This window comes from Rhagoletis zephyria, unplaced genomic scaffold (assembly GCF_001687245.7).
Source record: "Rhagoletis zephyria isolate East Lansing unplaced genomic scaffold, Rhagoletis_zephyria_1.1 Rzeph_scaffold_03514, whole genome shotgun sequence".
NCBI classification, from domain to species: domain Eukaryota; kingdom Metazoa; phylum Arthropoda; class Insecta; order Diptera; family Tephritidae; genus Rhagoletis; species Rhagoletis zephyria.
The window spans coordinates 5,807-62,166 of record NW_016160597.1 but is presented as its reverse complement, the minus strand read 5'-3'; the positions used below and the strand labels follow the sequence as shown (position 1 = coordinate 62,166).

Below are 56,360 nucleotides of genomic sequence, written 5' to 3'. Positions count from 1 at the left end.
TTTTTTCGCTGCCCTGTCGCTGGTCTCCTTTGGGTGTGTTCATTGTCGCATTAATAGGCCCATTAATCACTTCTTCAGAGATTTCAAAATAATAGCGGTAATTTGGGACAAGTATATATGTATAAGTATTCAAATCAATAGGAAATTTTTTCATAATAAAGAAACTCTCATTTAGTATGTAAAAGCTGATGCTATCAGAAGCAGTGTTGGCTAAATGTTAATCTGATTAACGATTAAGAATCGCTGTTAACGATTAAAATCAATTAATCGTTATCATCTATAACGATGAGCTGTATGAGCATTACAACGATATAGATTTAGTACAGCGATTTAAAATTCAGCGGCTCCTCTGGCTTGGCCATGTCGTTCGAATGGACAGAAACGCTCCTGGTTTGAAAGTATTACGCGGGCTGCGAAGCTGGTAACAGAGGAATAGGAAGGCCTGCTCTGCGTTGGACAAACCAGGTGGAGAAGGCTTTCACTTCAATTGGCATTTCCAATTGGCGTCAGTTGGCACAGAAGAGAAATGACTGCCGTGCTGTTTTGGACTCGACCAAAACCGCTTAGGCGGTTACAGTGCCAATAAAGAAGAAGAAGCAGAATCTGAATGATTAATGATAAAATTTATTTAATCGTTAATTGTCGGTTGTGATTACGATTATCAAATTTTAATCATTAATCGTTAATCCGATAAAAAAAAATCTGATTAAGTGGTCTAGTGTGTCCGCATTTTAAGTCAAACACGGTTTTAAACTACACATTATACGTATAATAAAAAATAATAATAATTTGTATTACAGAGATATTAAAACCTAGTTTGCATAACGTCTGTTGTTAATAGATCACAATCAAAATGCACACCAAATTGCTTAGATTGATGAGGGAAACCGACTTAGCCATACCGGATTAACTGACCTTGTGTGCAAAAGAAAATTCCTGCATAAATTAATTAATCACCAAACCTACTTAATCAAATTAAGTGTTAATGGTTACAAATTAATTTTTTTAATCACGGTAACGATTAACTGTTTAATCAGATTTAATTAAATCATGATGAACTGTAATCGGATTGAATTTAATCAAATTGACTAATTGATTAAAAAATCAATCGATTAGTGCCAACCCTGATCAGAAGATAACAAATATTTGAAGCTAATAATAGCAAATTTAAAGAAATCTACTTATGTATATGCATAAGTCCTTGTCCATATGACCTTAATGTCTACATATTTAAACAGTGTTGAACAATTGTAAGTAGCAGACTGCTTGAAGAAAATAGTGAAAATTATTTTTGACTTTTGTCAGCGCCACCTAGTTTGAGGTCCAAAAATTATATATAACACATAATTCTAAAATATCACTTGGCACTATGATTTTTAATAGCATTGATGATTCGAAGAGTTTGATATCATCTAATTCGGTAGAAACATGAACCAATAACGAAAATCCAAAGCGTAGTTTGTTTTTTTTTTTTTTTTTTCAGAGATTTTGGGGAATGCTGCGTCACAGAGTGACCCAAAATCTCGAATGTCGTTAGTAGAAGTAGCTGGTATCCACCTTTTTCCCAACTTCTCTCCATTTTTTAGACCTCAGCCATAAGCTATGGATATATGTATGTGTACATATGCACGTATGTATGTCCATACATGCATATGCGCCTTATGCACTTGCGATATTTCACATTTCATTTGCAAAAATTTACAAAAACGTGCCACCATCCGCGGTTCCATAATACTAATTAATATTTAAATCCAATAGGCGTCTAGAGACTGGCCAACATTTAGTATATAAAACATTGTACTTGAACAACATACTTCCCCAAAGATAACGTCTCAGATATTTACTAATGCTGTAGAGATTTGAGTTGTAAGTTGAGTATGAAATCGTCACCGCTTCAAGGCAGGAATCAGAACTGCCAAGAGTGACCAGGTGCACTCTAGCACAAGTCCGTTTGGGGTGGTGTCACCGACTCCACAGTTACCTCTCCCGGTTGAATTCACAAGTGGCAAACACCTGCCCGCACGTGGGCAAGGTTTCCACGACACCCAGCATCTCTTCACATGCACCTTCAACCCTACGACCCTGACACCAGAAGCGCTCTGGACCGCGTCTATCGACGTTGCCCGCTTTCGCGGCCTCAGGCTTACAGAGTCGGAGGATGAAGACGACGTACATGACAGCACCTGGGGGGTTGAGCACTGTTGCTACAACCACTACAACAACCGCTTCCAGGCACTAAAATTGTGTATTTTGTAGTTGCAAAAATCGTTTATTATGTATTACATACCTGCAAAAAAAAAACGAAAATATTTGTATAAGATAAAAGTGAAAACATTAAAGTGGAATTTCATTAATTACCCCTAATATCCCGCTGCTTTCAAATAATTTACACATGTAGACAGCAAAACAGATGCATGTAAGTATCTTAGAGCAGCTGAATTCCGAATGCAACGGACTTTGATGGTGGGGGAGAGTGCAAGAGCAGCAATGCATCAGCGAATTTAGTGCAGCAGCCTGCAAAATTTGTTATTGTTTGTCTCGTTTGTAGCCACCATACACTCACAGGCAGGCATACAGCTTTGCAAACTCAAAGATACACATCTGCGAATGCCAATTTGTGATTTTTTTTGTTTCAATACAATTCCATCGTCACTCCCCTATCCTAGCAGCAACAATAACCGACAAATCTATCGACCGCTGCCGCAGCAGAATCGGTAGCGGTGGCAGCAGCACAGCTAACGCAAGAATTTGGAATGCAAAGTTGACGCTCTGCTCTGCTCGTCTACCCCCTCACCGAGGACTATTTTAACAAACAAATAAATTATTGTAAGCTAAATAGCTACACTAATTTCACTTGATATTCACTTCGTACGCACACAAAGAGAAAAATACACTTTTTTGGATTTTCTAGCGCAAAAATTTCACGATTTGTCAACAGCGAGAGTGGAGAAAATCATCTGAAGCGATCGGACGAGCACAAATTAGCAAGTAACCAAGTATGTGTATTACCACCGCGACTCCGTCACCGACAACCGATACATTGGACTATATGAATCTCTGTGGCTTTTCTATACAATTTTATTAAAGTGTGTTTTTCTTTTAGTTAAGTGGTATGTGCGGAATTTGAATGGAATGTAGGCAATAGCGACATCAAATGTGCGGCGGCCATCGGATGCAACAGCGTAGATGTCAGCGTTGATTTTGCTTTGTGCTACCAAGAATTAACAATTGTCAATGGCGCTTTTACTTTACTTCCGATTTCCGAGTCATATGTCGGCTGGTGTGTGACTTGGCTAAATGATGTCGGTTTGGCAAGAATGTAGCAAATTGTTTTGGAATTTCTGCAAATATCCAAATTTTCGAAAGTTTTTAGAAAATAGACCTTTTTGTGGATGTTGGATAGGAGCTCAAAAATACTTTGCTCAATATGGCTTGCTGTATTTCTTAAAAATTCATTTCCTGATTGATTTGCTCTCTCATTCGTAATTCGCTTTCCCATTCGTCATTCGCCTTGCCAATTACCTTCCGAATTACGTAATTCGCCATACAAAATTTTGACAGCGAATTACCTCATTTGTAGATAATTTAGTTCGAAATACCATGCGAATGACGAACGAATCGGTGCTTTCTCTAATATTTATCGGAAATATATCAAAGTTTTCACCGGCCTGGTCCCATGTGCTGGCAGTTTTTTTAGTTATAGAATAATGTTAATGAAACATTCTCCATATAAATTAGAATTGTGGATGATAACCTGAATTGTAGATCCATCTTCGATATTTGCAGTACACAAAAATAATAATAAATAGCGAAGAACAAGAACAAGAACTAGAGCTGAAAAACGAATTACTAATGTGTGACGTGGAAACAGGGTAATTCACGAATTACTTTGCGAATTTCTTACAGAGCGAATTATGAAACGTGGAAACATCGTATTGCTTAACAAAACTGCAGCTCGTTCATGCAACCCTGGCTACTAAAGGTAGAAAATAATCGATATTTTCCGATAATATTCCACAAAGAGGTTTTGGGGCGTGTTGCTGGAGTAGCAGATCTTGACCAAATATAAATCTGAGTTGTTCCGGTTACGTACATATATATGTGTGTAGACCCGACTGTCGCGGGAACGTACTTATTCATAAACGAACTACACAAGATCACGCAAGAACAAGCGAGTGAAAGAAGATAGATATTTTGATCGAGTTCTACGCCAGCTTGCTTCGCTGGAAAACGTGCGAAAAGTAAACAAAACAAAGACAACAAACGAAAACCAAAATTAATGTCAGCTACTTTAAGCACACAATTTAAGTAAAGTGCTCATTAAAAGCTTTAAAATGTGTTGTCATGTTGAATTAACTCTTCTTTAGTTAAATAAAAGTGTAAAATAGTGGTGCTTCTGATGTAAATAAATGCTCATCTGATGAACCCGCTTTCACAAACTTTTTTCTCAAAACCAATACAAATACAACGTCGCGTTTTTGCGTGATCTTGTATTTTTGGTTAATGGTGCTTATTGGCAGTGTTGCCGCCGCTCAAAGAACTTTCTAACCAAGATTAGACGAAAAAGTTACCAAATGTAAGGAAAAATAACCATTTTTTTTATTAGATTAACAATTCAGGCCTTCACAAATTCTTTCATATAGTACGTACAGAAAAAGTTAACAAACCAAAGAAAATAAATTTTTATTTGCATTTTTGAAAAGTAAATCCTTTTAAGGCTGTTATATGTAATTACATATTTTAGAAAATCATTCTTCCCGTATTAGATGCATATGTATGAATGTTAATATCTTCGTAAACATTACCAGACTCCAAATGATGTTTTTAAATAAGTACATAGGTACACAGTTTCCAACTTCTTTGTAAGAATCAATAAAATACCTAATCAGCGTGAACATGTACAAGTATATATTTTAAGATTAAGATAAAACAATTAAAGATTGGACTTATTAACCTTATCCTCGCTCGAAATATACGATGGTAAATAAATTTTACAAATGCGCAAAACTGTGGAATGGTATTTACACTGAACCTACTTGCTATAACATTATTATTATTAATATTAACTAAAATTAATAAAGTACGCAGTAATGGAAAAAGAATAACCAAATCCCTTTTTTATTGTACATACAAGACGTGGTATTGGAGTCCGCATATACGAAGTACTTATATATGTACTATCTAAGTATGTATTCATTTGACGTAGTCTTTAGCCGACCATGTATATTATGTATTCTGTATATTATAAAACAAATAAACACATATGTAAGTAATATTAATACATTCATTCCAAATATTTTTACTTGGTTTTACTGCTGGGGCTGCCACTGCTGCTGCTACTCTCCTCAACCTCGGGAGGTGTAGCTGGCCTATGGCAATTAAAAACTACAGTAAATATTAAAAAATAACCAAAACGGGAAAGATCTTAACAACTTCACAGGCAAGAAAAAAATAACCAAGATTGGTTAAAAGTAACCAAAACGGCAACACTGCTTATTGGTCTTACTTTACAGCCGATAGGATGGATAGCTTGAAAATATCGATAGTATTTTTTGAGAACGCAAACAATTAATATATCGATAGTATCGTCGATATTTTTCCTCTGCTGCTGGCCACCAATCAGAAATTCTTTTGCACAGAGTCGCTCTGCTAATTCACGGGATTATAAAAGCAAGTGCAGCGCCGTTGGTGGAAGTGGCAGCAATTTGTCCAGCCGTAAATAACAAGAACCACTATTTACTGTATAAAACCCGCAGAAAGTTTGGAATTTGGTTAGAAAATGTGCAACATAAATTTTATTTAATAGCTTTATACAAAAGAATTGCTAGTGAAGTGTCCAAAAGTATTTAACACCTTGCATCGCCAGATGCGAAATTCCAGTGCACCGGGCGGAAAAATCAATTTTGAGGGCACTAGAAAGCCAAGCGCTAGTAGCTGAAGTAGTGGCAGTGACAGCGGCAACTTGCTGTGTTTATGTGCCCAGTTTTTAGACGTATCGGCGGGGTGGTGGAACCAGCAGCAGTAACACCAGAAAAGTAAAGAATACATCAGCACCCACGCAGAAAATCACTTGCGTGGAATTATTAATTGACTAGCAGCAGTAGCAGTAAGCGGCCGCAATCACCTACATACAACTTGTGTGTGAAGGAATAGCTAAGTAAAGGTAGGTGTTGGGTGCGCCGAGTGCGTAAATCAGTTGCAGAGTTAAATCAGTTGGGAAAAATCCAAAAAGGAGTCGTAGGGTAAAACAGGTGCACGATACGCGCGCACGCACCCACCATACAATATATTTATAAATACTGGGTGTAGTTGTTCACCGTTTGCAAAGCGGGTGTCGATGCTAGTGTTGCAGGTGTTAGCCGTCCGAAAAGTGCACTGGGAAAGTGTGTGAAATTGGAAGAAAAATAAGGCAGGTTGCTATTGTGCTGCATACGCCAACTGAGACGAGTTAGCTGCAAGCAAGCAAATCNGCACTGGGAAAGTGTGTGAAATTGGAAGAAAAATAAGGCAGGTTGCTATTGTGCTGCATACGCCAACTGAGACGAGTTAGCTGCAAGCAAGCAAATCGCCAGCCAGCCAGCCAGGCAACGCAGTCTAAGCGCCACATTTGTCAAGTTCGGTGTATTTGTTCGTGGCGCTGTGCCAAAACCGTCTTTCAAGGTCGTCGGCATTGGAGTGGGCAATAACCACAACGTAGTCGTCGTCTTCGTCAGCGTCGTTAAAGGCAGTGTCAGTGTCGAGCCACTCTCAAAATACAAAGTTATTTGGACGGGAAATAAAGGCCGGAAGTGTTTCAACTTTTGTGGTGACGGTTAGATAATAAATTCATAAAAAATGGCTATAAGCTTTGAGAAACATCGCGCACAAATCGTAGCCGCTTGGAAAGATGTACTGGACGATAAGAGCAGCACAAATTGGTAAGTTTGTGGGTAAAATAATTTTTGTTACTTCATTTTTTCAGCTAAATTTTTTTGTTTTGATATTTGTATTAACTATGTATATATGTACGTATACGGTTTATGTGATCAAAAAATGTTAGCTGCGGAGAAATTTCCGTTAACCATTCACTTCTTTTGTATTTACAAGCAACTTTCTTTTGGCTTTTGTTAAATGTTATAAAAACATCTAGGTATATATTTACATACTTGATTAGTGGCAGAGATTTCTAAGCATTTAAACCACATTTGTACATATCTGTGTTGTTGTTGTTGTAGCAGCATACAAGTTCCCCAAAGTCCTTGGCCAAATATAAATCTGGGTCGTTCCGGTTACGTAGACCCGACTGTCGTGCGAACGCTCATATTTATGTTCGTATGGAATAGAAGCTTATGTCGAGAAGCTGGCTTTATTTTAATGCGGCATTCCCTTTATCCTTTAAACGACACGGAATTTTTTTGATAAGACTTAATAAGTATATTGACTTGCTAGTATCGGAACTATTCCTTGCACGTTTATTTGCCAAAAGTTCTTCAACACCACAGTGCCACTGAGTTATTCGCAATCGTATGCTGCGAATGCCGCATTATACTAAAGCCAGGCTTGCGACATATTCTACTATTCCATATGAACACAGATATGTACATATGTACTTAATTGCATTCTCATGAGTCAACTACAAGAAATATGCATATATGTACATACTCACATATGTATGTAGGTATACATTTGTGCGCTAACATATCGCACACCGTCTTCAAAAGAGTCACAACGCAAAATAATATGTTCGTCAGAAAATGCGAAAAACTATTTCGTAGCACATGCTAATCATATGGGCAAGGGTGACTTTACCTTAGGTTTTTTTTAAACAAATTATAACAAAAATTTGCTCGAAGCTTTTGCTGAAAAGTAAATAAAAGCTCAAACTACATTTTTAGCGCATAATTTCAAAAATGCCAAATTTTGAGTTGTGCCTTTTGAAGACGTTGTGCGATATGCAAGAGTAACCGGTAGAAGTGTCAAAAGTAATAAAAAATAAGTTTTATTTTGAATCACAGATTGCAGCTTTTGCTATAAACCTAAAGATGTGTGGACATTTATAAGTATTTGTGTATGTACGTAAGTGCATTGTGCTTATTAGCTCAGACGCATCTTTACAAACGTTTGCACTTTGTGGTAATAATATACAGTCATTTGGTAGAAGTATTTTATTAAGTATGTACATACTTTGTATAGATGTTAAATATGGAGTAAAGGTATGATGCAATACAAATTATTCAAAGGTTGTTCGACTTTAAAGATTTTGTTCAGCTTAAAGGAAATGTTGCTAAATTTCCTCACTCGAAACTGCATAATAGACCTTTTTCTTAGGTTTTCAGACCTTCATATACATTTACCCGGACTATTGAGGTAGCCAATATCTTGTAGAAACGGCTTAAACCAAAACCTGTTTATTCTGGAGCGCTAGCTATAATAACTATAGCATTATGATTTCATTCTAAATAACGTTACTAGTAGAATTTCGAATGAGTTAACATATGCATATGTATGTATGCATGTCTAACTGCATGGACAATCTCATTTCACATGTGTGAAAAAATCTCGCACTGCGACTAACTTTCTGGCATGCCAGCATTGCAATAAAACGAAAATTGTGAGTTGTGACAATGTCTACGACTACTAAATGACCCCCAAGTGGCAATAGCAGTAAACTCGCTAACGAATGGAGTTATGGTATACTTCTCTTTACAGCCGGCATAGAAGTGGAGCGTTGATGTATGTTTTATACGAACATATTTATGTACATATGTACATACAGCATGCATATGCTAATACCCTCTTTCCTATGCAAGTATGTTACTTGTATGTGCGACTGTATAATACATAGTGTTCAGTTGTATGCCATGTGAAAGTCAGTTGAGTTTTAATTAACTCTCCTAACAGTTTAGTTGTGAATTTGAAAATTTGTTGTGCATTTTTTTCACAACTACTGCTTCAATGTTCTCATGTCCTCCTTTTTTCATTCATTACCACTAATATTCGTTTTTTTTTTACATTGCCTTTTTGCAATGCTGCAAGCATACGAACATGCAAAGCCAGCAAGTGTGTGAATTGTAACCGAGCTGCTTCTGCACAAAATTTAATTATGCCACAATTAATGCCATCTTCGTTGCTAGTCAATGCCTTTTGTGCCCTTTCGAGTGCTGATTGTTGTAATTGAGTATTTTGCTTTCTCGTTTAAAATGAAATTACTTACTTTTACATATTCACTTCCACTGTACTATGCACTATATTCTTTGTTATTACACAGGTCACTTTATGGCTACGAAGGTCAAACGAATGAACTAAAGGTTGTGGGCAGTGGTGAGGGTGGAGTCGAAGAACTCTGCGAGGATTTAAATAGCGGCAAAATTATGTATGCTTTTGTGCGCATCGCAGATCCGAAAACGGGCTTGAAAAAGTTTCTACTCATCAACTGGCAGGTTAGTGAGCAGTGGAGGAGTTTTTATGAAAATTTTTAGATACAAATTTTTTTAATAAAAATACATATGTAAATACATAATGCAAAAATGTAAAAAAATCGTGCATTATAATTAATTTTTGCACTGGAACTGGATTACCTAAATTGTATCACGAATTGCTAAAAATTAAAAGATTAAAAAAAAATTTAGAAGCCCATAAAAAATGAATTCAAATTAAGAAATTGGAATTGGAAACAATTTTTTTTTAATATATGTTTTAAATTTTAAATTAAAAAGAAGATGTAAAAATGGAAAAACTTAAAAAATAAAAATAAAGAAGCAAAGTAAAGAAATAAAAAATAGAAGATGCAAAATAAAGTAAAAATTAAATAACGCAAGAAGAAACAAAATTAAAAAAACCAAAACAAAAAAAAAACTAAAAAGTAAAATAAAATTCAAAATGAAAAAAATTTTAATAAAAAAGTTTAAAAGAAGTCAAACAACTAATAATGAAGTTTTACTATGCTCATTCCTTTTTTTGTTTTTGTATGTTACCCATTTACCTATGTATATAGGCGAATCCGAGAAATAGTCAACCAAAAACACAAAAATGCATGCAATTCGAATTCTCTCGTTTTTGTGTCACAAAGGCATAGTACAATATACTTTAATTTCATATTTCTTCTCACATTAAATGCTTAGCTCAGCAAAATTTTCGAGAACTTTGATGCTTTAGGAATGTACATATGTATGTACATTAGACATGGTACGTTCACAGTTTATTGGGAATATGCCTCTTCCGACGACTTTCCGTGTTATCAAAGTTTTGAAATATACACTTTTTTTGTTAACACCAATGACGCTGGCCGCGATAAAGCTTATCTTTACCAATATTTTATGTTTGCCTTTTTCATATCTTATTGGCACTTGAGCTTATATTAAAAATATACATTTTAATCTTGTTTCTCCTTTTTAAATTTTTTATCGCCCTTTCCTGCTGCAGGGTGAAGGCGCGCCGGTGTTGCGCAAGGGAACTTGTGCCAATCACATACATGATGTCGCCAAGCTACTTTCCGGCGCCCATTTGACAATAAATGCACGCAATGAAGATGATATCGATTTGGAGCGACTGGTCAAGAAGTTGAGCGCCGTGAGCTCAACGTATAGCTTCAAAGAGCCCCGCGGCCTGCCGGATGAGCAGAAGACACCTGTTGGCACAAATTATACTCGCGTCATACCTACGAAGGAGCTGAATCCAAGTGTAATGCAAGATTTTTGGAAGAAGGAAGAGGAAGAGGAGAAGCGACGCATTGCTGCCGAGAAGGAAGCAAAGCGACAGCAGTTGCTCAAACTCGAGCAGGAGCAGCGTACACGCGAAGAGAAAGAGCATTTGGAGCGTGAGAAGAAAGTTATTAGCACGTCTAAGCTACAGCCGGCGCATGTGCCGATCAAAACGTAAGTGAAACTATAAAGTAATAGAAAGTAATTTATAAAATAATACTCCAATGTACTCCAATTTTTACGCACATTTCGTTTCTCCAGTTCTCCACAGCCCCTAAGTCCGGAGAAAACTGTTGCCAGCAGCTTCACTGCCGGCATGACTGAAGCCGAGCGCATGCGCCAGCAGCGCAATCAGGAGGCGCGGGAACTGATTGGTTCCCGTGTCATTGCCGCCAAAGCAATTTTCACCCAAAACACAAGTCAAGGCCAGTTGCAAACAAAGTAAGTTTCCCAGTTCATTCATTTTTCTTTAATCATTGAAAATATTTCCTTTTTCGCAGATTGAACACAGCGCCACCTGCCAAACCTGCGCGCACATCCATAGCGCAACGCATCAACGCCTTTAACCAGCCACAATCAGCTGAACCGGAACCACGCAAACCCTCACCTACACCCGGTAAAGTCGCTCTCTCGAAATTCGAGGATATTGCCGTCACCAATAACGGCATCCAACAGCATCAACCAACTGTGCATACCACACACCGTGCGCCCTCGCCAGCCACAGTCACTGTGCCCACTCCCATACTTGCTCACCATCACCAATCCCAAACACAGGTGGTCGAACCAGTTGTAGGAGTAGCAGCGAAAGCGGCGGTTGTAATGGCGCCCGCGACTGTCGCGACAAATGCACTAAATGAAGAGGAGGTGGAGGTGGAGCAACCTGTCAAACCGGAAATTACCGCCATTGCCAATAACGATGACGTACCCTCGGGGCAGATGACTATGCTGCCGAAAATGACGAACAATATTCCACTATAAAACGTTCACCACATAGTAAATCAAATTCATTACAATCACCAGAGACTTCATCCTCCAATGCGACCGATACGGCGCTCTATCAGGATCAAGATGATGAGGGCGAGGAGCTGGAAGAGGAGGAAGTGGTGCGCACAAAAGTGTCGGTTACGGTGCAACAACCACAATCGGCTAAAAATGGACTAGGCAGCGCGTTGGATAGAAATGATTGTAAGCTTGTGGCTTTAGGTGATTGCTTCGAAGGGAGTTTTATGAATTTCTTTCTTGTGCTTACAGTGACTGATTTGGTTAACGAGGATGACTTCATCTGTCAGGAGTCACTGGGTGACGTTGGACTGAAAGCAAGAGCTTTATACGATTATCAAGCAGGTATGTGTGGTTATTTACTATGTTAGCATCTAATGCCATAAATAGTCAGATAACACTGGATCACAAATTTTAGTTTTCCAGACGCTACTATTCAATTGCAATGCAGAAATGCTCGGTGATTCCCGAAAATCGAGTAATTTGTTTTTCTATGGATACGTTTTCGAGATATTTGCAATTTACCGTGTCAGGTTCTACGTAATCACGTATACCTTACGCACCAATTAAATAATCGTAATTCGAAAGCCAATGCAATTCTCTATAAACCGCATATACATAACTTTTCGATAGGCCTGATAGTTTCTGAGAAATTAAATAATAACTGCAGATCTCTTTTTTTTTTGTTTGATGAAAAAGTTAAAAAAATTAAAACTTTAAGAGGGGAAAAATAAAAAAAAACGAGCGGCTTGTTTTTTTTTTATTTTTACGTACGATATTATGTACGATTTTATGTGCGATAATAATAAAGCCTGCCGATAACTTCGAAAAGTAACATATACATAAGTTTGATACATATTCATGAGAACATCGATAACAACTTCCATGAAAATATCAATAAATGCGTTATAATCATACCGGTAATATTTCGNAACGATATCGCCAAACTTTATATCGATTTATAATAAGGGTTTAGATTAATAAATTTATCGATAGACTTACCGTTGAAGTGGTCGAGGAGAATTTCGATATCAATATCGATTAATATATGAATATCTTTCCTTTCTTGAAATATTCCTTCATCAAATACATAATAATCGATAAATTTTCAATATTAAAATAAATTTGCGAAAATTATCTTTAATTTTTCTATTCACAGCCGACGAATCGGAGATTACTTTCGATCCGGGCGACATCATAACGCATATCGATCAAATCGATGAAGGCTGGTGGCAAGGGCTCGGACCCGATGGAACTTATGGACTGTTTCCGGCAAATTATGTCGAAATTATTAACTAAACGAAAATAAGGGAATTAATTATACACAAGCAACAACCATTATTGCAACAAAAAATGTAAGCGAAAAAAAAACAAACAAAGACACGAAATTGATGATTCAGCAACTTTACAGTTTTACTTATACTTTTACAAATGCGAATAATTGCAACAAAGGAAAAAAAATTATAGTAGTACACCCAACAAATGAACAAAATAATTGAAATTCAACAACTATACTCACCATTGCCGCTCTTAAAAATAAAAACACACACCAAATTCATTAGAATTCGAAATTCAGGCACAGCACAATTTAATTTTTTTTATATAAATGAAATCTTTGAGAGAGAAAGAGAGCAAGAGGAGGTTTTAGAAACTCTTAATACTACTGAAGCAATTGAATTCTTATGCATTTTTATAGCAACATACTTACATTTTTACTCGACTTTTGACTGCAACCACAAACTAAGAAAATCACAAAACTTGAAGTAAAAAACCCAACCAAAAAATTAGACGAAATTTTCTAACGTAAAATTTTATACGCACTCCTACACACACACACAACCACACATAAAATTTTTGATGCATTTTTAAAAAATTTTTTCTATACTCTATGATCAAAAAAAGATTTGATTATAAAAAATAAAAATTGTTAGCCTAAAAAAATGCAAGCCGAGTACATATTTAAACGCAAAAAATATTCAAAAAGCAAAAACAGTGGAAAAAATACTTTTCAGTGCCAAGCTGTGTAAACACCACATAAATACTACATTCAGAATAACCGATTGCGTTCAGTAAACGAGATTATATTTATTAAAAAAAAATTTATATAAAATTAATAGTCTATGTTATTTATTAAAAAAGTAAATTGTAAATTTGTTGCCTAAATGTTATCAGTCAGAAATCGTTTATCGAAAATAATGGAAATTGTATGAATATTTGCATTTTTGTTGTGTGATATGCCAGTTAAAACAAAATTATTTTAGTGTTGGCGTGTTCTTTTGTAATGAAATGCATTTTCAATTTTAATTTGCTTTAGAAGAATGTAAAAAGAAAAGACCAAGGCGCGCTTGCTTTTTGAAACTGCACAATTTTAACTGAAAACAGTTTTTAGAAACAAAAAAGTTTGAAATACTTTTCTAAAAAAAAAATTTGAAGTTTAAAATAAAAAAAAAAAATTCTATACACAAATTTCCTTTATATAAATTAAAACTTTGAAAACTCAAGTTTTCTTTTTCATTAAAAATGTGATCTACGAAGTTTTTTGCAGACAAAAATAAAGTTTGGTTAGCTTAAAACTTAAAATAATATCCATTTAAATTATTCATTAGGTAAACTCAGAGATCGTAAAGGCTTCGATTGTCCCCTGCATTAACGACAAAAAATAACGATTAAATTGTACTGAAAAAAAATTTAACGCTTTTTGTTGTCCTACATTCAAAGATGTTTGAAACCTAAGTTTTTTGAAACTGAAAATAATCCTAAAAATGGTTAAAAAATTTTAATTAAAAAACCCCCATTTTTTTTTTTCTTGGACTAATTTTAAAATTTTGCGATTTTTAACTCAAATATTTTTTCAAACTTGTCCTATTTGAAACTGAAAACATTAATTTTTTTTTGAAGCTGACAAATAAAATATTTTTAATTAAAATTTTTAAGGAATAAATGTAGTATTTTTTTGTTTAAAAAAATTGCTGTTAAAAAATGTTTTAATTTTTGTTTCGAACTGTAAACTCAAAATACAAAAAAATTTAGTTAAAAAATAATAAAATGTTATTATACTTCTTTTTTTTTGATATAATAAAGCATTCAAAAATTCTTTTAAATAAAATATTGCTTTAAAACTTTGAATTTCTATCTGAGACTTTTCAGTTTACAATTTTTACTTTCAAATATTTTATACTTTTAGTTATGAAAACTTTAAACATCAGAAACGAAATATAAAATAGAGAAAAGCTATTAAAAATCCAATTTAACTGAAAAATGATCGTTAACTCCTCTCCATATGACTTTCAAGCGAGCGTAATTGGTCTAATAGTTTTCCATTTGAAACCATAAAAAAATATCTTTTTGGTTTCTCTCTTTTTTCAACAAAGTTTTTGTTTTAAAAACCACATGCCAGTTATTAGCACTCACACAAACATATCTTTCTTAACAAAATTTAATTTGAACGTAAAACAACAATGCGTCCTTATTGCGTCCTTGTAAGCTAAATGTCATAAAAATCAAAGCATTTTTCATAAAAAAAACATACATATACGTAAGTATGTATATTTATATTTAGAATTTATTCCGGTGACGTCGCATATTTAGTATATTTATTAAGCACTAACAATTTTTTTTTGCAATACAACTACTGCGCATCACAATGCTCCTTTTAACTTTGAGAAGGCATTGCACTTTTCATAATTTGTCCATTTTATATATACAAACATACATACATATGTACGCATACCCTTAAAAGTATTACTTACCCAAAAGAACTTATTTCAATACTTAATTTTGCACATGATAAAATCCATATTTTGTAAATTTTTTATGATGATCATTAGAGAAAAGGTGAACGTTTATTTTTAGCCAGCAAATTTAATGAAGCATTACATATACATATATATTTGTACTTTTATTCGAAAATCTTTTTGTATTCAGCAAATGTTTTCCATAATATAATTTTTAGTATTAAAAAAAGTATATAAGAAAAAAAAAATAATAATTATGTACTACCATTACTAACAATATTTATTGTGAAACAATAATAAGAATTCAATAAAATTTAAAACAAAAGTATACATGCATGTTTCGAAAATAAATACAAAGTGTAGTATTTTATTAGTGAGTTTTCGAAGGTTTGCAAGTTTTCGAGTGTGGAGCACAGCGCTCTGTCGAATTCCTCATTAGCCTTAAAGAGGAAGGTGCCTCTGGCCGAATGGTTAATGTTATCGAGTAGACTAAGGCTGGCAACACTACTCTGGTTGGAAATGGACTTAGTCGCCTAGCTCTGCCTCTAAGTCTTCATGATGAAACCTTCAATAACGGACTCAGGCTGATTGAATTCGTCCGATCCAGAGGCGAGATGGTCTGCAGCACTAGGTTCCAGGATAAAAAGGATACATCAGGTTACACGGTCGTTGACTTAAGTTAAAATTCGAAGAGCCACCAACACACGCAGACTGGGGGGGTGTATAACATAATCCAGACAATCAAAATCCAGACATTCAAAAAGCGGCCAGTCAAAATACAGACAAATCAAAATCCAGACAAATCAAAATACAGACAAATCAAAATACAGANTTAGAATGTTTCCTATTTAAAAAAGTGGCGGAAATTTTCAGTATATATTTAAATATTGTTTCGTTTTTTTTTGTTAAAGAAAGCGCCGCGATTTTTTATTCCAAATTTTCAGTATTTCTTAAAACATAATTTAATATAAAAAAACGTCGCAGGCGAAAATTTGGAATGAAAGCTAAACGGCGACGCCTGGAAAACTGAACATTTAAAACAATTGTTATGGAAAGGGAAAACTATGCTCCCAAAGAATACTTAGCCAATATAGCTAAGCATCTCAATTAATATAAGTTTTTGAATTTCTGGATTTTGATTGTCTGGATTATGTTATACACCCAGTTAATGATTGTTTGTAAATACTTACTAATTAAAATTTTTTTAATAAATTCCGGTACACTGAAATTGTTTTGATGAAGAAGGTTAGGGGTGGATTCGGGATTTTTTTAGAAAAGTATTCCCCAGTATTTTTCCCACAGTATTTATGCGCAGATCTCTCTGCGAGCCTAACTACGACTTAAGAGACACGATTTTGATTTGCAAAAATTTTATACCGACATTTTTTCCCCTCATGTCTGTATTTTGATTTGTCAGTATTTTGATTTGTCAGTATTTTGATTTGTCTGTATTTTGATTTGTCGGTATTTTGATTTGTCTGGATTTTGATTTGCCGGTATTTTGATTTGTCTGTATTTTGAAAATGCAGAATTTTAAATTTTGTCTTTATTTTGATATGTCTGGATTTTGAATTTCCGGATTATGAATGTAACCGGCGAAAGTTTCCTTAGCGGGAACTCTTTGCATAGATACCAATATGCATCCCTTGCAGTAAAGGTATACAAAGGAAAATTTTTTGGCGGACAACAAGGTGGCGCTGGGATGCTTCTTCGATAATACGGAAGACTCTCTAATGGACAATGGCGTTCGGCGCAAAGTGGTTGATGACACCAAATGCCGCTGGATAGCAAACGTTCTTAAATGCAAAACCATTACATCCACTTTACGGCAGGAAAGAGTCAGATTCTTAGCTACGAAATGTTCCTCGCAGGGGGAGTGAGCTCTGCTATGGTCCATCGTACTGCTCTACATTAGTGAAAATGGATTCGACGTTAAGGGCTATGCGAATGACATGGTCCGCCTGATCAGAAGTAGTTTCGAAGGCACTATCTCCAAACTCCTACAGAATGCTCTGAACATAGTCGTTTATTGGGGCAGTAAAAATGGGTTAAACGTTAACTCCAAGAAGACTAGCATAGTCATTTTCTCAAGGAAAAGGAAAAGGGACAAATTACTAGAACCACTCATTCAAGGAGAATAGATACACTTCTCCAGAGTGGTAAAATAACATAGAGTTATCCGTGATGACAAGCTCTCATGGAATCCGCATCTAGACAAAACTATTCAAGAGGTCAGGGTCTTCTTCCGGAAACTAAACATCCGTCTGGTAGGAGAAGGCCAAGCTCCGTAAGCTACAACGACTGGTAGGCGTGGACATCACTGTCGCGATGATAACAACACCAATCGCGGCTTTTGAGGTACCTCTTGACCTGCCTCCTCTACACATTGTTATCACGAAAGAAGCTTTACTGTTTACAGCAAGGCTTATCGCAGGGGTAAATGTAGAGAACAAGAAGCTTATACACTCTTTCACCCTCAGGGTTGTAGAACAAGAAGTTGGGCTGCGCAATAGCTTTGTGGACATGTGCCTTCCGAGATTTGACTACGCACAAAACTTCACGGTCCTCGATATATCCAGCACTAACCGCCAAACTAACATAAACGATTTTTTTTTTTTCAAAATCTTTTTGATGCATATATACATCCAGATTATCTATGAGCATTTCTGCATAGAACAAATGCGTGTGTACTCGAGAAATTTGGCGTGCAAAAATCTATGCCTGGAACAAGTCTCGAACTAGACTCGAAATCGTACCGACAAAGTTCTGAAGTAGACTTGAACTGGTCCGTAAATGGGCCTGAACTGGTCTACCTGAACTAGTACCGAAATGATCCAGTAAAAGTTGCAATCTAGACCCGAATTCGTCCCGAACTATTTCAACGAAGGGTGTTACTAGATAGCGGATTAGGGGTGCGTTCAGAAATGCATCAAGCCAAAGCATCAGAGTCTTTTATTTCTAAACTATAACTGATGGGAATGTTTTATTTGAGCAACTAAGTTTAAAATTAAATTCGGCTTTTAACCGTGGTGGCGCATATTTGACATTTCCATCAATTACAGTTTAGAAATAAAAGAGACTGATGCATTTCTGAACGCGCCCTAGATTTGTTTCAAAGATCAAAATTTTGAAAAAATGTCGCTGCTTAAAATGACCTCCTAAACTTTATGGTAGGACTACAATGGCGCTTAGTGTTATTGACTTCAAACAATTTTGCCGGGTCAATCACCTTTAAGCACATCAAAGCGCTTTCAATTACTTTCTACATTCACAAGCGGCCTTGCGTGCAAATTTTACATCACTTTCTTTTATTAAATAATAAATACAGAAATGTCAAGGACATCAATTTGCATTATTAGCAAAGAAAAGGAGGCGGACGTCGGAGCGCATTCACCGGCGAACATTTGCCGGCGAAAATATTTTACGATTTGTTTACAAACAATCTATTTGCAGGAGTTCGGCTTTTTTGGTCTCGGCACAAACCGACTAACGGTTGTAGACTCAAAATAAGAAGAAGCAGCAGCAATGCTTTCGGCGCGGTAAACAAACTTTCGCGTCTGATTTAACGGTGTGCTTGAAGGCGCGCCACTTCACTATGCCCTCTTCGTCGTTGTTTACCACTACGACTCTTCTCAAGTTTTCATTATTGCCAAGGCAAACACTTTTTCGCGCCAGTTTTGCGCTCATTGTGAAGGAAAGTGAAGCGTTGAAAGCGAATTTCAAACAAATGGGTCCTTTTGAAAAGTAATTTGCCTAGCAACCAGCCGTTGGTCGACTTGCTGTTAAATCAATGAGGTTTTTTCAGCTATTTCGAGCAGAAAGTTATGGAAAGTTTGTGTCGAAATTACTTTATTTTTCGAGACTAAAAGAGCTTAGCTTAATAAGTACTTAAAATGGAGTTAATAGAAACGTTGTATAACGCAGGAAATTTAGGACATCCAATCTAAATTGGACGCCACTTAGCTGGAACTACAAACATACAAATTCAACGATTCATCTACCGCAGCTTAAATATACATATGCCATTTTTAGACCACTAACGTCCTAAAGTGTGTGGTAGCTTTCCTTCCTTTATACTCCAACTTGATGTCCATTGTGAACTTGTTCCACCAACGTCGCTGCCATGGGGAATACGGAGAGCAATGTAACGAGTGGCGTCAAGAAACAAGCTGGCGTCTCCACACAAGCACTCTACAAATTTGTGAATCTCAAGGGTGGCGGTCTGTTGGTCGATATGATGAAACGCGCTTGTCAGACTAAGCAGTTCGCAGAAATCGATCATGCGATTAAGACGAAAGTCGAGCCATTTCTCTACAATAAGGGTGCCGGTCGCTATTTTCCCATCTCGAAGCTGGTGCTATTGCCGATGGAGAATCCCGATGAAGACTTCAATATACATGATCACTGCACTGAGGTGTCAGAGGCTGAATATATATCGAATCCGAGTGCATATCGGTTTGTGTGCTGGAATTTGAATGTGAGTTGCTTTGACGCTTTTCCTACTTTTAGTTTTCAGCTGATTAGAGGTTCCTAATTTTTGCAGGAACGCGGCGCTGTCGGTGAAACTGTCTTGCATCTCTGTCTGCTGAACGCCTCCTCGCTGCATGCCGATCTCGCCAAGCGCCTGCTCAAATGGTATCCCAAACTCATACTTGATGTGTATATGTGCGACGAATACTATGGCGAGAGCGTTTTGCATATCGCAATCGTCAACGAGGATCCAGCGATGGTGAAATATCTGCTCGATGCTGGCGCTGATGTGCAAGAGCGGTAAGTGGTTAAACTTTGAACTTTACTCTTTTCACTCGGCTCAAAATATCTACTCTCCACCGCTAAACATAGCTGCTGCGGCGCCTTTATGTCCGCGGAGGATCAGAAAGCCTCACGTTACGATTCACCTGATCACGAGTATGTCGGCGTGCAGCCGATAACCAACTATGATGGCTACGTCTATTGGGGCGAATACCCGATGAGCTTTGCCGCTTGTCTGTCGCAAGAGGACTGCTTTCGCTTGGTGCTGGCACGCGGCGCGGATCCAGATCTGCAGGATACCAATGGAAATACTTCACTGCATATGTTGGTGATCTATGAGAAGATCGAAATGTTCGATGTCTCCTACGAAGTGGGTACCAATATTCATCTAAGAAATATGCAAAATCTCACAGCGTTGACATTGGCGGCGAAATTGGGACGCGTTGAGATGTTCTTTCACATTTTGAGCATAGAACGTGAGATCTACTGGCAGTTGGGTAGCATCACTTGCGCGGCGTATCCGCTGTCCATGATCGACACGATCGATGTGGAGACGGGGAATATAAACAAGGACTCAGTGTTGAATTTTGTGGTGTTTGGCGTGAGTGAGCTCGTAGCGTTGTCCATTAGAGTATTAGCTTGCTGATTTTTTTTACACTTGCAGGACAAACTGGAACACTTAGAGCTGCTGGATGGCGTGGTGATCGATTTGTTGAAAACCAAATGGGAATCCTTTGTCAAGTCGCGTTTCTACAAACAATTCTATATGTTCTCTTTTTACTTTCTCTTCTCGTTAATCAGTTTCATATTACGTCCAGGGCCGTCCGAAAAAAGCGATGAGGCTGGCGATGAAGCCGAAGAAGTGTCAGTAATGCATGCCGGAAATGAAACGGCACCGTATCATGGCGGCAACAAATGGTTAAAGCGACTGATAAAGCGCGCGATTGACAAGATGGAGTATAGTGAGTAAAAAATAAGCTAACGACACTTGAAATCTTAACTGATTTCAGAAACTTTTGTAGAAACTTTTTGGCTGAACTTCACCGACTACTTTGACGATAACGACGTAGAGCTGGGTCCGTCTTGGTGGGCCAGTTATGCTGAGTGTCCGCTAATGAACATGGAATCCGACCTGGCTAAGGTATTGTCAATTGCAAAGCTGTAGGGATGCACCGAAAATTTAACTTCTCATTTCAGTTACGCATTGTCGCAGAAATCGTAATATTTTTCGGCTCGATTTTATACTTGCTAGCGGCGCTGCGTGAAGCGCGCTTTCTGGGCTACAAAATGTTTATTGAAAATATGGTAAGTTACTCGTTGATTTTCTATTTCTTCTACACACTCCTCATCAACACACAGATGACCGCACCTTCGCGTGTCATGTTTCTTTTCTCTTGTGCGCTCATGATGACCATACCCTGGCTGAGGTTATCCTGTTCAACCGAGATCGATGACCATGTTGCAGTCTTTATAATGCTCACCACAGCGCCTTACTTTCTATTCTTTTGTCGGTAAAGCTCCTCGTACTGCAATGAATTCGACCAACTTGTGTAATTCATCTTTCCACTGTTCTAGCGGCTTTAAAACCGTCGGCCCTTTCGTTGTGATGATCTATCGCATGGTCATGGGCGATCTCATACGATTCGTCTCCATCTACCTTGTGTTCGTGATGGGATTTTCGCAAGCCTACTACATTATCTTCCTTACATTTGATAATCCTGCCACTCCAGAGGAAATCGACGATTCTGAATCGAATCCAATGCCCTCGCCAATGGAATCTATTGTGGCTATGTTTTTGATGTCGCTCACCAATTTCGGCGACTACTTTGGCGGTATGGGCTCAACGCAGCATGAGTATGAAGCGAAATCACTTTTCTTTCTCTTCATGGTGATCGTCAGCGTGTTGCTGGTGAATATGTTGATTGCCATGATGGGCAACACTTATCAAAAGATCGCCGAGATACGCAACGAATGGCAGCGTCAGTGGGCGCGCATTGTGCTGGTAGTGGAACGTAGTGTACCGCCAGCTGAGCGGCTGAAGAATTTCATGCACTATAGTCAGCCTATGTCGGATGGTAGGCGCGCATTGGTGTTGCGGTTAAATATGAGCGTGAGTACTCAGATTTCTTTTTAAGTTTTAGTTTATCATAGATTCACTTGAAACTCTCAAATTTAACCTTTTTGTAGGACGAAGACAAAGAAGAGATGAAGGAAGTGCAGGAAATGAAACGTATACATCAACGCTTCTCCAAGAAACGTCAGGTTGAGCGAGAGGCGCGTGCGCATAAACGTCAGGAGGAGTATGAAAAGTTCTTTGGCACGAAACCAGCTGTGGATGGTGATAATAATAATATGTGCTGAAGAGGACTTCGATTGGTGGAGGTGGAGTTGTAAAGAAGAGAACTGTGTAGAATAAGTAGTTAATTATGCGACATGTCAAATAGCGATTTACGGGTTTGTAAAGGTCAATTGGTTCTAAGTACCTACATGTTTATACTAAAAGAAAATGCATTGAAATAATAAATTTATTGCAAACATTTTTGCGGAAGCTGCAATTTTGAAATAAAATTTGTCAATTTTGACTTTCTGTTCTCTAGTTAATCGGTTTTTTGGTCCTTTTTACTTTGTGCCGAATTTCTTTCCCCTTTAAGAGCAGGACTAAAGACTAAGGGAATTTTTNTAGTGAACTAGGTGTAGCTTTATCAAAATGTAGAATTGCTTAGTACTTTATACTTAAATTAAAAAAGAAAAACTATTTTTGCTGTACAAATGTCCCACCCGTGACGATGGAATACCCCATAAGTAAAATAATTTACTTCTAGACTTGGTCGAACTGAATAGGCGAATGCTTTAAATTGCCTTGCCTTGAAATAGCTTTTCTATGCGTCATCCGAAAATCGGAAGATTTCGCGAGGTTTAATGGAGTTTTCACAGTAGCTCCTTTGGTTGACAACTTTCCAGGGGTTTCTAATTGGATTGAGATATGATATTTGGGCCGGCTACATTAATATTTTGAAAATTTTTTTTATAGTAAGGCTAGTTAACTTAACGTGTTTTCGAGGTTTTTACCGCGGACAAAGAAATTGCATTCTTCGTCGGAGGTAAGGTCTCTGTGATCGTTACAAGACATGCCTACCTCACATACCTACCTCATCAAGAAACTTGTCGTAAATCGCAATTAAAAAAGTAAAAACAATGTAAAAGCATAATTTAAATTAGGTATGTGTACTTTATTTGTTTGTTTTTTTTCCTTCCTTTGCTATCACGCCTTCTTACATTGATGTTTTTTTATAAATTTCTGTATACCTACATACGTATAAGGGTGGTCCTCAAAATATCAACATTTAAATTTTGTATAGAACATCCACTTTATTTTGTTCTACGTACAAATAAAGACATCAACGAAAAGTTCAAATTCTCAAACAAATCTGTACCAGGGTTTAAACAATTTTAAATCAATAAAAAAAATCGCAAAAATTCGACAAGATTTAGACTTGAAATCTGATAAATTTTACATATTATTGAAACTTATTCATGACGTCAGTAGAAACGAATAAAGGCGTGAGCTCAAAAGGCGAAGAAAGACGGCGTCGACGGGGAAAAAGGACGCATTGACGAAAAAAGACGCATTAATCTAGTTAACGGCGAAGAAAGACGCGAACTGAGTTATAGCTGGTCAAAATATTTTTTTGGGAATTTTCGTGATTTAAAAAAATGTAACTTTTAAGAATTTTTAAAAATTCTACGAAGTTTTAACTTGAAAACTTATAAATATATATATATACATAATTTTGCCGGGTGAAAGTCCATTTTACGGTTAAAAAAAAACATTATTTTTTCCAATTTTTTTTTATTTTGGGATTTTCGTGGATGTCGCTATTTTGTACGCTAGCAAAATAATGTTGATATTTTAAGGGCCACCCTAATTGTATGTACATATGTAGCGTACGCAGGTAAATATATGTATGCTTTGCTTGTTAGAAGCAGCTTAAATATCTTTTGATTAATTCTACATCAAAATGTTAGTATCTATTCATATGTATATCGTAAAACTAGAACAATTTTATTTGAGTTTGAGCCTGCTTTTAATGAAATTTTGGTTTTCAATTGAAGACAACAACAAAAATATTTTGGAGATTATAGCATTTGTTCGTAAGACATCTTCGCAAGTTTAGCGACGTCTGATGGAAGAGAGACGATTTCTTCAAAAAAAAAAATATATATATATATGTATGTATAAAAACGGGCTTCAAGCTCAAATAAAATGGTTAATAAAAACGTTATTAGGTTAAAGAATAGCATAACAATAATTGGCAATTAAAATTAGAACTTTTATACATACATATACATATGTAGCTTTCAAATATAATATAGCTGCATAGTTAGAAAAAAATAAATAAATGAGGGTATTCAGACTATCCTCGTTAATGCATTAGTTCGTTATCTGGTAACTCGGTAACACTTTCAACTTCGAAGGCCCCTTATTCTTTTTCTGGTTAAAAGTACTTTCGAATCAGCTGACGTGAAGTTCTTTTATTTATAAACATTTATTAATTCCAAGACAGATACATTTATTGAACTTTTGATAAAATGTAGCACTTCTCGCGCAAGAAAATTCCAGAAAATAAGTGAAAGAAAGGAATCAGCTGACATTTTAACGCGTGTATTACAACACTATCAGAATTGCCACTTCGTTGAGTTGGTAATGATATATTCGGTAATTTACAAAAACAAAGCAATGGTGGGAGTTATCGAATACCGAATTGCGACCTTAACGAGTATAGTCTGAATACCCTTAATAACAAAACCCACAACAGGCTGCAGCCAAAATGCGCTCTGCAACTAACAGGCTAGCTGTGTCAGTTGCGTTCTCTAACAATAATGTAGCAGTTTACTTAATCCACAACACTGCCATTTAGCAGGTTACAATTTTGATCGCAACAACTGCGCCGCGCGATTCGGATTAACGTTGTCGTCTGTCTGTGCTATAACATTCCCTTACATAGATAGTTTAAAAGTTATTAATTTGGAACTGTAGTTAAGGTAGCTTTTGGAGGTACTTTGCTTCTACTTATTTTTTTTTTATATAAATAAAATTCATTTTAAAGTTTGTTTTGAAGTTACTTTGTTTCAAAATAATTTTCTTAATTATGTTTTACAGTATGCTCCGTTTAAATGACCATCGCATAAATGATTTTACCGCACATTTGACTAATAATTCGTTCAAGAAGTAAACTTCTCAATTAAGCGAGCACCGATATACTTTTACAATTGTAAATTTTTTCATGTATAAGTAAGCAGAGGTATGCATATTTTTATTTCACTTTGAGGCACTTATTTACATAAATAACCTCCCGAACTGAACAATACCAAAAATTTCTTATTTAAAAAAACAAAAAAACATGAAGCATATTTAGCTTTAAAATTTTACTAACTACTTTTTCATAACCGATAATTGCATATTCAATTTACAAAAAATAGCTAGTTTATGTGTTCGTAATCACATGGAGGACGTTTGGAAAAATAGTTAATAAAATTTTAGTGTCAAATTTGCATCATATATATATTGTTGGAAAATTTCTGCAGGGAAATATTTTTATTCGACCAAATAATATATATATTTAACGATTTTATAGCAATTCTACGAAGAAATTTATTTTCCCCATAAAAAATATATGGAAAATTTCAAAGCCCCGGCAGCGGAGTCTCCTTATTTTCCATTTTTTATTAATGTGAGGGGTGGCAGCAAGAAAATTCCAAAATGTTGATTTCCCCTGTATATTTTGGACCACCCTAATGTACATGGAATGTTAGTTACGGTTATTTATTTCAGTTTTAGTTGCAGTGTTTTTAAGTAAATCCTTTTTTATCTACTTGAATTTGTATCCTCCTTTTATTTTATTTATCCGTTATTGACCGTAAGCTGTGACTGATTTGGATATTTTTAAAGAAATAAAAAACATTAGTCGAAAAAGTTCAAAGATGTTTTAGTTAAGATTTTTTATAAATTTTTTATTTAATTTAAACTTTTCAGGATCATAAGCTTATATGGTGTAAGCACTTAAGTAAAAGTATACGTTTCAAATTGTAGAGTGTGGCTTTGGTGTCTTTTTTAATCCTTGGTAGAATATTAACAAAAAAATGTATTTTGCAAAATTTAATAATAACAGCATAACTCCTTGGGAAACCTATTTTCTTTAATACAATTGATACAATAAAAAAAATAACATGGTTTTAACTAACTACGCAATTAATGAAGAATTTGGGTTAGTACATTTTTATAGTTGGAGTTAATTTTTACAAGCTTTTTATTACAAAGCAAATTTCGAGTTCCAAAATTTTAATATTTTATGTATTCAGGGGAAGATGTAGTGGCTTGCTTACCTTCAACTGCTACATTTTTTTTTGTTTAGTTACTTCTTAAAGAACTCGAAACCGAAGAAATATAAAGAAGTACGCGGTTTTGAAATGCTCTAACCAATGACGAAATAACGAAAAAGATGTGTCTTTTAAAAAATGCCATGTGGAAACATATTAGGGGTATTCTCTGAGTCTTGCAAAGCCCTTGCACGGTGCACAGATTGCACGGATTGTACGGTAAAAACCGGTTTTCGTATGGGACAGCTTTGCAAACGGTGCAATCCGTGCACCTTGCAAGGGCTTTGCAAGACTCAGAGAATACCCCTATTTAGTATTTAGCCAAACTTTTGTCATTGTACTTTTCGTATCATTTAATGCGCAGTGGAAATCCGGCATTACATCATTATTGCGCCACTGATTCGGTGATAGTGGATTTCCACGAGCCACAAATTGCGCAATTTAAATGGCGACCATATCGCACACCGTCTTGAAAAGGGACACAACTCAAAAAGTAACATTTTTAAAAAAAGGGCGCGAAAAATGTACACAGAACTTTTATTTAACCTTTCAGCCAAAGCTGGTGCAAATTTTTGTTATAACATAATTCGCCTACAACTGTGTCCGAGTTTTTCAATAGTTTCATGGAAATCAATTCTAAGTTTTGGCTATTAAGCGTGGGGAAAAAACTATTTCCGATACCTTCAAAACCATTCCTTTAAAAATGTCCATCTCCTGGACGGTAGTCCACAAATGTAGACACCATACAACAGCGTGCAACAGTCAATTTTATCCACACAAAAATTAATAAATTCATCAAACTCGGAACAAAATATAGTAAAATTGCGTTTTTAGTTTTTCTCTCTGACGTAAGGACTTTGAAATTTTTTATAACTTTTTATGTCATACAACCAATTCGGAGAAGCCTCTCCGATTTTTTTTAATGTTTTTGTCTAGCCGATTTGATATATCGATTTATGAAAAAAGTACTATTTTTTTTTAAATACCTTTTGCCAAAATGGGCCGATTGGTACTTTTTAATTGGTCTCTTTGAAACTGCTGACCGGCTTTGTTAAAATATTATTTTTTTTTTTAACTGTGACCCTTTCCGCAACTTCTAGGCATAGTCTGACAAGGGTTTACGAATGAGCTTTTTTTCGAATTTTTAAACTAGAATTAATGCAATTCTAACAAATCTTGTCCAATTCATCTCAGATTAAGTCAAATCAAATGCATTTATCAAAATCATAAAAATACCACATTGCAAAGTAAGAAAAAATCATTGAATTTTACCAATCGATTACGCGAAAGTGATAAGCCGCGTGGCAATAGTTCCCACTGCAAATATGTAGAGAATTTATTCCTCTACACTGTGGTATATTTATCTTTTTGATTAATGTATTCGATTTGAAGCAGGCAAAGTTCTTGACGATGAATTGGACAATATTTGCTAGGTTTTCATGTATTTAAAAATTAAAAAACAATAACAATGGGCCATATGAATAAAAACTAAGCAATTGCTTTTTCTTAAAATTTCATACCTTTTACTTCAATTTTGTTTGAATAAATTGAGTAAAAGATCTGGAATTTTAAGAAAAAGCAATTGCTTATTTTTATTCATACGGCCCAATAATTAAATAATTGTATAATACTTTGACACTCAAAATGTCAATTCCTCTCTTTGGAAAAACTATAAATATTTATTCCTCCGCCGTCGGTCAGAATTGCTCAGAATAACGACAAGTCCATAATATGGCGTAAATAAGGTTTCGAAAATGCGCAATTTCGAGATTGTGAAAGCGCAGTGTAATGAGAAATCGATTTCTTTTAACCGGAATTCTGGCGGCTCTTAAGGAAGTGTCACACGATTGGTATATTTGTACATTTTTTCATATTGGGACGAACATTTTTTTTTTTGTAAAATACAGCGAACTTCAATTGAAAGATTTTAACAAATTGTCTTTCTTGATTGAGATAAAGAAAAATATTTTTGCATTCACACGTTTGGGATACGATTGCAAATGCAAAATGAAATTTACATTTGAGTAATAATTTGTTTTTGTTATTTTATGGCCTTATAACAAGCTTGAGGCCGTTTTTAATGAAAAACTTATTGTGGAAAAGCAACAATAATTTGAAAAAATGGTAGAAGTGATAGTTTTTTCGGAAATCAGCATATTTCCTCTTCAGACTTCTTTCGGTAAGAATAATTTTCTCGAAATAATTGTGTCGAAATTTCGAAGCATAATAGCCTCAACTTTAGTTAAAAAGATATGATGAGATTATAAATATTCTTTAAAAATTAAAAGAAAATAGATAAATTAATTTAATAATTTTTCGATACCAAATTGAAAAGTAGTTTTTAAACAAAACACGACCAACTTTAATGTTCATGTTAAACTTACGGTTAGTTTCTTAAAGATCCATTGATCGGAACTATGTAAACCAAATTGGTATGGAACGACCACTCTCGGTGCCATCTTTTCGATAAAAATTATTATCGAAAACGGTTGGAGTAGGTCAAAGCTATCAGGCAACATACATAAAAAAAAACTCCGACGAATTGATAACCTCCTTCTTGTTTTGAAGTCGGCTAGAAAATAATTATTCTTTCTAACCCCAGAAAAGTCGTGGCAAGTTCTCCGTACGAACTTCTATAAGAATTAGCTATTTTAGATCACCCATACAAAGTTTTGGGTGTTGTTTTACTTCAATATGTAATTTACACAGCGTCAAAATTTTTTTAATATTTTTGCCAGTCGAACGATCTATTTTAGTTTTTTGATCACTATATTCGAAATAAAAATTTGCTTCGATTTTTTCTCACTAACCTCAAGAAATCTTTTACAAATGTATAAAAATATTAAGTTTTGAGGTTAGAAAGAAAAATAAAGCATTGCAACTTTTTATTTCTGACATTCAATTCGAATTCAACGATCCAGAATATGTTGGAATTGTATAACCTGTTCTACATCAACACGACTAGTCAATCGTTATAGATATTAACTCGTTAAATCCGCATTTCAAGTCGGAACTTAAAAATTTACCAGCGTTTTCTTTGTAACCTCAAAAAATTAGCATTTCGGCAAGCTTTTAGAAATTTATTTGAAGTTATAAAGTAAAAATTGTGCCAACTTATGGTTCGAGATTTCTTGGTATCGTTCGTCGAACAAAAATTTGTTTTTGTGTAGCTGTCGTATGAGTTCTATAATGTTGTCAAGTATCTATGGTCAATAATAAATGTCCATAAGGCTACTTTTAAGTATCTCCCTAGCTACGAACGCATCTTCACACCTAACCGCCAATATTTGTACTTTTAAAAACAAAAAAAGTTTTTTTTTAAATATTTTTATTCTTATTTATTATTAAATTTTCGCCCAACAAAACTTGATGCCCGTGCCGTCGTACAGAGTCGTAACCGAGCATCTGCGCGCTATCTACTCACTTTTATTTACGAATATTATATGTACTTTTCTTAAAAATTATGCGCACTCCTTCCGGAAACAGCAGCATTTCTTTTAATATTTTCTAAAGTATTTAATTTTTTTTTGTGGCATAAAATAAAAACGTATAGATAATATAAGTATTTTTTCTTAATTTTTTCGTTAAATTTCTAACACAACGAATTTTACATTTATTTTGATGTATGAAACTGAGCCCTTTTTAAGACTTTCGTTTAGTGATGCTATGTAAACGCTTTGAAAATGTAGCTGCGTAGGTCGAGGAGGAGGAGGAGGAGGATGACCTCACGGCGCCGTTAGAGCTGCGCTGCTGTTTCAGTCATCATTTGCTCGACTCCGCCGCATCCTTTGATGACACCTCAGTTGTTGCACCCTCTCCAACCGCACCACTGGCCGTTTCTTCAGCCACTATCACCTCCCCAGCCGACTCACTGTTTTGTGTATTCGTCTCCGCGCTCTTTGCCTCACTACCGCCTGTTGTTGCCTCATTTACTTGCATGCCCTCTGGTGGCGGCAATGGTATGGGTGCTTGAATTTGTTTTGCATCAGCCGGCTCGGGCTCTGACTCGTTGGCTTTCGCCGCTGGTGCTTCTACAGCTGACTCTACTTTCTCTCTCGAGGCGCTCTTTCGCGTCACAGCCTCTTTAGTCGCTTCTGGTTCGCCCGCTGCTTCTGCTGCTTCTTGTGGCGCTGCATCATCTTCTGCCGACTGCTCAGCAGCCTTGGTGTTCTCGTTCGCTTTCGCCTCGAGCACATTGATCGAAGCCTGAATGCATTTGATGGCCTCCTTGCGCGCCAAGCGAATGCTGTCCTTGCCATTCGTGTCGATTGTATCTAGCTTCAGTAGATTGCGCGTCAGCATCTCATCGAGATAGGCGTACTCTTTGTCTTGGCGTGTGCCAGTGAACTTCTCAACCTTGCCCATGAGATCGAGCACATCGCGTTGAATGTCTTGAATTTTGCTGATCGAGTCCAGCGTGTGTGGAGTTTGTGGTGGCACGCCAGTGGGCTGCTGGGTAGCGCCTTGTTGCTGCGGCTGCTGCTGAGTATTGATTGGAGTGGGACGGTGTTGTTGCTGCTGTTGCGGCTGATGATGCTGCTGCTGTTGCTGGTGGTATTGTGGCTGTTGGTGCTGTGGTGGCACATGTGCTCTAGCCGTTGCGCTAGCTGTGGCCTGCGATTGACCAGGCGCAGCGTTCTGATTTGGTATTTCCTTGTGAGCGTTTATGATCGGTTCGGAACGACCCTCGACAAAGATCGGTATAGTGCGCACATAGCTGCCGCCTGGAGTTTGAGGCGGTGGTGGCGTCTGTTGTCGTTGCTGTGGGTGCGGCTGATGCTGTGGAGCATAATAAGCCTTATGCAGCTGCGGTTGCTGGGCGCCAGCTTGCACGTGTGGACTAGTTTGTGTGCCGAATTGTGAGTGACCGGCTTGGGGTGGCGGTGTTGGACGTTTACCGCCATTTACTGGTACCTGTTGTTGTTGCTGCTGTTCATGTGGTGGCGCTGAATGCGCGCGTGCTTCATGCTCTGACTCTAAGGCGGACTTGACGCCCATGTCGACTGTGTTGCGTAGACCATGCTGTTTTAGACTATCACCATGCTGCTGAGGTGCAGCGCTGTCAACTTCATCGCCGCCTGTACGCATTGCGGGATCTTCGGTTTGTATGGCAGCATCGCAGAGCTTCTTCGAAGGCGATTGCGGTCCGCCATTGGGCGGTGAAGCGGGCACATATGACTGATAGTAGGCTGTAGGGGGGACACCACCACCACTACCACCCTGTACTGGCACCTGTTGTGAATGCTGCGCGCTATGTTGCCGTGGCAATGTGGCGCTTTCCCCACGTCGGCTGTGACCAAAACCGTCGGGTATATACTGGCGGAATTCCGATGGCAGCCGATTGAAGAAGTCATCGTCACGACCCATATGATCGGCAGCACGCCTACGTCCTAGCGAATTGAATTGAGGGAAGCCAAAATCTGCTGATCGATCGAAGAAAGAAGAAAAAGCAAAGTCAGTATGCTTTCTGTGAGGGAGTGTGCGACAAATCTAAATGCTTACGTGAGTTGCCAAAGCTACCGAACGGATCATGATGCATGCGCCCGAGGCGGCTTCGTGGAAACATGTCCATGTCCATATTCATGTCCATGTCCGGTTCGAAACCAAAGCCCTGCTGTAAAGAAACAAAGCAGACGAAATTATTTTAGAAAATTGCTTGCAAGAGTTGAAAATTGCATGCAAGAAAGTTGATGTTCTAGAAATAACTTTAACATAATGCTAAGGATCTTCATCGAAATTGAACATCTTTACTGTTCAGATTTTTTCTTCGGATGAGTGCTTTTTACCTAATATCTGTATCCCATGACTCAGACTATTTCCAGAATAACGCAAATTTTCAAATGGAAGAGTAAATTTGTACCAGCTTGTCTAACCTAACCCTCCTACTCAGACCTTAAGTAAGATGTGCGATCTAGCTCAGGGAAACCAAAACTTTTCGATTCAGAAAAAAAAACTGCCGTAAGCCGGAAAAGATGAGAGCGCAGAGATCGTTGCGAGCTTGATAAGTCGTTGGTTCAATAGCAAGATCAAAGAAGATGAGGTTCTGCTAGTGAAATATAGAAATAAAGGTGTCAAAAAATAGAGCTCTGGAGCCGATAAAACCAAAGGAAAATATATCATTTTTATAAAATTTTCCTTTTGATGCAGAAATGCATCTAGATGCTCTAGGAATATTTCTGCATCAAAACGAAAATTAATAAAAAATGTCGCTTACGTTGTTTTGGGGGTTAGGGCTCGATATCGTCACCTGAAATGCAAAAAGACGTAACAATATCGTAACTGAATTGGAAAAGTCGTGACTAATATTTTTTTTTTTCATAAAATCAAAAACTGACTTTTGAATTTTTTATTAGTTACGACTTTTTGTATTTCAGCGACGATGTTTGTTAAGTCTTTTTGTATTTCAGGTGACGATATGTACATGCTTATGTGTAAGACAGAAAAAATCGAATTTTTCATGAAAATGGCGATATTTTTTTTTAGAATTTGCATCAAATTATTTTCTCAGGGTCATTGGGGTTCATTAAATTATTAACGAGCACAAAGTTACGCATAGCAGAGCTTGTCTAAAAATAAAAACATACGAATGTATACCGAAGAATGCACTTTACTAATTACGTTTTCATCAAATAATAAAGAAAAAATTACGCAAACACAAAATAATTTTGCTTTATTAAGCGTATCCAGCGACCACCTACAATTTGTTGTCACACATAAAGCCAGAAAACAAATTTTATGAGATAAAAACTCAAAGCAAGTAGCTATGTGTGTATGAATATATTCATATTTGTACATTAGGGTGCGTCACCCAAAATATATATTTGCCGTTTTTCCACCGGAATTATACTATCTTTATATTTAAAGACTACCGCCAATTTTTTTTTTAACGTTAAGATTTACGTGAGCTGGATCGATTTGAAAATAACTGCAAAAATCTATTTTTCTTTTGTACATACAAAAAATTAATTTTTAAAAGATTTTTTCCTCAACAGATCACCTCAGATAATAGAAGTGTTTAAGAACTGAAATGATAAAAAAAAAACATTTTTAAAAACTAATTTGATTTATAAAACTCTAAATTTTTTGAGGTATTTTTAAATCGGTCCAACTCACGGTAATCTTGATATTTTTAAGAAAAAGTTTGGCAGAAGTCCTATGGCCTTATTCATAAAAATTAAAATAGATTTAAAGAGCTTTATAAAGTGATATTTTCATACAAATTTTCTATTTATAAAGCAGTTAAAGTCGACTTTATTTTTTATGAATTTGGGTGTTAAAATATAGGTAATACATTTTAAAATTTCGACGACGCATCCTAATGTACAAACATAAGTATGTACATATGTACAGCGGCTGCCATAAATAAGTAAACAGACTAATATTTTGAACTCAAGTCCATATTTTTTCAAGTTTTATTTAGATAAACATAAAAGTCACGTATATATTTGAAAATACGGGATTTTAGCTACAATAAGAGCTGCATAACTTAAAATTAAAAAGTTGCTTCCACTAACTAATGGCGGTTTGAATAAAAAATACAAGAATTCAGTGTGTGAAAAATAAGTAAACACTTAAGTTAATGGCCGCAGTGACCGCCATTATTTCGCGACATTCTTGCTAAACGAGTCGGCATGGAAAGTACATATTTTCTACACATTTCTGGGGTAAAAGACGGCCAGATCTCCAAAATTAAATCCTTCAGTTCAGCCAGATTTCGAGGACCCCTTTCACTTACTTGAGCTTTCAGCCACGCCCACGCGTTTTCAATTGGTGACAAGTCAGGGCTTTGCGGAGGCCACTCCAAAGCATTAACATTAGCATCAGCTATATATTTTGTAACAATTTTGGCCTTGTGAATAGGTGCGTTGTCCTGTTGTAGAACGAAATCCTCTCCTATTAGACGCTTACCTTCAGGAATAATCACGTCTTTCAGCAAGTTAAGGTAAACTTGGGAATTAGTTTTGCCTTCGAGTACCACTATTTTGCCTACTCCATAAGCAGAAATGCATCCCCAAACCATCAAGCATTTATCGCCGGACTTAAGAGTAGGTTTTGTGCACTTGTAGGACAACGCTTCATCATGCTTGCGCCAAACATACATCTGGCCCCCACTATATTTCAATCGAATCATGGATTCATCCGTCCACAGTATTTTGTGCCAAAAACTTTCGGGCTTTAAGACATGATCTGAATAAAACTTCATCCTCTTTTGGAGATTTATTTTGCTTATGAACGGAATTTTCCGAATAACTCTCCCATGCTTTCCGTCTTCATGCAGCCTTCTGCGAATAGTGGAGAGAGATGGTGCTGTTTTACCTTCTGATACGAGCTTGGAGTAAATTTTCGGAGCAGAAAGCATTGGGTCTGCTGCTGACATGTTTTTTATTCGAGTATCTAGCTTTTTTGTAGTAATTTTCGGGCGTCCCTGGGAATATCTGCGATCAACGCGTCCATCGTTCTTGAAGGTTTTAATAACCTTGAATATTGCCGCCGATGTTTTATTAAAANGGTAGATATATATGTAAAATAGATTCACGAACATTCAGTGTCAATCATAATAATAAACACCTTTGATGAGTCATTGAAAAAATTTTGAGCGCATCTGGCTTGCAGTTACGCGGAGTAAATTTCAGAAGGTAATAAACAAATATGTAATAAAATAGTTTTTGAAAAAAAAAATAAAATAAAAAATAACAGCAATAATAAATAAACAACAATAAAAAATAGTAACATGATAATTAGGAACTCAAATAAGAATTAAAAACAAGCCGTAAAAAAAATATACTACGAATATTGAATTACTTTTCTGAATGCTAGACATTAACGTCTCAAATTACATAGATACTGTATACATATGTATGCCATCGTAATTTAGAAAAAAAAAATTATACGAAAAATAACAAAATTTAAATCCGTAATAAGTGACGTCATTTGCCTGGCGCGAAAACAATTATGTATTTGGCTGCAATTTAAAAAAAAAAAGATTATTTAAGACCGCCAAAATCCGGCAAAAGACAACAGCACTATTTGACAAAGTAAAAGAACTGGATTAAGTTGTGTGTATGTATGCACATTAGGATGACTCACAAAAAAAAATTGATGTTCTTCCACCGGAATTACATACAAAATTTATTATGATTGAAGACTTCAGCATAAATATTTTGGAAAAGTATTAGGACTTGAAATGATTTGAAAATACCTCCAAAAATCTCATTACTTTGATTCCGTTGATAAAATTTTTAAGCATTTTTATGCAGATCTTGTACGCTCAAGCTCTTCCGTCATCCGAGGTGATTTTTTGGGAAAAATCTTTATAAAAACTAATTTTGTTTATAAAAAGATAGATTTTTTGAAGTATTTTAAATTCGACCCAGCTTACATAAATCTTAATATTTGTCTGAAATATTTTTTTTCGTCTGTCTAGTATTGATTTTTTTGTTTGGAGAGTGGTGCACTCTAATGTACTTACATACATATGTGTTTATGCATGTGTGACTTTTGTACTTGTTCGTCCAAGCCGAATTTCTTAAACTGGCATTGCAAAGTGCGCGACCGGCAAGCAGGGTTGCCGTTTTGGGCTTTTACTACCAAAATTGGTAGGTTTTTTTTCTCGTTGGAAGGATGGTAGGACACTTAAAATTTTTGGTAGGTTTATTTGCTCATTAAGCTTAGTATCCAGCTCTTAAGAAAACGGTCAAGAAAAAATTGCCATTATTTCGCGTGTGTGTCCAACGAATTTTGACATTTTTGATAACGCACAGCCTGTTGCCTCACTCTTTCCTCAAGAAATAATGGAACGGGCATATATTTCTGTTGCAAACCTGGGTTGCCTTGTGCTCTTTTTTCACAAAAAACTTTAGAAAACCGTAGTAGAAAGCGTACTAAATTTCTGAAGAACTGCGTACTGCCTTAAGGAAATTTGACTCAAGAAAATTTCTTAGCCATTTCTTGTACGTCATTTTATATGGAGTTTTTGCTTTTCTTAAGAGCTGGATACTAAGCTTTAGACAGAAAAGGTCTCTGGTTTGTTGTAGCGCGTTTGAAAAATCTCGTTGCTTCCTGGTATGGGCAGAATTTTACCAATTACCTTCGGCAATTGATCTGAGAGACTGATCTTTTTGTTTACCTGGAAATCTTATTTTATATATAAAAACCAGCAAAAAAAATTATTTACTGCCGTCAAACGCCGTTTTCTTAAATGGTAGGAAAGAAGCCATTTTGGTAGGTTTTTGAACCAGCTCTTGGAAAGAAAGTTTCTCAGTGGTAACCCTGTCGGCAAGTATGGTCATTGCCGTCCATATACATACATATGTAGGTATGTATGTATATAATTTTGCACATGGGCAGGACAATACACACAGGTAGATTGCTGGATTTTCAGTGGGATATCCAAAATATTTGAGTTTTTGGCAATTGACCACAAATGTTTATACATTTTCCCCAGTTTTGTTGTAGTATGACTAACTGCATATTTTAGGCGAATATTAAACAAATTATTTAATTTTTTATTTTAAGTCATAGCTCTTACGAAAATATTTATGTACGTATTTTAGAAATTTAAATTCCATTGAATTTATTCTACAAAGTATCTCACTTATTTAGCCAAAAATGTCAGACGATTTGCCTTTTATGAGATACGTATGTATGTATGTATATCAGTTTAATTGAGTTAATGGATTCATAAAGACGCGAGCTGCATAAGAATTTCACAAATGTCGGAGAAAAAATTTTAAATGCAAAATAAATAACTTGAGTGGCGAGGAAAATTTATTATATTAAGGAAATTAGTTCGGTTTATGTAGATTGGGGGAACGTGATCAGGAGGACAGCAAGCCTGTGCAGTCTATATGTATGTACATGTATAAACATATTAGACCGTACCACCTTATAAGCAAACAAAAAAGTTCGCAGCACAGCCCTAGAGCTAGAGCAGCGATGGGTAGAGAGAGCTTTTACTCTGCACGCGCCCATCACCGCCCTAGAGTCTAAAGTATTTTTACAAGGCAATATCGAAACAAAATATTTTTTCAGTCGTGTAGGGGGGGCGGGTCTTTTTTTGTTTGCTTGCAAGGTGGTGCGGTTTAATGTATGTCCATTAATNATAGAGTCTAAAGTATTTTTACAAGGCAATATCGAAACAAAATATTTTTTCAGTCGCGTAGGGGGGACTTTTTTTGTTTGCTTGCAAGGTGGTGCGGTTTAATGTATGTCCATTAATGTACTATAGGTAATGTATGTATGTATTTACATATGTATGTATATCACTGAATACCACTCATGATTTTCAAGCTTGTACACTTTTTAACGTAACCACAATTTCTCATGTACATACTGTTTTTTTAATATCCAAACTTAAATTTAGTGCATTGCCAATTTTAAATGTTTAGTGCGTCAATGATTATTTCGAAGCCGCACAAAAGAAAAATTGTTGCAAAAAGAAAAAATAAACACTAAAAAATCTGCCAGCACACATACTTAACACTTATTTAAGCGTGAGGCAGTTTTTTATATTTATACTGCGGGAAAATTTATTTATATGAGTTGCGCATTCTCACACAAGTACCACAGAGCAAACCTTTTTTGATACCACTTTTGAGTTAGTAATGTTGTTTACATAAAATTTTAAATTTTCTATAAATAGCTTATTTCACGATTTTCCAAAATGTGTNACAGTTTTTTATATTTATACTGTGGGAAAAATTTATTTGTATGAGTTGCGGTAATTCTCACACAAGTACCACAGAGCAAACCTTTTTTGATACCACTTTTGAGTTAGTAATGTTGTTTACATACAATTTTAAATTTTCTATAAATAGCTTATTTCACGATTTTCCAAAATGTGTGCACGAAAATTTTGTACATATTTGTTTTGCGAGATTTTTCATGAAATTTTAACTACAGCCTTTTAGTATTTTTGTTTTGATTTAAGTTGCAAACTTAGCAAACTTTAACAAAATTTTAAGATTTTGAAGTGCTTTTTTGCAAAATTTTTTTAATAATATTATTTTGTCTAAATATTCAATATTTTTTATTTCGATATTAAAAATTTTACGAAAGGATTTAGTTTTTACTATTTTTCTATGATTATTTTAATAATTTTGAACGAATAATTTTTATAAAATTTTTAACGCAATAGTTTTATAAAATATGTCACAAATTTTAGTTCTTAACCATCTTGGTTTTTTAAAATTTTTAACTAACAATTTTTACTGAATTTTAAGTTGATTTTTTTTATAAGCTTGAACAAAATATTCTATAATNGTTTGTTAGTTCTTAACCATCTTGGTTTTTTAAAATTTTTAACTAACAATTTTTAATGAATTTTAAGTTGATTTTTTTTATAAGCTTGAACAAAATATTCTATAATATTTTAAAGGAAATGTGATAGTACATTTTAATGAACATCTTGGGACAAATTTAAAATATTTTAAATGTAATAATTCAAATTTTTTTTAGACTTTTTATGTATTTTTTACGAAAGTTTCGTGAATAAGCTGTCGTATTTTTTAGCGACATTTTTCTGATTATAGTATAAAAATATTTGGATTAGTTTCTAAATTATTTTTATTTTAACGAAAGTTCTCTAATAAATTTATAACTAATGTTTATTAAATTTTTAACAAAAAATTTGTTTAAATTTTTAACGAAATATTTTTATTAAATTTTAAACGAAATTTTTAAATTATTTTTCACATTAATTTTCAACGAAATTTTTAAGGATGTTTTCTTTTTAATTGTTAAACATTTTGATTTTTCATATGTAAATATTTAACAGACATTTTTTTATTAATTTTAAATTAAAATTGTTTGCAAGCTGCAAACAAGAATATTCTGTAACATTTTAAAGGAAATAAAAGTAAATTTTTGCTCGAAACTTTTTTTAGTTTCTTTACTTTCAAGTACAAACAAATCATATGTAAGTACATATGTACCATTTTGAATTTCGACCATTTCGTTATGTGCGTGTACAGTGAAATTTAGTTAACTAAAAATCAGACTTTTGCCGCTGCCTTTATTTTATACTTTAAAGGCTACCGCGGTAAGTTAAGTGTATATGTTCATAAAAGGCTAGCACAAGTAACCAAAAATGGTTAGTANGGTAGGTGTAGTGTATATGTTCATAAAAGGCTAGCACAAGTAACCAAAAATGGTTAGTACAAAAATCTGGGTAAGTTAACTTATTTTGGTAGTTTTCGCTTTTTAGCCACTTTTCGTTATTTTCTTTGTTCGTTATTTTTTTGTTGCTCGCTGTTTTTTTTTCAAAAAAAAAGGTCACTAAAGCACTGCATTTATTGCTGTTTTGGCTTACTCTAATAATAAAATTTGTAAAAAGAAACAATAATTTACTTGTAGATACACTTGTTCTTCACTGCTTTACTCTCTGCTATATGTATGTAGTGTTGTTTTGTCTTATGCAGTCTTTCGAATTACTTGTTTTAAAAATTCACCATATNTGTAACATTTTAAAGGAAATAAAAGTAAATTTTTGCTCGAAACTTTTTTTAGTTTCTTTACTTTCAAGTACAAACAAATCATATGTAAGTAGTTACATATGTACCATTTTGAATTTCGACCATTTCGTTATGTGCGTGTACAGTGAAATTTAGTTAACTAAAAATCAGACTTTTGCCGCTGCCTTTATTTTATACTTTAAAGGCTACGGTAGGTGTAGTGTATATGTTCATAAAAGGCTAGCACAAGTAACCAAAAATGGTTAGTACAAAAATCTGGGTAAGTTAACTTATTTTGGTAGTTTTCGCTTTTTAGCCACTTTTCGTTATTTTCTTTGTTCGTTATTTTTTTGTTGCTCGCTGTTTTTTTTCAAAAAAAAAGGTCACTAAAGCACTGCATTTATTGCTGTTTTGGCTTACTCTAATAATAAAATTTGTAAAAAGAAACAATAATTTACTTGTAGATACACTTGTTCTTCACTGCTTTACTCTCTGCTATATGTATGTAGTGTTGTTTTGTCTTATGCAGTCTTTCGAATTACTTGTTTTAAAAATTCACCATATTTTTTTTTTAATTTAGTCAATTAATTGTTTTTGCACTATAAATAAAATAAAAATTTCTCGCCTCTTTTCGTTTTTATTACGCTCGTTGCGAACGCGTTCACGTCTTAAATTNATATATATAAAACTTTTTTTTTAATTTTGTCAATTAATTGTTTTTGCACTATTTTTTGCTCTATAAATAAAATAAAAATTTCTCGTCTCTTTTCGTTTTTATTACGCTCGTTGCGAACGCGTTCACGTCTTAAATTCAACTGTTTGTGCTGTCGCCAAATGGCATAGCTTTTATAGAGACGCCCGCGCATAAATGTGGGCTATACAAATACATATAACGCTAACATACATACATATGTACATACACTCAATTTGTATGTGTTGCGGTTGGTTGTGTGCCGCGTTGGCGTTTCTTTTTCTCGAAGTTCTACGTAGCTTCTACGCTCTTCTCGAAAGGCAGAACAGGCAGACCAGCCGACACTGATTGCATGGAGGGTATTGATTTTTCTTTACAATTTTCTTTTAAATAATGCATGAATTTTTTGCGTTTGCTTTTGCAGGTTGTTTTTATTTTACATTTCTTTTTGCAATGTTTTTTATTTTTGCTGCTGCTGAGTACGGAGGATTTCCATAATAATTAAGAGGAAAATGCGAAATAAGAATAACAAAAATTATATGAGCAATAGAAAAAAGAAGGCTAAAGCAAATAAGCAAAAGTGTAAGGTAATTTTTAATATTGCAAAGAAAATAACACTTTAGCATTTAGTACGGGGTTTTGTGCATTATAAACCTGAATACATATGTATGTATGTATGTAAATATAATTGCAAACATAAATCTAGCCANAATTTCTTTTTGCAATGTTTTTTTATTTTTGCTGCTGCTGAGTACGGAGGATTTCCATAATAGTTATGAGGAAAATGTGAAATAAGAATAACAAAAATTATATGAGCAATAGAAAAAAGAAGGCTAAAGCAAATAAGCAAAAGTGTTAGGTAATTTTTAATATTGCAAAGAAAATAACACTTTAGCATTTAGTACGGAGTTTTGTGCATTATAAACCTAAGTACATATGTATGTATGTATGTAAATATAATTGCAAACATAAATCTAGCCAGTATTAGCTAAACGCTTAAACGTATACTTAGCCGAGTTAAATGAGTATTGGAATTTTAAATCTGAACTTAGCTCTAGCTAATGATAATACAGATTCATTAGATCAGATCGATCCCCATGCAAATGAAACAATTTTTAATACCCATCCCAGTTTGAATGCTTACTTCGGGAGGAAATTAGTGTGTGTGAAAGTTTGGCCCTAGAAACAGCTAAATCATTTTAATCTCCATAGTGATGTTTTAGGGACTTTAGGGCTTTCTGAACTTCTCAAGAAAAACGAAAAATGCATATAAGATGACGCAAAAGAAATGAAAAAGGATTTTTCTTCTATCAAAATATCCTAACTTAGTATGCAGCTCTCAAGAAAAAATGCTCGTAAATTAATTTCTTCAAGAAAATTTACAGCAACAGCAAAGTAAAAATTTCAAGCAACAGAAATAATGAAAGAATATTTCTTTTGATATTTCTTGACTACTGCAGACAGACCTTTTCGGCCGGGTGGAAATTTATGACTTTTATACTAATTCCAAATACGTTAAATTTTTTACGACCCAGCTTAATGCACGTAGCACATTCATTCTCTCTTATCCAAGGTGTATTCAAGAGGTGATAGCAGTACTCTTTTATTTTTCTTCGCCTCACGGCTTCATATGTCAATTGGCTGCTGTTGATTGGTTGGAGCTGTTGATTGTTTATCGTTTTCTGTTCTCTTTCACATCCGTCGTATGAAATTTTTGACAGTCCTCACCGCAAAAGCAACAACAAAACACATGTAAATTTTGTTATTGTCGTACCGATACCATCTTATTGAATACGCCTTGCATCTTATCAATGTGGCTTTTTTGTTTGCCGGGTTTTTGTATTTTCCTTCTTTCTCTGCTCATTCTTCCCATGAAATATTTTTTTCTAAACAATTTCTAATCTACTTTCAATACTACTAAATACAAATTTACATATTTGTATGTACATATTTAAGTAGATTATACCGTACCTCCTAGAGTCTTTTTAGACGATGACTTTCACCCTGCACTTTTTTTATCTTTTAAAAAAGTCTTCGAAAATCTTCCTGCGTTTGTACGACGACTTTTTGTCAGCATAAGGTAAAAATACGAAAAAGTGAGTTCGATAAAAGAGAAACGTAAAAAAACCCTCGCTGCCCGTGCGTGCATGCCTACCCCGTTGAATTCTCTACACTTTTGCCTACAAGCTGGACACGCATGAATTTCGTCATCGTATAAATTCGCACTCACAAGCAAACAAAAAAAAGTTCGCCATACGCCCCTCAGTCTGAAGTATTTAAGCAACTGAGTAATGTGCTTCTCGCGAAGAGCTGTTCTGCCAGTTTCTTATATAATAGGTAACCATAAGCTGGAACAGGTATACAATTTTGTGGACCTTGGTATCACAATGGATCCTAAGCTTAATTTTAATCTTCACATTAATGTGACAGTCAACAAGGCTAAAGGTGTACTTGCATTTGTGAAACGATGGTCAAAAGAATTTAGTGACCCTTATATCACTAAAACCCTGTTTACAACATTAGTTAGACCGATTCTGGAATACGGCTCGGTGGTTTGGAATCCAAGGTATCAAATTTACTCAGACAAGATAGAATCAATTCAAAAACAATTCCTACTTTTTGCTTTAAGAAATTTCCGATGGGATTCTCAATATAGTCTTCCACCTTATACGAGTCGCTTAAAACTTATTAACCTTCCTACACTTGCCAGTCGCAGGGAAATGCTTGGTATAATTTTTATGGTTAAATTACTGACAGGCTCAATTTCAAGTCCGTCTCTTCTGGCTGATGTAAGCTTTAATGTTCCCTCACGCGTATCAAGACACTTTTGTCCCATATTTCTGAAAGCTTGTAAAACCAATTTTGAATTGCACGACCCACTCCGTTGCTTATGCCAGGATTTTAACTCTCATTCCAGCACGTTTGATATATCAGATCCGCTTTTCAGCATTAAGAAAGCGATACTCTCCTCTCTCAATAAGTGAATTATTGACATAAATACATAAAATCAGCTGATGAATTTAGTTCTGTAGCTGAACAGTTTTAGATCTCGACACTTAACAAACTCCTGCCTATCGTGACTCGGCACAAAAATTTAAAATATTGGTTCCGTACGTCATGCGGACTGCGCCCCTCGTGCGGATGGGCGGGAATGGAGGGTAAAAACCGTTGGGATATTATTATTATTATTATTAACTTCGAAAAAAAAATATGTTTGGCCTGACACTGAAATGGCTTCTAGGAGCTTCTTCTCTGCCCATCTTCCCCCAAGAAGGGATTGAGTCTGGCGGAACATCTAGGGGACGGAGCAGTGAACTTATTCACGAATGGATCGGAACTGGGCACGGGTCATCTGTTGAGAGCTTTCTATCAGCACTATGTTCAGGCTTCCGGACTGCTGCATTGTGTTGTGGCTCATTTGGTTTCTGGGCCACAGCCACATTGCGGTGAACTGTGTGGCTGACGAATTCGCTAGAAAAGATAGCCATGAAACTTTATCGCCGAATAAAGAGCCACTGGGATGACATTGATCACATGTGTTACACTCTTAGATAGTTGGGCCGCATGTATGCTCAGCGAGCGCTGGGCGCTGCAAGGTCCTTCTTGCTGAGGGTGGGCAAGAGGCGGTCGAGGACTCTCCGCACACTTACAAAGCCACAGCTCTATTTTTTGGTGGAGGTTTTAACGTGTCGCTGTCCAATCGGTATTCACGCTGTTAGGCTGAATATATTACCTGATCCAGTATGCCGCTATTAGCTTCTTCGTAGCCCAACTTTTGCGAGGCTAAGGTTGAATTACTTTGGCTCTCACATCCCTCATTGCCCCAAGCAGCTCTGTGGTATTGAGATTACCCAAATTCGTAATTGCATAATCGGCTCGAGGCGTTTTATCGATTAAGTACTAGGTGACATTCAGACTGTAGTATCACAAAGGCCAGTCTCATAATTTTCTGATTGGGTCCCTGACATATGGGACTGCCAGAAAATCTAACCTAATCTAACCCGCAATAGCTTGCAAAATTTAGTTTAAAGACGAACCGATTATGGTATTTTAAGTGCCATTTTTCTATCTGAATAGTTCGTGTTTTCCGTCTGGAGATATGGACGTTGCCTAGAGAAGAACTACATATTCGATGGCCCCATTGGTGTGAGCGAAGGGTATCGAAGATTCGTAGTCTCGGCCTAACCCGATAAACGATTGTAGTGACTTATAGGAGGAACAACTGGCGAATTTGTTTTTGAAATTTTGTCACTCAATTAATGCTTCGATTTAAGCCAGCCTAAAGAGAAAATATGCGTTTATTAGAAAAACGTGTTTTTATAGAAAATTTTGTTTCTTTATTCGCTATTTGTGTTTATATGTGCATACGTACGTACTTATGTAAATGTTTCAAATATGTATCTGAGTGCTCACTCATAGAACCACTCCAAAATGTGCCTGTAAGAACTCACGCCTCACTGACGATTTTTTCACTCTGGTGCACTTATGGAAATTAAGATGCCAAGTTGGAAATACATACACAATACATACAAGCCTACCTACATTCAAACCGTCAGCCGTTTGGCAGCAATGATGCAAATGTTTTGAAAAATTAGTAGGCCATAGACAGACGACAGACGACGCCTTCGTTTAACACACACCCAAGTAATTGGGGCATTTGATATAGAAAAATGATGGAAATGCATATGAATATTTTGTATTTATGGAAGTGAGGTTGTATGGACAGTAGGGTGGACAAAACATGAGGAGAATCGGAATTTTAATGATTTCACCCCCTAGGATGGTTCTGTACCGAAAAAATATCCCCCTGTTTTTTTTTTTTATATTGGAATCAAAAAATATTTAGAGCTCGCTCGAAGTTCCCACGTATTTTAATAATATAATAATAGTTTGGCGCTTACACATATGTTAGCGTTTGGCCGAGCTTCTCCTCCGAGTTGTGGCGTGCGCCTTGATGTTGTCACACAAACAACAGTTTTACGCCGACTCCGAACGGCGATTGTATTTTTATGAGAAGCTGTTTTTCATGGCAGAAATACACTCGGAGGTTTGCCATTGCCTGCCGAGGGACGTCCGCTGTTAAGAAAAAACCTTTTTCTACATTTTTTGCGATGTTGCTTTGACCAGGGCTTGAACCCAGGCGTTGCGGAGTGGAAGCGCGCACTGCTTACCACTACACCACAGCGGCCGACACGTATTACACGTATTTTATATGGAAAAATAATGTTCGTAGAAATTGCATAGAATTCTTGAAAACCAATATTTATAATATGGATCTCTTCAGCCAATAAAAATACCCAGATGTTTATTTAACCATTTTTTAATAAAAAAATATTTTTTATTTATACTCCCATTGCATTTTCTGAAATCTTCTGGGGGTTTTGGCGAAGAGAAACAGAGTTTTCCGATCGAAAAATATTGATGTTAAAGAATTCTATACCGTTTCTACGAATAGTGTTTTTTCCCATATAAAATACATGGAAAACTTTGAGCGATGTGAGTAACCTCTAAATGTTTTTTGATTTCAAAATAAAAAATAGGGGTATATTTTTTCAGTAGGTATATAACAATCCTAGGGGGTGAGAGTATAAAAATTCTGGCATTACTTTTCTCACATGTATTTTTGGGCCACCCTAAATAGTGTGGGGAATGTACCAAAGATTGTTTGAAACACTGTACTGCAAAAAAAAATTTAAAAAGTAGCCACTTAAAACTAGAGCTAACAGAAGTAATCAGATAAAATCTAGTATTATTATCTGTGCTCGTTTGTCTTTAGGTTGAACACTTTAGAAGCCCATAAAAGCTTTTTTTGGCACTGTTATAAATTATGGCAATATACATATCGTTACCTTAATATAGAAAGGCCCTATCTCACATTTTTGTTTCTTCAAATATAGTTTGAAAATTTAGCGTAAAGAAAAGTTCTACAGTTGCGAATTTCGTCAAAGTGCTGGTTTTTATTAAACATAATATTTTATCGAACGCTGTAATATTTGTTTTTAATTTCAAATTAGATATATTGTGAGCTATTTGACATATTTTTGTAAATCTCTATTCGAAGTGAAAATGAGTGAGGGCCTTTCTATATTAAGGCAACGATATGTATATATGTATGTATTAAGATTCTTATTTTACTACTAGAAACTTGCTTTGACTATAGAAAACACACGCTCGAGTGCCATAAGTGCGCCACTGTCCACAAGAGGCCTACTAATGATCAAAGTCTATTCAACTCTGCTGTAATGGAAGGCAGCTGCTTTCCATTTTATCTACGCTCCTCGTATACATAAATTATTATTTTTCACAATTTTTTTGTCTGTTTTCTGCATTCAAAGTTTGACAAGTTTCAACTAGCCTGCACATTGTTTGCGAACTCATTATTTTCGATTTGATTTTTGCTTGTACGCAATCTTTGAAAGAAGAAAATTATTTCGATTTTTCTACGAACGTCTTACATTTATAATTGTGCGGTTTTTTCACTTTTTCCATAACTCATAAGCCCATTTCACTGATTTTGTTTTTGACATAACTGCTAGATCGCCTTGTGGCATTTCATTGTTTGTTTCATTTATTCATGTATTCCTTTATTTATCGTTTTTGTCTATTCATTGTATTTGTTTTTAATTCTTTTAAAATACATTAGCAGAAGCTAAACGGGACTCTTATATAGCTCGCCGTTACTCGTTTTAGAAGATAAAGCCTCAAGTTAGTGACAATTTTTGTATTAGTTTTGCAGACGTGCCAGTCAACGCAATTATCAAACAACCAACTATGTAAAATCGACCGGGTTATAATTAAAGTTTTTGTTCATATAATACCAAAGCAAAATCATTGTTTTCATTTAACCCAACAATAATCTCACTTTTCCTTATACGCCCCTATTTATTAAATTTTTTTTTAACAAAAATAAAAACACCTTGGAATCATTTTTATTTTTAAGTGTTCACTTCCCTCCCCCGGAAATTTCCCTAATCTCACTCTTTTACTCTCACCATTTATTTGTTATTTACCTTCCTCTACATAAGAATGAAACTTTTTTTTTTAATATAATTATTCATCGCAGTTGTTAAGTTGATTTTTTGTTTATATTATGCTGATGTCTGTCCATCAGTCTGCCCACTTTCTGTTGTTGCTCTGTCATTTGCTGTTGAGGCGACATTTTTCTTCATCTTCTTTATTGCCCGCATTGCTGCCGACAGACAATTAATTTTTTCTTTGGATTTTCTTTCCTTGGGCGCTGCTGTGACAGTTGCAGCTGCCAAATTATTATTAAGCGGTCAAGGTGAGTCGAAAAAATTCATGTTGGCCACCATAAAATTCCATAAAGCCCACTCGAGTGATGTGAAATGTTCGATGCCAATCGTTAAGGAGGATATTCGTGATTTTTTTCTTTGATTTGTTTTTCTTGAACAATTTTGTAATTTTTTGAAGGTGAAAGATTTTGGTTTTATTTTTGTAAAAAAAAGTGCTTAAATATGTTGTAACGGTGCGAATTTAAGGAGCTTGCTTTATTTTTTTTTTTTTTTGCATTTAAAATGTCTATAATATTTTTTTTTAATTCTGCAATTCCGTTGAACTTTCATACTAGTTCACGCAAACGCCTCGTAATCGCGAAAACGTCGTAAATAAACCGGTTTTAAGTACAAAATTATTTATAAGTTTTTACTTAAACAATTTCGTAATATTTGAAGGTGAAAGATTTTATTTTTATTAAGAAAAAATTACATAAAATATGAAAGCGGTCCGAATTGAAATAGCACGTTACAAATACTATATATATTTTCATTTATTTAAAATATACAGCGTGATGACGAAAAACGGTTACCCAGGTATTCTTGAGAAATAAAAGGTTTATTTATTGATAAATAAGTGCTTTATTATTAATTTTCCACAGATTTTACATTAATTGTATTAACTAGTTTTAAAATTGTAATCCTTATTAAGATTTTACTATAAACTTTCGGAGAAAATTACATTCGGCACGCAAGTCTTTTTCAGGTGTATTTTTTCTTAGGGTTTGTATAAAAAAATCCATAAAAAGAAAAAAAAACTGTGTGGCGTTGTTCGAATGAATGAGTCCATTTGATTTCTGAGTATGAGGCCTTATGTTATACGAATGGGGGAGTATAAAAGTTTCAAAATGGAGAAAATTGGCCTATGCTTACATAAGATATGGCATAAACTAAACGTTGAAGACTTGTGTGCCGCTTGCACTTTTCTTTCAAAGTGTTTACCGCTGGCAAACCCAAATGAAGGTTAAAATTTAAAAACTAATTAATAAAATTGAAATAAAATCTGTGGAAAATAAACAATAAAACACTTTTTTTCGCAAAATCCATAAAGGACCCTTTTATTTTTCAAAAAACTGGGTAACAGTTATTCGTCGCCATCCTGTATATCAAAATTTTTTAAATTCAAAAATTCCAGTTTAACTGTTCATATTAGTTCTGTTCGGTACTTATTTCTTTAAATATATTTAAAAGTATTTTTATCTACTTTCTAATTTTATTATATTTAATTTGTAGCCCGTTTCACGAAATTGTTATGAAAACTGACATAAGAAAAAAAAATAGTTTTTCACTTAAATTGCTTTTCAAACCGGCAAACTTAATTTAGTTTTATTTTATTTTATCCAATGCCTTTATTTTTAAAATTTTTATATCTATTTTTTGGTTTTTCCTTTTATCATTCAATTTTACTACATAACTTAATTTAAGAATTTTTTCTCATTTCATTACTTTTCTTACTTCATTTTTTACATTTATGTCATTTAATTTTATATTGTTTTTATTTCAAGATTCCTAAATATTTTCATGTTTTTAAATTTTACTTATTTTATTTTATTCCATTAAACACATTTTTTTTAAATTGGCCTAATTATTTAAATTTATTTAATTGTTTGAAATTTCTCGGTTTTATTTTGTCATTTAAATTTTTCAACTACCCTTATTTCATTTAATTTAATTGAATTTAACAATATTTCTATTTGATTTTATTTATTTCATTTTATTTTAATTAATTTAATTAAACTGTTTCATTTCATTTGATTTTATTATAAAATTTTAATTTTCGTTACTGTTTTTATATTTTTACTTAGCTCCTTTCATATAATTTTTTAGTGGTTTTAATTTTATTAAAGTTTTAAAATTTTGTTTCATAGCATTTCATTTATTTGTTTTGATTCTTTCATTTTAATTTTTATTTTTTCGTTTTCATTTTTGAACTACTATTATTTCATTTCATTTAAAAATATGCATTTTTTATGTAATTATTTTTTTAATTCTACTTGGATTGTTGTTGTATTTATTTTATTCCATTTTATTTTATTAATTAAATTTAATATAATTTTATATTATGTAATTAATTTTATTTTAGTTTATTACATTTTGTTTATTTGCGGTAGTCTCACTATCTTTATGTAAGCAATTGCAGGCAAATAGTGAGTAAAAACTGAACCAAGACGAATGAAATAAAGCAAAGTTAAAAACACAAAAAACAAAACAAAGTAAAAACACAAAAAAAAAATACGCCACATTTGAAAAAAAATTGTTATGGGTATGGATTTTACGTTTTTATGTGCATTTGTATTTAAGTACATACATACATATTTGCATTTAAGTACATACATATTAACTAGGAATGTTAATCCCGGGATCCCGGCCTTTTTAGGTGCCGAAATTCCTGGTATTCTTGGGATATAATCCCAGGCTTTTCTGGATTTGTAATTTGCACTGATGGCATTAATAAAAATTCCTTTTCTTGACCAGTATTGGCCATATTTTTTTTTTTATTTATTAATTAATTATTTTAAAATTAAATTATTTATTAACTTATAAATATTAAATAATAAAATTAAATTAATTATTAATTAATTTTATAAATGTCTAGCTCATTGTACATATAACACCGTGCGATAGAAAATTTTGCACACAAAACACAATATATTCGCGAAACCATGGGCCGAATATAGTAAAATTACATTTTTAGTTCTTCACTCTGAAGTCAGTAATTCAAAAATGATTTAACAAATTCAGAGAAATGTGCTTGGATAAGAAGTATGAGTATCAAATTAAAGAGGAAATCCTTTAGAATTTAAACAGATTCAAGTTTTTGGTATAGAAGGACTGCTAAGTATTGAAAATGTGCTTTTAAATTTTATCCTTGAAATTTCGCAATATTTGTTTTTGAAAAAGTTGTATGTTACGGACGTATATAAACTCCATAACATCCTCGAATTTCGTCCTTCCAACTTTATCAGCTTAAAAAATTATCTATTCGTCCTTGTGAATCCAAAACATTTTANTGCATCTAAGAGGTCGTTTATTTGGTATTTTTGAAAATATCTACCAAAAAATTTTGGCAGGCTCGAAAATGATTTTAGAGGTATGGTTCCTTGGGCGAAAATGTTTGTTATGGTCCATAGTACCAGAATCGCAAGGATATGAATCTACTTTTTTAATTGACCCACCCTAATGTATATATGTACATATGTATGTATGTATATATGTACATTCATATGTGAGGCATGTGACAGCGGTCGAGTCAAGTAAAGTAAATAAATTAGTGAAATTCGCGCTTACACTTGATGCTATTTTTAAGCTATTACCAGTGCCGGTATGTTAAGCAAAAAACGGTCGGATCACGTATTATTTACATACATAAATATATTTGTATGTACATCTGTTTGTAGTATTGAACTTTTGTATGTTTGTTATTTAAAATAACTAATTGCGAATTCATAACTTTTTTCTCGGGTTGAATACCTACTCGTCGTCTTGATTTTGTTTACATTTTAAATTCACGCATGAAATGTGCAAAACGAAAAGAAATTAATGACTTGAAAATGAGAAAAGAATGTAAACATTGGAAAATACATACATACATATATTTGTGTACTTAAGTAAGCGGAGTACAAGGTGGCATACGCATTATTTGTATGATTACACCGGCACAAAAATTGGTGTGTGCTTTAACTAGTCTCACCTACCGACATGTATTTCGCCCGCTGAATTCGAGTCTGAAATCCGTTCAACTCGTACATCCGTTAAATTTCGAGTAAATTGCGCAAAGGTCAAACAATTCTCAATTTTCGCAAAATTACTCGAAATATAACGGTTGCACGAGTAAAATGAACGACAGATTCGGATTTTTTTTAAATATAATTTCTTCCATGCTAAGTTAAGCATCTTTGCCGTCCCTGAAGATTAAGTCGCAACCTGTTGACGGCTGAAAACTAACAGAGGATCTTCCATTTTTTCTGCTCTACAAATTTAATCGTTGGTTAGAACCAAATTAAAGGCATGTGATGCCAGCAAAAGTTCCTATTAATATAACGACTAGTAGCCCAGTGTATACCCTATTTATTCAGACATGAACGAAAAATTACACAGAAGATGGCTCAACACCGAAACTGGTTTGTCTCCAAAACAAATGTATGACGGATATTCGTTCCAAAATACAGCATGACAGAAACTTCGTGAACTTGATAGCATACGCTTTAGACATAGCTTTAGAGATCTAAAAGCCGTTCTTTGTCTCCACCTTTTCAGGCTACCTGAAGGAGAATAATTCGTCTATTCATTCGACTGCTACAAAATAATTCGACCGTCTTCTATATGGCTAGAACTCCTGCCGGGAACATGCTAGGTGTGTAATACCCTCGCAGCTTACATGCTAAGCTCAAGTTTTCCGCAATATACCAGACCTTTGTACATTGGCGACGCCTCTGTGTAAACATGCTCCGATGCAGCTGTCCGTACCGGATTTTGATCGCAACAGTGGCCTTCACATTCGTCTCAAAGTACTGGCCCGGGAAACGTGGTCGGTCTATGACATTTTCTGGGGTGCTCGTTAGGAATTCACTTGTTATATTGCCTACTGCGATTGCTGGCAAAGTGACTGGGTCCAGGACGACACATGCTACTGCGTCTCTGGAGTGGCTTCTTTATGCCTTTTTTTTTACAAATGGGACATGTCTTGACGGAAGGGAACATACATAGGTGGAGGGTTCTTTTGGGAGGAGTTCAGTATATGTTCTATATATCTGATTGCGATGCAAAAATTATAGCATTAGGTAAAGTTGGGTCTCACTTTCGGTCGTGATGGAATATTTCCTAATGAGATTATAGTGAAATTGTAGAAAACTGCAGGGTCGATTACCTGGATGGGAAAAGTGCCCTTAAAGTGACCTTAGCGAGACATGTGAAATAGCTAGATATTTCTGGTGCAGAGTTAATCAGGCCCGTGTCGAGTTATAGCAGTCAAAAAGCTCTCATTTGGTGGTGTCTATGCCATCGGATTACACCCTCTCGAAGGCATTTCATGAAAGAAGGCGCTAAATGCTCCAAAGCAGGAAGCTTAAAAAAAAAAACAGAAAACATTGTTCTGGCGCGGATATTTTTTGCTCAGAAATATACTCTCTTTAGTATTTAAAGAAGTCTTAAAAATGCCATTACTGGTATTCAAAATGCTGTCTTCAAGTAAATGTTTTAATCTATAAAGGGGCAAGATGATGTTCGAATACGAAAATGGATGCCTGACCAGGCCCGGCTGGTTTGTGGGCCAACAAAGAAGAGTAAAAAGAACATGCCAAAATAAATATAAAATACCAATTAAGAATAAAGCAAAGTTTTCCAAGGGCCGTTATCTACAGTCGGTTTTAAAATGTATCTGCCTTTTAAAGACAAATTTTGNAAAAAAAAAAACAGAAAACATTGTTTTGGCGCGGATATTTTTTGATCAGAAATATACTCTCTTTGGTATTTAAAGAAGCCTTAAAATGCCATTACTGGTATTCAAAATGCTGTCTTCAAGTAAATGTTTTAATCTATAAAGGGGCAAGATGATGTTCGAATACGAAAATGGATGCCAGACCAGGCCCGGCTGGTTTGTGGGCCAACAAAGAAAAATAAAAAGAACATGCCAAAATAAATATAAAATACCAATTAAGAATAAAACAAAGTTTTCCAAGGGCCGTTAACTACAGTCGATTTTAAATTTTATCTGCCTTTTAAAGACAAATCTTTTTCTAAATTTAAATAAAATAAAAACCCAATTTGCGTAAACACTTTTTGGTATGAAAAAAGTATATAAACTTATGTATATGTATGTATATTAGGGTGGTCCTTAAATGTAGGAAGCACATTTTTACATTAGATTTCATAAGCCTCAACACCTACGTCGATGCTACTATAGTCGAATGTATCACATATAAATATTGGTCCCGATCGAAGTTGGTTAAGACGTGTAGCACAGGTGTCAAAGTTCAGATTACCTTATAAAGAGGTTTTAACCGACCCCAATCGGGACCAACATTTATAACTGATATCCTTGACTTTAATAGTATCAATTTTGGGTATTAAATGAAAATTATTTTAAATTTTTGAGTCCATAGAGGCATCTGGCGTTTGACCCCTTTGCGACACGCCTTCACCGTCTCCAAAACTTATATCTGACATCTGTGACCGTGGTGTTACCGATTAAGGTGGTAAAAATAGCTCATTTGACTTTATGGACCACCCTAATGTATGCACGCCTGAATAAAATAAATACTATATACGCATATGTACATACAAACATATACATACATATATTTATTCATATTTTAAAGCTAGGAAATGCCCACACAGAGTTGTGCCCCCTGTGTCGCCCGACCGGCCCACAACGAATTTAGCAAAATCATAAAAAAAAAAATAGTCAGACGTGAACTCCCACACGCCACCGCAAAGTTGCAGAAAACAACATTATTTATTTAAAAAACGTCATTATTTGATAGAAATATTCGAAGACGTAGAGGCGAAGAGTGGAAGCAGTGAACTACAAGCGATCGTTTGTGAAACGCTGACGTCTTAACTGTGAACGGAAGTGAGTGAGAATTTACTACGCGCCGACATGTACACACCTTATGAATACATATGTACATACATACATATGCAGATATCTATGAAAACTGAGTGGGCGTATGAGAGTGCGAGAGCGTTAGTGTAATCGATTTTTAATTTCAGCGATTATTTCTGCCGATTCTCGCAACACCCAGTGATCGTGCGCTACAAAACTACAAATTATTTGCACGCGAGTATTATTTTTGTTTGTTTGTTTGATGCGAAAGAGGGGGCGGGAAATTGCTCGCCGCAATATAATCACATCGATTGAGTTATGGAGGAGTACGAATGATTTATTTTATATTTTATTTTATCGTACACTGCACTTGTGCACTGGCACCTACTCATTGCAATTTTGCAAATGTTTACGACTTTGCGTTTTCCTTTACTTTTTTTTTTAAAACTGGTATGCACATTTTGTGGCTTGTAAAGAGTTCACTTCCAAGAAAAATGGTCGCTTTTTTTTAGTGATTGTTTACCGAGTGGCAAAAAGTAGGTATTTGTGAGCTAGCCACTTGAAAGTGCATAAATCATAAATAGGGGGGAATAGGAAAAAAATATCCATATATATATATCAAAAAGAAGGCAATGCAAAAACGTGCTAAAGACTTGTACTTAATGAAAATTTGTGCCGCTTGACTGGCGCTGTGGGTTTCGCAAGCATTGCAAAAATAGTGTGCATGACTCATGGCAAACAGTTTGTGCAAAATGCCACTGTGTCAATTAATACTCAGTGGGGTATACGGACATTCAAACATTCATTATATAGGATACACAATGTACATGTACACACACANGCCTAATGAAAAACAAGCGTCTGAGTAGCGGTACCACTTGGCGGATATTCATCTAACAGTATATGTACATATGTATGTATATACACATGTAAGTGCAAATGTCGGATATTCATGCGCCAATATCTTAATTGAGAATCACACTAAATCGTAGCAAATTAAATTACTTGAAAGTAACTTGCATCGCTTGCTTGTACACGCGTTGTCCCTCTGCCTCCACGTTTATCCCTCTATCTGTCTCTATAGCCACCCATAATTTCCACCCAACGCTCATAAAAGTATTCATACATTCGTATGACAAATATTAGGGTGGTTCGGATTTTTATATGACAAGCTGTTTGCCGAGAGATGGGCCACCAAGTTCGAAAGGACTTCTGCTCGAGGAGCTTCTTCAACCAAACCAAAAAAATGTCTGACGGATCTGTCAATTAAGTTTGTTGTGAAAGTCATTTTAAACCGACACTTGAATGCACTTTTTTAAAAGTATAAGAAGAATCAATTTCGTAGGCCTCTTAAGAATTTAATTTCTCCTGAAGAAAAAAATTTTAAATCAAATCTGGAAAGCTTTTTTTCCTCTGGGTAGGATGTTAGGTTAAAATAAAACTTTTAAAAAAGGAGATACTGACTAAAAAAATTTGGGATTTTTCTGCTGCCATTTCCCAGACCTGAAGAATATCAGATACACATACCTTTTAATTTTAAAATCGGTTAATATTTAACCGTGGTGGTTTTCCATATAAACACATTTTACAGGGGGGGAGGGGGGGGTATATTTTTTCCTAACCACGATTTGAAAGCGTCAAAGATGAGCAAGAAAACTAGTATAACATTAAATTCAAAGAAATCAATTTGTAGGTAAACTTACAACTCCATTTTTACGTATACAAATTGAATTGAAGTCAATTGAGTTGAATTGAATTGAGGTCAAGTCGATATCATCAAAAATAACAAGGAATTGAGTTTCTGTTCTTCCATTTCACTTCAAATCGAGTTTCGGTTCCG

The 56,360-nt window shown here is 35.0% G+C and overlaps 3 protein-coding genes and 1 long non-coding RNA gene across 11 annotated transcripts; 2 read left to right on the top strand and 2 right to left on the bottom strand.

The window, feature by feature from the left end:
- Positions 1 to 6,490: 6,490 nt before the first annotated feature.
- Abp1 (Actin binding protein 1) lies at positions 6,491 to 13,411 on the top strand. The gene is given in 8 exon segments (XM_017624148.1): positions 6,491 to 6,917; positions 9,248 to 9,419; positions 10,402 to 10,853; positions 10,941 to 11,120; positions 11,180 to 11,607; positions 11,610 to 11,864; positions 11,931 to 12,023; positions 12,838 to 13,411. Coding segments are annotated over 8 exon segments (1,803 nt in total). The 5' UTR covers positions 6,491 to 6,834; the 3' UTR covers positions 12,978 to 13,411.
- Positions 13,412 to 18,745: 5,334 nt separating this feature from the next.
- On the top strand, positions 18,746 to 22,645 carry LOC108369151 (transient receptor potential cation channel subfamily V member 5-like). Its single transcript, XM_017624158.1, has 9 exons — positions 18,746 to 19,889; positions 19,956 to 20,182; positions 20,255 to 20,765; positions 20,829 to 21,126; positions 21,187 to 21,305; positions 21,362 to 21,469; positions 21,524 to 21,675; positions 21,740 to 22,274; positions 22,352 to 22,645. Exons 1-9 carry the CDS (start codon positions 19,536 to 19,538, stop codon positions 22,523 to 22,525), a joined length of 2,478 nt encoding a protein of 825 aa, XP_017479647.1. The 5' UTR covers positions 18,746 to 19,535; the 3' UTR covers positions 22,526 to 22,645.
- Positions 22,646 to 24,006: 1,361 nt separating this feature from the next.
- LOC108369152 (uncharacterized) lies at positions 24,007 to 25,506 on the bottom strand. The gene is made up of 2 exons (XR_001848463.1): positions 25,008 to 25,506; positions 24,007 to 24,949 (listed from the first exon to the last, which is right to left on the bottom strand). It is a non-coding gene; the product is annotated as an uncharacterized LOC108369152 (long non-coding RNA).
- Positions 25,507 to 29,934: 4,428 nt separating this feature from the next.
- On the bottom strand, positions 29,935 to 40,667 carry stv (BAG domain-containing protein starvin). 8 transcript variants are annotated; one of them, XM_017624153.1, is made up of 3 exons: positions 40,619 to 40,667; positions 32,045 to 32,153; positions 29,935 to 31,965 (listed from the first exon to the last, which is right to left on the bottom strand). In XM_017624153.1, exons 2-3 carry the CDS (start codon positions 32,130 to 32,132, stop codon positions 30,305 to 30,307), a joined length of 1,749 nt encoding a protein of 582 aa, XP_017479642.1. In that variant the 5' UTR covers positions 32,133 to 32,153; positions 40,619 to 40,667; the 3' UTR covers positions 29,935 to 30,304. The 8 variants fall into 8 exon arrangements, with proteins under 8 accessions (XP_017479642.1, XP_017479643.1, XP_017479641.1 ...); XM_017624154.1 differs by having other exon boundaries at positions 32,045 to 32,156; positions 40,619 to 40,651; XM_017624152.1 differs by lacking the exon at positions 40,619 to 40,667 and adding an exon at positions 40,452 to 40,601 and having other exon boundaries at positions 32,045 to 32,156.
- Positions 40,668 to 56,360: the final 15,693 nt, after the last annotated feature.

Coding starts and splice junctions, on each gene's coding strand:
- LOC108369151 (XM_017624158.1), top strand. CDS start 19,536: ATGGGGAATACGGAGAGCAATGTAACGAGTGGCGTCAAGAAACAAGCT. Junction 19,890..19,955: donor TTGTGTGCTGGAATTTGAAT/GTGAGTTGCTTT, acceptor TAATTTTTGCAG/GAACGCGGCGCTGTCGGTGA. Junction 20,766..20,828: donor TGAATTTTGTGGTGTTTGGC/GTGAGTGAGCTC, acceptor TTACACTTGCAG/GACAAACTGGAACACTTAGA.
- stv (XM_017624153.1), bottom strand. CDS start 32,132: ATGGACATGAATATGGACATGGACATGTTTCCACGAAGCCGCCTCGGG. Junction 31,966..32,044: donor CGGTAGCTTTGGCAACTCAC/GTAAGCATTTAG, acceptor TCGATCGATCAG/CAGATTTTGGCTTCCCTCAA.